General features: G+C 37.5%; 3 protein-coding genes across 9 annotated transcripts in view; 1 reads left to right on the top strand and 2 right to left on the bottom strand.

Annotated features, from left to right (window-relative positions):
- Positions 1-1083: 1083 nt before the first annotated feature.
- On the bottom strand, positions 1084-2229 carry LOC133534712 (uncharacterized). The gene has a single exon (XM_061873989.1). It carries the CDS (start codon positions 1833-1835, stop codon positions 1338-1340), a length of 498 nt encoding a protein of 165 aa, XP_061729973.1. The 5' UTR covers positions 1836-2229; the 3' UTR covers positions 1084-1337.
- Positions 2230-13034: 10805 nt separating this feature from the next.
- LOC133526163 (tyrosine-protein phosphatase non-receptor type 61F-like) lies at positions 13035-49024 on the bottom strand. Of its 7 annotated transcripts, XM_061862679.1 has the most exons (11): positions 48404-49024; positions 47541-47593; positions 46014-46148; positions 45782-45943; positions 31943-32091; positions 31130-31243; positions 30164-30389; positions 29308-29457; positions 28903-29044; positions 28032-28146; positions 21307-25871 (listed from the first exon to the last, which is right to left on the bottom strand). In XM_061862679.1, exons 3-11 carry the CDS (start codon positions 46098-46100, stop codon positions 25673-25675), a joined length of 1344 nt encoding a protein of 447 aa, XP_061718663.1. In that variant the 5' UTR covers positions 46101-46148; positions 47541-47593; positions 48404-49024; the 3' UTR covers positions 21307-25672. The 7 variants fall into 7 exon arrangements, with proteins under 7 accessions (XP_061718690.1, XP_061718663.1, XP_061718680.1 ...); XM_061862706.1 differs by lacking the exons at positions 47541-47593; positions 48404-49024 and adding an exon at positions 13035-16063 and having other exon boundaries at positions 25752-25871; positions 46014-47098; XM_061862696.1 differs by lacking the exon at positions 47541-47593 and having other exon boundaries at positions 46014-46107; positions 48400-49024.
- Positions 49025-50406: 1382 nt separating this feature from the next.
- LOC133526290 (ADP-ribosylation factor GTPase-activating protein 1-like) overlaps positions 50407-60948 on the top strand; it is a 17122-nt gene continuing 6580 nt past the window's right edge. The window contains exons 1-3 of the mRNA XM_061862844.1: positions 50407-50814; positions 50886-51053; positions 56409-56522. Of these exons, the coding sequence (XP_061718828.1) occupies positions 50755-50814; positions 50886-51053; positions 56409-56522 (342 nt within the window). The 5' untranslated portion in view covers positions 50407-50754. The remainder of the gene's footprint in view (positions 50815-50885; positions 51054-56408; positions 56523-60948) is intronic.

Genomic DNA, 60948 nt, shown 5'->3' with positions numbered 1-60948 from the left:
CTACGAAATAGTACGTTTATTTTAATTTCGCAATGTTCCTTCTGTAGGTCCATGAAACTTTTATATAATATAGAATATAAATTGGTACATTTTTGAAATAAAAAATGGTGTGTGTACCATGAGCCAAACTTGAGATCCATGTACAAATGAGTTTGATTCATACTTCTTTATCCCCACCTTTTTCAAATCGGGCACGAGCAGCGGTCCGATCGCAAGCCATTGTTTATTAATAATGCAAGGCTCTTAGTGGGAGTTCAATGAATAGTACGCACCAAAGAGCCAATACATATTAATTTCGCAATGTTCCTTCTGGAGTAGGTCCATGAAACTTTTGTATCATGTAGAATATAAACTGGTTCATTTTTGAAAAAAAAAATGGTGTGGTACCATGAGCCAAACTTGATATACAGGTTGATTCTTTTTTTATTTTTGTTTTTTTTACAAGAATTTCAATGGTTAGGGGGTTAATATTTTTTTAGCACATAGCTTTTAGTCTTATTAATATTTGTACGAAATTTGAAATTCGTCACTTTCATAGTTTAGGAAAAAATAATTAAAACAGTTTTGGGGTTAATCGGGTTTTTTTCACCCCCAGGGGGTAACAGAGGGATGAAACTTTGTGCAGAGTATAACCTCCCCAAAAGGCATCGTTTGATTACAGTTTCGGCCCAAAATCGCTGGGGGCAATTTTTCCTAGGCTATCCTGCTACACCCTTTCCGAGGTAGCTGCTGTGTTTTACATTCATATATTACTAGTGTTGTGTGTTAATACTTGAGTCCTTTTCAGAAAACTCTCAATTTTTGTCTAAATGCTTTGTCATTAAGTAATAAGTTAGTTATAGCACACAAATAAAACAACAACGCACAATTTCTTTACTTTTATTTAGGTTAAACATATGAATATGATGAAAAAATGAAACTTCTAACTTAACGTAAAAAACTCTATTTATACTGCAAAAAACGTATATTTCGACACTCTGGAGGGAATCAGTTTTTTTTAATATAATAGAATTTATATGCCGTTGACCTAGAACTCTGAAATTTGGCAAGCAATATCGTCATTATGGCGTTATTCATAAACGCGTTACTGGCCTGAATTAACTATGAATCGTTTGTCTTAATCTGTCATTTTGACTTATGTATTTGTAAGAAAGGGATAAAACATAATTTGACTAAATCAGGCCCGTAAAGTTTTATGAATAAGAAGGACACACTACAAGTACCTACAGGGAATGATCTGAAAACTATAAATGTGTAAAAAATAAATAATGATATAAATAAAAAAAGTTAAATTTACGGAACCCGTGGGCGAGTCCCACTCGCACATCACCGGTTTTTTACTCAGAGTCTGAAGGCGAATCACTCCAAGTATTATGGTTGAGCGCTCGCGCCTTCATGAACAGATATTTAGACTGCATATTCTTCAAGTCTCCCTCTCTTTCCAGTGGCTTCATCTCTCTCTTACGCGGGACCAACTTTGGCACGCCCCATACGTCTATAACAGAACGTATTTCCTGGTTAGACTCCGCATGTAGAATGAGCAGTACTGCTGACGCGTCAATGCCACCCCGTTTCAAACTGGCCGAGGCTCCGCACGTTTTCTGAGCCACATTATCGACGTGAATATATTTTATTGTGTGTCTCGGGAACGTGTTTTCGTACACGTAGAATTGTCCCTCTGCGACTGAGACTGGGTTGTTTTCTATGGTCGCCGCGTCGAGATGTTGCAGGTGTCCGTTCCATTCTCCGAGCTCGAAAGGCGCCTTCGCTTTTCCACAGTTCCTAGCCGTGGTAGTAACAGCTTGTAGCATAAGAAAATACACGACTAACGCCATTGGGATACATCAGTGGACTGCACCTGGTTCTTAACAATGAATCGATAAGAATGCTTTTTTACTTTACGTTATTTTCTATTGTTGGCTCCTTACGTTTGCAGTCCTCGGTTCAGTTACACAAGTTATGATGGTGTATCGACTTGTACAGTCTCCCGCGATAATGTGCGTGGTCAACTGTATGACGTCCAGTTTTTATTTTATTAAAAAAACGTTGGTTTCAAATTGGTTGGTTTGAATAGCTTCTAGGCGGAAAAAAATACGAAATCTATACTTTTCACGAAAAACATTATGAAATGTTCCTTAGAGTTACGAAAATACCATACGTTTTCGTAACTTATAAGGAAGTTTTATTCCATGTATCCAGCAAAACTGACAAAAGAAAATATTTGCCCATGACCCTATATAACCTAATGTTATAAATGTTATAATAGAGCAAGATCCCAGAGCCGCCAGACCTTACTTATTTTCTTATGAATCAAATTTATGGGATAATATAGTGTTAATATATACTTTTAATGTCTGCATACTTGCTATATATTTTTTTATTCCGACAAGGTAAGCATTTGACCACAATCTCACCTGATGGAAAGTGCCGATGCAGTCTAGGATGGAACATGCTTACCTAAAAAATGTCTATTCACTCTCGATTTAAAAAGGTCCAAGTTATAGTGGACTGGGAATAGATTTGCAGGAAGTGAATTCCACTCCTTAGCCGTTCGCATGATAAAGCTGGATGCGTAGCGTTTAGTGCGAATCAGTGGTAAAGTAACGACGTAAGGGTGAAACGCAAGTCCGCGTCTAGTCCCACGGTGGCAGAACGGAGATGGGGGGATAAGATTATGTAATCCCATCGCACCCTCCCCGAAATGTATCCTGTAGAATACCGATAAACAGGCTACCTTTCTACGGTGTTCTAGGCTCTGCAGTCTAGCCTCTACCAATCTCGCATCCCCAATAAGCTTCCTAGCGCGTTTGTCTATAGAATCTAGGGTGGCCCGACGGCCATTTGTCCGGTACAAGGTACTAAAGTTAGGTAAAAATATTACTAACTATTCTTAATATTTTAGAAAATATTGTTAAAAAATTATAATCAATATTGCCACTACCATTTCCGCCGGCGGAAACTGTTAGACGTTTTAAAGCTGTCAAAAAATATTGTAACTTTACACCTTACATTCTCACTCTTGATTTTTATATCTGATACTCAGGGAATTATTACAAACCATTTAGTAAGTAACCAGACTAATAGCAGGGCCCATCCCCCAGACCCACATGAAGTTTCACACAAATAAACCTATAAACTTTTACCAACCTTTAACTGAAACTTGCACTTGCACGATGTAATGGGAATGTCAAAATAACGCTATTTAAAGCGTTTTGCCAGACCTTTTACACGTGCAGTCTGTGGACAAATTATACTAAAAGGGCCCTCAATGCCCTGCGCGTCCAGTACAACAATGGGTTCAGGATGTTGTTGGGACTGCCTCGCTTTTGCAGCGCGTCAGGTATGTTCGCGGAGGCGCGCACTGATTGCTTTGGTGCAATAATACGCAAAAGGACTGCCTCCCTGATGCGTCGCGTGCGGGACAGTTCCAACAGCCTCTTGCGCCTAGTGTTAGAATCGCCTGCTTGCGCCTTCTGGAAACACTGGGAGGGAGTGCATATGGGATCCAGAGGCTTAGTGTATAAGTTATTATGAGCTAGTATAGTAGTTAACTAACATAGGATTAAGGGAATGTATACTAACACTATGGACATGGTCCTAAATAAAAATAAATTGAATTGAATTGAATTGAATTAACACCTTGTACCGGACAAATGGCCGTCGGGCCAATATAGCAAGTATGCAGACATTAAAAGTACGTACTAACACTATATTATCCCATACATTTTATTCATGACAAAATAAGTAAGGTATGGCGGCTCTGGGATCTTGGACTATAATCCGACGAGTACTTTTAGCGCTTCGTCGTCCAAGGTGCTTAGCCAACATGCCAATCGTTAACGCTCCGTACGCTATACGCATAGCGTAGTCATCTCGTACAGTCAGCGATAAAAGCTAATATCAAAAATGAAATTTTAGACAAAAAAAAATTACAATCAATTCTCTTTGATTAAACGGTACATCTGCTATGAGGGGGACCGTATCAGTTTAAGACGATAAGTCGATAAAGGACGGCCGCTTTTCCATACATATGTATACCCCATTTTCCTCCCTCTATATTGACATTATATAAAATATTTTAAACAATTAATTGTACCTATACATTAACCACAGGTGTGTCACTTCGTTTAACTTTATTCTATTTTTTTTTATAATTATCGTTAGGACTTAGCGAAACAAAATCCCATGCAAATGTTTAAATTGTCATTAGGGGTCTGTTTGACAATGTCCAAGTATAGTATTGGATAGCTAATTAACAAATAAATTAACTGCCAGATAAACTTCCTGCAAAACTTATCACTTTACCTACCAGTTTTTGAAGATTGTGAAACGCCAACGATCACTTTATTCGTCAGATAAGTAGCTGACAGATAAGTGGCAAGTAGCTTATTCAGGACTTTACTTGGACATTGTGAAACAGGCCCTAATTCTTTTAATAAATGAATAATTTAAAAAAAACATGTATTTTTAGCTAATGTAGGTATAGCTGTATTAATATACATAAAATTGCGTAAACATATTTTCTATAACGTTCATATCTAGAGAAATATGGGACCTACGTTTTTATGGAGAGGCAAGATTTGGAAACCGGTTAAATTTTCAAACCGTTAACATGTACTTGGTGCAAAACCTTTTAATTTCGGTTTCGTTCGTAAAACAGTTATTTTTAAACCGGTTTTTAGGAGAACATCGTCATAAAGTTCTTGTCAGATGAACCGGTTTAGAACAATAAAAACCGGTTTCTACCTGTCGGTGTTTTTTTACGAGGCACACTATCAGGCCGACCGGCCGTCTCGTCGCTTGTCGAATAAACCGGTTTAGGTTACAATAAAGTTCTTAAAATGATCGCATTTTTATGAAAGTTAGAAGTAAAACCGAAATAAATCAGTATTTACCGCTACCTTTACGGAGTGGCAATCACCTCACGTCGTCTCCTTTTCTCTCAATCTAACATGGACGCGGTCGCAGGCAAAGGTTAGTCAAAATAAAACCACCAGTGAAAACATTATGGTATATTACGTATCACTAAAATGTATTACATTAAATATAAGTTACGGCTACAGATGCTACTCATAGTGAATCCATCAGACTTTAATATTATTAATAGGTATGTTATATCCTAGAGCCCAAAATTCAGGAAAACTTGCCTTATATGTAGAAACCTTTACCTGGCCACAGACTCGACCAGTGGCATTGGAAGTAGGCAGAGCCGTAGTGTGGCCGCGCTATTCCGCATGACGCTCGTGATGCCCACCGCTCCTTTTGTCGGTTTTTAGGCGGTCAACAGACCGGCAATATGAAATGGAGCGTCGTGATTAATCACGCGAGTAGAGCAGTGTGTGGCCGGAGAGTTTCCGTTGCTAGAAATTCTAATAGAAAGAAATGACGGCGAGCAGAAGTGTCACATATAAAAATTCTACGCGCCCTATTTCCTTATACGCCTTTTAACCGGTTTTTTGGCAACGGGTTCGTGTGACTAAGTTTCCCTGATATAATTTTGGGCTCTTTGACTTTTCATATTTCTGCTAGCCGTACGGTCAGGGACATTAATTGTTAACCCACCTACGGTTCAAGCTGATTCGTTCAATACTAACGCTGACATCTCCAATGTAAAGTGGCTCAACTATTAAAGACCGTGACTGTACAGTCAAACACATACATTGTAAGGAAACATGTACAGTATAATTGTTTTCAGCGCTTGACCGTACTTACACATTCGCATACAAAAGTTTTATATCAAATATATAGTTATACTATTATTATTGTGATGTTAACAATATGTATAATAAGGGTATGTATGATTTCCACCGAGAGATTGTTTAAAAACTTAAGTACTGTAAGGTGACCCACGTAAGGCCCTTATTTAATTTAGACCCAAAAATAAAACTATTAGCTTTAAGAAAAAATCAACAATATTTATTATCCTCCAGCGACCCATCATACTAGGAAAATTGGCAATCGAATTTGAATGAACGGTATAGGGAGCGTGCATGAACTGTAGGCAGCACAGGAGCCGTCAGATTTTTGGCGCGAGGCGTAAATGTGATGTTTATTGTTCCGATGTAGCCCACAAGATGGCAGAACCTACTATGCTCAAGAAAACACGTGACGTGTAAATGTACATGTTCATGGTTCCGATTCAGGCCACAAGATGGCAGACCCTCCAACGCGCACGGTCCCTATTAGAAAATAGAGTTGAATTTGTTTTGTTTAAAAATCGAACGAAACAAAACAAAAGCAATTCTGTTTAATTTGTTTCACAATGTACAATTGAGTCGCTTAGCTTCAAACTCAGGTAAATCCATCTGTCAGATAATGCGATTTTGGTATTATGAAAAGGTAGATATTTGCTGAGAGGGTCGAATGGATTTATCTGAGTTTCAAGTTAAGCGACACAATTATAGATTGGATAAATAATTAACTACCAGATAAGATTACCTTAAGTTGTAAAGGTTACGAGTTAAACTTATTTGATTTGAAGATTGTGAAACGCAAACTATGACTTTATTCGTCAGATAAGTGGCAAGTAGCTTATTCTGAACTTGGACATTGTGGAATAGGCCCATAATTAAACGTAAATAAAGACGTCATTGGAGGTAATAGGGTTATTTCCAACTTTTTAAAACGCTTGTATTACGTTCTACATTAACTAAAAGTTGCCCTAAAATTCAACTTTTATACTAAAAACGGCTTTAAATATGTTAAATTAACTAAATATATTTTGACAGATACTTTCGCGCCCAAACCGCTCTTTGAAAATTGTGTGATGTCACAGTTTACGGTTTGACACATAACTATATACACACGTAGCAGATACGAACTGTCAACTGACATTTGTTATTTGTTGTTTATCGCCTAACTGTCAACAGTGTCAATCGGAGAGTTGTGACGTCATCAGAATCTTCAATGACGTTTCGAGTTTGGTCACGTGACGTGTGCCAAAAGATATTTTAAATTCAATATTTACAAAAATATGGTTATTACAGGTCCCCTAAAAGTAGTTTAACATGTTCTTATAATCCAAAAGAATTTATTGGGATACAATTCTGCCCTAAAATTTGTAGATGGAAACAACCCTATTGTATAGTATAACATTGAACCCCAAAAAAAGTTTAGTGAAGACAACTTGAAATAGTATGATAGGTTTTCACCCTTTGATTATAACTAAGGTGGAAATCATACAGAGTTAGGACTAAATGGGGGCAGTACCCTGCTATTTTACCCTACCAAAAACAACCGTATAGGGGCCCACTGATTACCAGTTCGCCGGACGATATCGGCCTGTCAGTTATTCGCAACTGACAATCGCGAATAACTGACAGGCCGATATCGTCCGGCGAACAGTGGGTTCCTTTAGGCGTCCGCTGGCTGGCGCGGGTGCACAACGCGGGTCCATTGTAGGTAAAATCCGTCGAACGCGTCCGCGCCAGTTAGCAACGCTCACACCCGCTTGCAAACGCACCAGCTGGCGGACGCCCTAAGTGACATTCGTAAACTCATCTTTTAAGAAATTGTTACTATCAAATTTTACATTATTCCGTCAACGTCTAAAGTGTGTTCGTAAAGCGTGACGTTGTTCGGTAGTTGCATATAGTAAAGTGATTACCGGGCGTTGACTAAATAATGGTTAAGACGAATGGGGACGACCGCCCCGAAACCGTGTTTTCCATACAAACGTAGTCCGTAGACGTAATTACAACATAGCTAGAGTCAGACCAAGATAAGTTGGATGCGATTTGAATATCCCAGCCTGTGCAATTTAAAATAATACTTCCACTGTCTACGCTGCTAAAATCGTTGCCAACTTATCTTGGTAACATAGCAAAAAAAACTTTTTGGAAGTTAATACAGATTAATAATGTAAAAATACACAGATCTGGTATCGAGAAGTGGTCGTCCCCTTTCCCCTTAAACGACCACCAAGGTGAGATCACCGGCTAAAGATACTGTTCGATAGAAAAGGTTTTCCATTTCAAGCCCATTGGTGTGAGAAAACACTTAGCGCCACTTGCATCCCACTAACCTGGGGTTAACCGGTTAAACCGTTAACCCAGTATCAAATTGTACAGAAAATAGAGTCGGATTGTCAAAGAAAACTTTGTGGCACAGTAAATTTACTGCCATCTTCGACACATGATTAAAACTTTTAAAACGCCATTTGACTTTGATCCTTATCCATTCGCTGATGCATAATTAATTTGTTATATATTAAAAAGTGGCGCCTACTTGTTCGTACAGTCGCCCTCAGATATATCGGAGCGGCCACGGTGTTCACAAATATCTGAACAAAACCTCTGTTATCAAGACATTAGAGTGCACGTTCAGATATATTTGATCACCAAAAATATCAAAAATTGGCGCCATCTAATAGATCAAAGGCCAAAGGTATGGCGGCATCGTTTCGAGCGATGGCGCCATAACCTTTAGCCGATGCCCGGTAAGATGGCGCCACTTTTTGATATTTAACAAACTTAACACATTTCAGTGAAAGAATAAGGATCAAAGTCAAATGGCGTTCTAAAAGTTTTAATCATGTGCCTATAGATGGCAGTAAATTTCCTGTGGCTACAAAATATCTTTGACAATCCACCTCTATTTCAAATGCTCTTTGCTCCAGGTTTAACCGGTTAACCCCGCTTCAGTGGGATGCTGCAAGTGGGCCTTAGAGTATTAACAGTACAGTAATACAGTAGAACCTCGATAGCACGACTCTTCCAAGGGAAACGTGACCACAGAAACGTTTCAAAAGTTGGAAATTTCAGGAAAACACAGAAAACAAAAGTAACATTAATTTTGATAATGGAAAGTGTCGATCCATTATAAAACTTCGCAACTTTCCCAAGTGGAAATTATTCAACGGCACTTCAGTACATAGAAATCAGGATGTGATATACATTGTTGGCGTTTTCGGCCTTCACTTTCTATTTTTTGTCGAGAAAATTGATTGTTTAGCTTTAACAATTTGCGGTTCAAGTAAATTTGGTTGTAAACAGGGGAGTATCTTAATATTTGGCGCCCCATACGAGTATAATAAGCAGAAATGCATTTATTCGGCGTCTTCTGGAAACGTGGGGCCTGCGCCACCCTTCGCAGCCTGCCGCCTCGGGCCATGGCCCCCTTGGCCCTAGTGTAGTTATGCTAAGAGCTGTCCAATGTAAAGTAAACTGCAAAAGAATCAATTTCCACGACCACTGTAGTTTTCAATTTCTTTCTTGTCATGAACAATCGTTTAACTCCAAAGCCAATATTCGAATGAGGTTTTCAATCCAGTAGAACGTTATTTAATATTTATTCTTAGCTTGACGGTTGGGTATTTTGTAGTGATACAATTTATACATATAATTAAACAATAAATGTCCTATAATTATTAGGAACACCTTCGGGGAATAATTAAAAAATACTTATAATTACTTTCATGAAGTAAAAGATACAGTCAATGAATTTTATTTCATGACCTGCATTGTCACACAAAAATGGCAGAAAAATCAAATTCGTTGACTGTACACAGAAAATAGGCCAGAGCACAGGCTGCGTGTGCATATACCGTGCATGTGCGCGTGTGCTGTGCACGCATACGTCACGGTAGCAGTGTGCCGTCTTTTATAAGGATGTGTATATTACAACGTGCATGTACTCGTCTACACAAACGCATCCGGTGTGCACAGACCTTAAACATGAACTTTTATTAATATTATTATTGTCCTAAGTTAATGTAATAGGTTTAATATTTAACTTAACTAGGTTAAATACGCAAGAAGTAAACAAAATGAACCGTATGAAAATGTGCCCTAATGAGGATTAAACGCGCGAAGCTCCACATAGATGGCGCTAAGATCGTTTCTTATTGACAGCTATGAGATCTAATATCAGGTTTCCAATTTAGTAACGATTATAATTATAAATAATGGTCAGGATGAATTAAGTGATTTATCGAGGAAGGTGTACGGGTAACCATGATAAAGCTGGGGCCTAGGCTCGGAAACCGGTTAAAATTCCAAACCTTTAAATTACGGTTTTCCTTGAAAAATCGTTATTTTTAGACCGGTTTTTAAGAGAACAGCTCTTGTCAAATTAACCTGTTTAGAACTAAAAAACCGGTTTCTTCCTATATCGGTGTCTATGTTTAAGTGGCACACGACCAAGCCGGCCGGCCGGTTTTTTTTAGGGTTACAATAAAGTTCTTAAAACCCTCGCGTTCTTATAAAAGTTCGAATGAACCGGTATTTTAGAAACCGGTTCCGAGCCTTGCGAGTAAGCCCGGGCCTAGGGCAGCTAGGGCTCAACGAGGGGGGGACGTGTTTAGGGTCGGCAACGCGCATGTAACTCCTCTGGAGTTGCAGGCGTACATAGGCTACGGAGACTGCTTACCATCAGGCGGTCCGTATGCTTGTTTGCCCCCGACGTCGTATATATATATATAAAAAAGCTAGATATTATAGGCGGGAATCTATACAGAAAGCTGTACAACATTTTTATACTACGTCGTTGGTAAACAAGAATATGGCCTGTCTGATGGTAAGCAGTCTCCGTAGCCTATGGACGCCTGCAACTCCAGAGGAGTTACATGTGACCGCATACTCTAACACTCCGCACCCTCGTTGAGCTCTGGCAACCTTACCGGCAGGAACACAACACTATGAGTAGGGTCTAGTGTTTTTTGTCTACGGTTTAAATAAAATTATCCAAATAGTGGTGACCGCGAGTCCTCTTATATGCAGTTACATATTTGATAGAAACGTGAACGAGGGAGGGATACTAATGATAATAAAATCTTAACGCTACGCGAATATCTCTATATTGGTGTTGCAAAATATTGTCAATATTTCTCAGACACGTATATTTATAGCTTTGATTGGATTCGTGATTGACACGAGTCTATGTGAACCATAGAAGTTGGGAAAGTTCCTGAAAGTTCGGAAAGTTCTAGGAAATTTCACAGGAAACAAGATAAACTTTCATTGAAATCAAATCCATTTCCAGATTTGAGTCCCATATAAACAACGCAATAAACGTACTGATTACTGAAATATGCAAAGTTTCCGAAAATTTCCCACGTGGAAATTTTGTAATCTTTCCACGACACATCAGTAATGTGAATTATAACTAGGTTATTTTTATGCGGTTATAAACGAATATTATACTCTTATTGCGTGGTAAATGTGTGGTTAAGGTACAGTCGCCATCAGATATATCGGAGCGGCCGAGGTACTCAATAATATCTGAACATGCACTCGAACGGCTTGAGAATAGAGACGTGTTCAGATATTTGTGAGCACCTCTGCCGCTCCGATATATCTGAAGGCGACTGTACAATTATTACTAGATAAATTTGGGTTTAGCTCAACATGATAAACGCCCTTGGTGTTAAATACAAGTAGATGATAGTAATATTTATTGTATAGAAACACATCGCAACTTACTTGCAGAATCGCTATTTTCATTCTTGAAAAAAAATATTTCAGAATGTCATGGTGATGCACTAGAATACTTTTTTTTACTGAAATGACCCACTTTTCACTACCTATAGACTGGGCTGAGTCATGTAGTGACGCTGATTCACGACCCCAAGGTACCACCATCATTTAACAGCGGTAGGTGGAAGAGGGGCTATAACCCCGACCTTATTTTCGCTAATTAGTATCTCAAAACAATGCGTAAAATCAGTATGCGAGGTTATACCCAGAACTCAACACCGACCAATAGTCTGTAAGGCATATGCAGCAGTCCGACGACGCACAGTCCCTTTCAAGCGGAGATATAACAAAAGCGGACTGGGAAAGCTACGCCGAGGAACTAGACCACCTCGTAGCTGAACCCAAACCCACCTCAGACAATTACGCTGAGTTTGTTGAACTGGTGAAGCCTAGCATCGAGACGACACATACCACGCGGCTGGACTCAATACATCCCGGGAATGTCTGACGACCTTCAGAACCAAGCTGATGCGTATTATACTTCTTACGCTGCTGCTTCCGAAGAAACCATCTACTTGGGTAATAAACTCATGGAAGAGATCTCCGAGGCCCAGGGGAAAAAATGGCATTCTAATGTGGATATGACTCATAATAGCAAAAAGGCATGGACTTTCATTAATCAGCTCAGCGGAGATAATAAAACGCACACATATTACTTAAATATAACCGCTGATCAGATAGCCCATCAACTACTCCTAAATGGCAGAACAACAAATACGGAAGCCTATTAACCCAACAGGCAGGTTTCAGACTAGGTAAATCCTGTACATCGCAAGTGCTCAACTTGACACAGAACATCGAGGACGGATTTGAGAAGGTTATGGTGACGGGCGCGGTCTTTATTGACCTCACAGCGGCATACGACACCATTAACCACAGAAGACTGGCAACTAAACTGTACCAAACAACCAAGGACTACAGACTTACGCAAATTATCTCAGAGCTACTATCTAACCGAAGATTCTTTGTATCCTTCCAAGGGCATAGGAGCAGATGGAGATGCCTTAAAAATGGCCTTCCCCAGGGTAGTGTACTTGCACCAGTACTATTCAATGTTTATACAAACGACCAACCCATTAAGAAGAACCTACTTCATTTCCTCTTTGCTGACGACCTGGCCCTGACATCGCAGGAAAAATCTTTCGAAGAGGTAGGGAATGGCCTGGCGGAAGGCCTGGAGCCGGTTTCAGAGTACTATCAGGAGAGTCAACTCAGATCAAACCCAGCTAAAACACAGGTATGCGCTTTCCACCAGACAACTAGACCTTATATGGGAGGGTTGTCGGCTGGATCATACCTTTGCCCCCAAATACCTGGGCATAACGCTGGACAGATCCCTGACCGCAGTGGTGGCAAGAAATAATATCATTCGTTGGATCACTGGAACCACATGGGGTGCAACCCCACATACTCGTGCACTCCGCACTACCGCACTTGCGCTTAGTTTTTCGGCTGCAGAAATGGGGAATCAACTCGGGACAAAGTGATGTACTATGCGAATGTGGCAACCTACTAACTACACAACATATGATGGAGTGTTCCCTGTGTCCAACTACGTGCACTGTAGAAGACCTCATAATAGGTATCCCCCGGGGGTTAGAGGTGGCAAGATATTGGCAAAATATTATTAAGTCATTATATCCCTTCACACGATAAGAAGACTACCTATAGATCTAGTCGTATTAAACATTATTATAAACTAAAATGTGTGTTAACTAAAGAAAAAATGACCAAGCGGTGGCTTCCTTGATCGGGTCACCACTTTCCCGAAACTCACTTCACTTTCACTTCTGGGGTTTTCTACTCGTTTTATTGAAGATCTTACAACGTGCTCTTTGCTTAATTCAATTTTTGGATAGTTTTTTTTTTTCGATCTGGACCACAATGGCCTATGGAGACTGACAAGCAACGCTAAGCGGTCTTCGAAGTTTGCTATAGTCAAAGGGTTACGTCAGGCGAAGTCGTGGGACTTCGCGAAACTTGTCGAGCGGAAGTCAGTGCAACGTGGCACAATTTCGCCCGACGTCACTGGCCACGTGGCGCGGGACATTTGTACGATTACATTAATAGTAGTGATATGTATTTATTATTATTTATTTAAACTATATTGCACAATACATTGCACAATAAATGACGGACTTAATGCCTGAAGGCATTAAGCATCCATTATTCTGATAACTCAATTCATTTTTATCTGTAAATCACCTCGAAATAATCGGCGACTATTATTTTTATTTATTAGATGTTTCCACGTTTTAATAATACAGGAAAATATTCAACTTAAAGTATACATAAACATAAATGTGAAAAAATATTGCCTATTGTGATGGTCGCTTTTTGATGTCAAAATGCTAACTTAAGTATATCTTTTGTTATCATTGATAACTTATCAATATCATTCGATCGTACTTGTTCGTACAGTCGCCCTCAGATACGCCTTGACAATAGAGGCGTGTTAAGATATTTCTAAGTGCCTTGGCCGCTCCGATATATCTGATGGCAACTGTAGATAATTAATGTAGTAAATTCGAGATATATTTGAATGAATTATTGGATTTCATTGTCAAATTTCATTCAACTCACATTTCAACTATATTTCATATTCGGACAGAAGTTATTGTGGCAAAAACGAGTGCTTGAGCAAATGAAACATCGACAAATAATAACATCGATAAGTCAGTCATAGATTAATAATTAAAATATGTAAATTCTACTTGCTGTAATCTATCGGGAAATTTCAAGAATGCAATTCAAATACAAATCCGACCATAGCTTCTTTAATATATTAAGTATTTAAAAATAAAAACGTAAACTCTAGAACACGGTGTCAAATAATAAGAAAACTACCAATGGGTGTATCAAAGAAGATATCGGACGTGCTGTGTATTTCGCGGTAGCTATCTTTTTATACAATGTTAAAAATATCTATAACGCTAAGGTAACACTTTATTTTGCCACAAAAACTTCTATTCACATAATATTGACCCAGATTTGATGTTATTTTTGTCAATAAACGCAGTTGATGACGTCACGCCAATATACGAGACATGCAACCATGCAACGCAAGTAATATCAAGATGAGATCAATCTTCTAGCGCCTCTGGCACTTGCTATGAATGCATATTGGTCCAGTCGCCATCAGATATATCGGAGCGGCCGAAGTGTTCACAAATATCTGAACACGCCTTTATTGCCAAGGCGTTAGAGTGCGGGTTCAGATATTTTTGAGCACCTCGACCGCTCCGATATATCTGATAGCGACTGTATACACAGATATATCCATAATACCATGTCTAAGTGTCCATTTGATCAACCAAGAACTTGTACATTATATTCAAATATTAGTCCATTTTGGATTTTGGTTAAACGGGACGAGTGACAGAGTGACGAACATACATCTAGACTTTCATAATTAGTATTAGTGATTTCCAATTTGTTTAATTGTACAAAAAACTTATTGTACTGTCACGTCTGAAAAATATATGATAGATACGGGCGATAAAGTGCCAAAAATATGTACACACCTTAATATATGGGCAATAAGGTCGTGTATACATATTTTTGGGCCTTTGTTCGTATCGATATTTTCAGACGTGACTGTAGAACTTACTTTATTTGGTTTTTTACTCAAAATCATTAGCTGAACTATAATAGTCGATAAAAAATAATCTCAAATTATTATTTCCGGAACGTCACTATTTATATTCTATATCTTTAGGTATTTAAATAAAAGTAAACAAAATAATTCGTACATTTTCGGGTAGTAATTACATTTATTGGTTAACCAACCAAATACAAAAACGCCTGGATCTGTGACTGAACGTCCTAACTTTAACCTACATTATTTGATCATGTAATGTTTTCATCTACCCTCAACTGGTTTAAGGAGCCATTTGAGGCTATATTTTGTTAACTATTATTTAAATAATTAAAAATACAGAGTATAGTAGACGTCTATTGAATGAGTGTGACGGACCGAATATCAATTTTTCATACAAAAATATGGGACAATTTTAGGAGAAAATGCTAACGGGGCATCCCATTCTGGTAGAACCAGAAATTTCCTTTAAAATTTATTTGTAGTTTAACATGTATGTAAAGAACATTTACTTACTATTCTGAGGAATTGCAGGGTTTATTTTTCTGTGACAAATATTCTAAAATATACCCAGAAAAATAATCATCGCTAAAAATGCGAAAAAAGTTGTAATACACGAAATAAAATATGTTTGTGACCGAAGAGCTGGCGGCTTCCTCGCACAACGTATTGCGATACAACGAGGAAATGCCGCCAGCATCCTTGGTACAATGCCTCAAGGGCCTATTTTAGATATAAGCTAGTTATTGTAATCATCTGTATATATCCATTATGTATATTGTTATTGTCAATAAATAGAATATGTAATATGTCAAAAAAAATATGTTTGTAAGGGACAGCCCGCGAAATGCTTTTGATTATAAATAGTTCAACCCAAAAAGCAAGTTCTGACACAAAAAATTTTTTGCACAAAAAATGTGGACAACAAATTTAATTTACCTAATCTGCCTGTGTGTGCCGGTCCTTTTTAAGAGATTCCTCCGATTTAAACCTGAAATAACAAATCGATTGTCAAGATCCCGCGTTTATATTAACAGCCCGGTAACGATTTTAGAGCAAAAATGTAAAATTGATACATTTAGTCGTTGAAATTGTACACTTTTTGTTACGTTATATCTAAATAACAAGTATTGGTTTCTATTAGCACGTCTTCTCATCTTGCCTTTTAATAATGAGGTCGCAGCGTGCGTCCCCGGTAATATGTGACGAGAAGGGACAGTTTTTAAAAATTCATCAAAAAAATTATGGTTGTAAATTATACAAAATGATGTATAAGAACAGTTTCAACAAATGTTGTAGATTGTTTAAGTATCAAAATTTCGTTGAAATTAAGTCGATTTTCAGAGAAATTGTCACTTGTTTTGAAGTAATTACTGGAGAAAATTTATTTAGTCTAACTTTCATTTACTCTATTTCAAATTTATAATAACAAAAATGTAGATGAAGAAGTAAGCAGTCCAATTTACGAAATTTACAAATAAGATCGACAAATTCAGTGCTTTACGCGCGTTTACCTAAAATTAAATGTGTATATTAAAAAAAAATTAAAATTAAAGATAACTAGACGTGCTAATAGAAACTAGTACTTGTTATTTCAAATAGTTAACAAAAGGTGTACAATTTCATCGACTAAATCTATCCATTTCACATTTTTGAGACTAAAATCGATAACGGCCTCTTAACATTATAAACTAATTTAGTTGATTTTAGTATAGTTTTGAAAAGACTTAGTTTATGTTAATATTTAGTTAATTTCAATATAGACAGTTATTTTCTTATGGGCGAAGTATATAAACATAAATTGACAAAAATGAGGAGGGGGAAACTGCCCCCATTATTGAAAGAGAATTAATTTAATGTTTTGGGGCCATCGCTTATTTTATTTGTTAATAAAAGGTTAGTCTTAATAATAGCAAAGTTTCATTGATTATGTATACTTAAGTGCTCCTAATGTGGCGGCTCAACCAGAGGGCCCACCGCGAACATCGAACTTCGCACATTGCGGGCATCATTCTCTTTTACTCCAATCAGGCACCCACACAGATCGAGGCAATTTCCTCGCGCAGAAAACGGTCAGTGTAGACGAGCCTCGTCCGAGGCGGCGCGCGATTTTTCCTCGCCTGAGCGCGCCGCCTCGGCCTCGCGAGGCAATTTCCTCGCCTCGTGAGGAAATTGCCTCGTACATATGCTCGCTCTGTGTGGACCTGCCTATTAAGGCATAATAAGATGTCTGCAATTTGCAAACTATGGTGTTCGCGGTAGGCTCTCAGATGTCGCAGTACATTTCCGCACATTATGAGCTAACTTTGGTTGTCAAAAGTTGACGTTTAATAATTCAGTAACCACAAAACATATCGCGCGATACAGCGCCATCTGTTTTGCATGTCAAACTAGGAGGCACGTTTTTTTCCTTGCCTGGACCTCTGTGTTACAAATACACCGTTCTTGAGGGGGCATTTAGCGGGCACGTCAGTTAGTAACGTTTAAAAATAAAACAATAAAGCGAGATGTCAAAATGACAGCTAGTAAAAATACAGGATAAAAAACAACAAAGAAAACGTTAGTTTAAATTAGCTTAATAAGGAGTATTACTGCAATGTTCTGCCGCCAGAGTGCAGCACTAGCACCTTCCGTAAACCATAGAGTAACTTATACTTACTGTGCCTTAAACTGCTTTTAATAAGTTTTCACAGATAATAAAATATGACATTGATGCATCAAGGCGGTTTGTTTACAAAGGGCCTACCAGGAAACGCGAAAGTCGTAATTTAGTTATCTGCCCCTTCATCGCTTGAATATGCAAGAGTGATAGAGGTTAGATAACGTAATTTAGATTTTCTTGTTTCGCAGTAGACCCGCAGATTGTGATAGTGGCGCCCCCTACAGAGTTTCGCGTAATACTCACTCATAAGACTTGCCATGCCCTTACGAATACAGAGCTCATGTTTGAAACTTTTTATTTCAAGAACTTATGTACAACATGAAAGCACATAAACTAATTGAATACTGTTTCTTTATATTCTAGAGATTTTTACACATTTCGTAGGCTTTTCAAGATTAATTTAATTTGGACGCTAGATTATTACGACGATAACAGCTAAAAATACTAAGTAAGTTATAAATACTGAGTAAAAGTATGAGTATTTGTAAGTTCAGTTTTTTTTTGTAAACCTTTTTAACTGACGTGCCTGCAACATGCCGCCTTGGGTGCGATGTATAAATAACTCCGACAAATCTTCAAAAAAGAAAAGAACTTGTAATGCCCAATGGTTGACTGTATTACCTTAAAGGTTCGCAGTATATTTTAGAATGTTCGATACAGTAATTAATAATAATTACAATAATGCCTAAAACATTTTACAGGTAATATTTTTAGTTTAACACGATTTAGACGTCAGTGCCGCGAAATTCGATAATTGTTTACGGTAGATGTCGCTGAGAGCCTTAAGGCTTCAAGTCCGTCAGGTCCGTCTACGTTCATCGACTAGGACAGAACAAAGTGAGGGATTGTCTTTATAAGTTAACCTCATATTTTCATAGAAACTTTTATCATTCATGATGACATTGCCACACTTTATCGTTGCAAACGCCAAGAAGTTAGCTTGGTCCGACTTTAGTCGATTTTAAGTCCCACTGGGAAAAGTTATCAAAATTTTATTTTCAATAAAATTTTGATAACTACATTAAATACAAGCAATTTAAATACTGGATTTATATATTCGTCGGTTCAAATACTGCTGATTCTTTAGAATGTATTTTATTTAAAATTACACTATAGTCTGTCAAGCAATGTATGTTGGTAGCAATGTACAGCAAAGTGAAGTAGGGCAACACTTAAAAAGCAGTATTGTACTAAGAAAAGCAGCAATGTACTTCGAACCAAAACATGAATATATCATAACCTCAAAATTTATAAATATTGACGATCAACGAGCGTAATAGTATATTGTAGGCAATTTGACTTTGTACAGTTATTTAATATATCGGTATTTAATTGTGGAAGCTGTCATTCCTATCCACAATCCACAGATAAAACACAGAAGACACGCGATTTTGGAATTATTCGAAAACAGTGTTGCTAACCCGCGATTGTTCAAATTTGCCGCCTTTTGCTACTGACAATTTGCTTGGCCAAGTATAGTAACTAGTTAATGATAATAATGATATTGATGGTGTGTGGGTAAAATCACGTCTAAAAATACCCATACGGACTAAGTGCCAAAAATATGTATACACGACCCTATTACCCATATATTCAGGCAGTGTATACATATTTTTGCCAATTTTTCCGTATCGATATTTCTATACGTGACTGTACCATCCCCATCCCATATGACCGCACACTATGGAGAAGGAGCATTACATGGTCGCGATCGAGTCATGGACTGAGGAAGGACAGTGGTTCAAGATGTGTCTACAACAGTAAATTCTTGAAGACCTGGACTTGTTTAAAAAAAACAATGTTGTACATCACACTTGCTTCGGAAGGCGTTCGGGGATCTTATTGCATAATGAATTACAATTCTAGTCTCCTATAGAAAAGAGTAAGCTAGACTTACAAGGAAAGGTACCCAACTGTCCGGTTCCGATTTGATTCATATTTATATATGTTATAGAGTAGTCTAAAATAACAGCCACGTATATTTTTTTAGTCTGCCCAAATTCAACCTGTTGGGAGAAATCGTCCTCCAAAATACTAAAAAATTACTAGGAAGCTTATCGCGAGTTCAATAGCTCAGAGACCTAATTCGAAAATATATCGACAATAAAATGGACATAACGGTAAAACATATTTTCGTTGTTTTGTTTCGGTTATGTCAAATTATTTGTTTTCTGTATTATGTCTTTGGGCGGGTCGACACAGAGCGAGCATACGCGCGAGGCAATCTCCTCTCGCACAAAACGGCCAGTGTAGATGTGCCTAGTGACACCATCTAGCCGAGCAAATTGGCTCGGCTGAGGCAAACGTGCTGAGGCAAAAGTTACACGAGCACGCGGCCGCGCGAGGCCGGGCGTTTGCCGCGCGAGGAAATTTCCTCGCGAGGCAAAACTTCTGTGTGCTTCCATATGAATTTAAACAGGAAGGTTAAAGTTGCACGTCTAGTTTCTGGCATTTTATATTTTTACTTTAATTTTTCTGAATAAAACAGAAAAAAAACGAAATTTCGTAAAATTCCCGAAAAAAACATTTAATTTTCTCCGGAATTTTCATCCTTACGTGAAATACCCGTTAAACACATCGAGTGCCGGGGACCCGCTCGGCGGGAGCTGTTCGTAGTCGCTTTCCTCTACAAAGCGGGAAAACGCTAGAATCAGCTACGCGTGTAACGCTACGAAAACGTTGGCAGTGAATACGTTAAGAGAAAAGATTAGTGGCTATTTTCCCATACAAATATTTTCGCAGGGCTCGAAACTTTCAATATATTTTTATTTTATGCTCTTCACGTAGGACTGAATCATGTATTTAAGTAACAACTTCGTGTTATTAGCTTGTCCCATTAATAATGAAATAATAAAGCAAAGAACGTAATAATACTGGTATTTTTTTGTATTAAGAAATAAAATTCGCCGTCAATTCGCACACAAAATCGGCAGAAGTAAACGCAAAAAGGGTCAGACGCATTTCTTTCTCACTCCTTTCCCAAAATTTCGTTTTTGGTTAGGTTTTTGAGGACGAAAATATAGAGGAAAAAAACCTCGATTTTTAACGTCTTTACACAAGCTTTTTTGCCTAAGCTGCAGTTGTCCTTATCGCACTTATTTTAGAAGCCGCCCGTCAACGCGACGGAGATATTCACCTAAAATTCTCAAACCGGTTAAAATAATTTTAGAAGTCTAACATTGTCAATTATTTCTACTCTGAATCTAAAGGTATTTAAATAAAAGTAAACAAAATCTACCCTCAAATGGCTCCTTAAACCAGTTGAGGGTAGATGAAAACATCACATCTTTTTAAAGCTATTATGTTTTAGCATGTAATATTGAGGGATTATGCTATGTTTATGCCATTATTGTTTCCACCTAGTCGCGATTCTAGACAATATTTATTCCACACATCTGCAGTTTATCACATGCGTTATTCTTCACACAAATATATTACTATACATCGTCGCAACTCTTATTAATGTTCGAAATCGGTCACATTTCTGGTAAAAAGGCACTATCTCTTTCTTACTTACTTATAAGTACGTTAGTGAGAATAGATCGAAAGTATAAAAACGTTCAACTCAGTAGAGCTGATCTGCTTTTTACTGATATCCGTGGATAGGTAATATTGTCCGTATTGCCTCCATCTAATACTTCTCACCCAGCAAATGCAAAAAATAAATGGAGTTGTGTAGAACCACATTAATAAGAGTTGCGACTATTGTATAGTAATATATTTGTGTGAAGAATAACGCACGTGATAAACTTCAGCTGCGTGGAATTCATAGTGTAGAATCGCGACTAGGTGGAAACAATAATGGCATAAACATAGCATAATCTATATTGAGGTTATTGAGGTTCCAGTTCGTCACGCAAATATTAATCGTGACGTTTCGGAACTTTCTTTCGAGTATGTATCGATAATTTTGAATGGGGATGATAAAGAATATGAATATTTACATTATAATTAGTGTATGAAAGGAATGTAGTAAAGGGCATATATATGTATATATTATTTGAACATATAAGGAAAAAAGTAAAGAGATGGATGTGTTTTTGACAGACAAAATAAATAAAATAAAACGACGCGATTTCTATATACTGGTCTTTTTGACCCTGACTGTCTGATTTACTCCGTAAAATTGTATAAAAATTAACCATTAAAAATATATTGTCTATCATAAACACCAAATAAATATATAATGAAAATATAAAGTAAAAATGATCCCGGGACAGCCAGCACCAAAAGTGTGAAAGAAAAAAAAACAAATAAATATTTCCAAAATTTATTTTATTTAAATTACCCCTAACTGGCTAACACCATAAAATTGGCTAAAATACAGGGGTCAGTAGTAAAAATAATAAAATTCATTAAAACTATTCTAAAATTCGATTACAAAATAAAATCAATATGGAGTTGGCTCCATAATATTATAAAATTAATAAATACACTTTTGCCGCTGTCTGTACATGGCATTATAAAGCTGCGGCTACACTTTCGCTTTGCATAGTCCGTCTAAGCTAACTCTGCACCGGCTTTGACAGAAAGTGTAGAGTGGCATTATAAACGTCTCTATAAAAATTTTGGTGAAAATTCTTTTCGTTGTCGGTTTCTGACCACACTGTCACGCTTCTATTTTTGTCTTTTATCAAAACAAAAAGACTAGTATTATTTCTTTTTAAATCTAGGTTTTAAGTTTTGTAGTTTAAATTTAACACCCAAATTGTATTAATTAAATATTTAAAATTCTAAAATAAAACGAAGTATATTCTGATACACAAGTTTGCCAGTAAGTCGAATAAAAAAAAAGTAGATGGATGGTAGTGCGAGATGAATGTGGAGGTTCAGTGAGAAGATGGATGTTTGTCCCTCTGTCCTCTGTTTGACATGGCGTCACCAGTGTTATCATCATTATAATCTATGTTTAGTTGATATACATATTCTCCTGGCAACTTTTGGCTAAGCATTGAAAAAACATCCGGAAATTGTAAATAGAAAAAAGTCGAGTCTTTCTATCTGTAGATCATAATTCTCACCCCATACAGAAATCTCCACTTCGTCACATTTTTCGGGGACATAAAGCAAGAGAACGAAAAGAATTTTGACCCATTTATCAGATTTGTGATGATTTAGAAAATGTGAAAAGTCTCCGTAGAGCATCATGTTTCTCGGTAGCTACTTTCAGTAAAGTGTTAGATGCATTTTACAAAATGGCTAGGATGGATTGTCGTGTGTTGTCTGAAGAATGCGTTGTATTAAATGCGTTTCAAGACCAATTTTACACACTTCCGTTATATAGTAAGCTACCTATCAATATTGCACTGAACAACATCAAAGAGCCTATAAAATAAAATAATATAAAATCTAGAGGCGACGGCGCCAAGATGTAGATCAACAGGAAACGCAATAAACGTCATTCCTGTATAATCATAGAAAATTTAAATTTATTATAATACATTAACTTAATTGCAAATGCAGAATTAGCTAGGAGGCTGGAGGAGGCTAGCAAACTCTAAATTAATATAGTCAATATAAAAAAACTACATGTCTGTCATACGGTTTCTTCGGATGTAGCCTGTAACAGGAGCATTAAAATTAAACCGTGCGCTGTACTCTTATTGGTTCGAACCAATAATTGTTCAGCGACTTTTTTTAAAGACTTTTATTTCGATTTTTAGCATAATCTAAAGTTTTTTGTAAGACGTAATGTATATCGAATTTTACTAAGTTTAAAGAGTGATAAGCAACGTCAATTACAAAAAAAAAAAATCTTCATAGTTTTTAAAAGTCGCTGAATAAATGTTGGTCAGTTTGAGTACAGTCGACAGTTGAGTCGCTTAGCTTCAAACTCAGGTAAATCCATCTGTCAGATTATGCGATTTAGGTATTATGAAAAAGTAATAAGGTAGATATTGCTGAGAGAGTCGAATGGATTTATCTGAGTTTCAAGTTAACGGTAACGATTTTACAGCAAAAATGTTAAATTGATATATTTAGTCGTTGAAATTGTACACCTTTTGTTACGTAATATCTAATGAGGTCGAAGGCGTGCGTTCCCGGTAATATATGACGAGAAGGGACAGTTTAAAAAAAAACATTAAAAATGTAGGTGGTATATACAAAATAATGTAGAAGAACAGTTTCAGCAAATGTTGTAGATTGTTTCATTTAGAGAAATTGACAATTGAAGTAATTTCTGGAGAAAATTGATTTTGTCTAACTTTCATTTACACTTCAATAACAAAAATATAGTTTATTAAAGTTGAAGTACAGGATATGTGCAATACAAAATTACCATTTTTAGCAGTCCATAATTTAAAAAATCTACAAATAAGAGCTTTAAAGTCAGTGCTTTACGCGCGTTTACCTGAACGTCCATCATAAAATGAAAAACATTCCTAAATGAGTCTGCTTTAAAAAAAAATGATTTATTAAAAATGAAAGATAACAAGACGTGCCAATAGAAACCTGTACTTGTTATTTCTAATAGTTAACAAAAGGTATACAATTTCATCGACTAAATCTATTAATTTGTCATTTTTGCGACTAAAATCATTAACGGCCACTTAATTTTGTGCTCGTTCTTGCCACACCCGGTATTTGAGGGCGACTGCACACCGGCGTTGGTTACATGACGATTGGTCGAGTTATTGCATTTCGTCAAGTTTTCCAATACGACCCATTCCGCTTTCGTCACCCATTCCGCTTTCGTCACCCATTCCTCATTCGTAACTTTCGTTGGTCTTTTTCATCTTTGGTCATATTTGATGTTTGTATTTTTCTTATTCCAGCTCATTTCGGTTTTCGTCAACATTGTCTTTGGGCCAAAATTAGAAAAATACGAATTTAGAATAATACGAAAGACGAATAACGAATGAGATTTAAAAAGAGATAGACGAACATCGAATATGCCCAAAGAAAATGGTGATGGTAGCCGAAATGAGCTGGAATAAGAAATATACAAACATAAAATATGAGCAAAGATGTCAAAAACTACCAATTAATGGGTGACGAAAGCAGAATGGGACCTACAGTCACTGGGTTTAGCGATTCTCAACAAATAGTCTTTTTTATCATATGGTCCTACGTATAAATGTCGGGCCCAGTATTGGACTTGTTCGGGCTAGCGTTGAAAAAGCCCGGAGAAATGCGGGAAAAATTCCAACTCGTTTTTTTTTTTCAAGTTTCCTTAATCCGATTTTTTTTTAATTTATGTATGAATTTAAACAGGAAGGTTTTCATATACAGGGTGTAATCGTTAAGTGTAGCCAGGCGATAATTCCGAAAATATAACAAATATCAGAAAACTGCAAATTGATATCGAAAGTGCGTTACTCAATGAGTAAAATTACAATAATAACTATTCTTAAATAAACTTAGTAATATTGAAAATATTAAGTTTAAATGCTCCAATAAATTTAGTACGACGACTCATCCCTCAATTAACGTCGGTGTCGTAAAAGATAAAACTGCATGAGATTCATTATTTGCACGAATAAGCTGTAATAAAATGGTAAAATGGATATGGATAAGTGGATAAAATAAAACAATTCATGAATCATTTGATAACAGTGAAATGACTAGACCGTATAAACTAGTCTTTCAACGAACGGCGTACTAAATGTATGGGAGGGTTTGAAGTTAATATTTGGGATGTTTCCGCTTTTACTAAAAAAAAGTTATTAATGTAGTTTTACTCATTGTGTAACGCACTTTCGATATCAGTTTGAAGTTTTCTAATATCAGTTATATTTACGTAATCATCGCCTGGCTACACTTAACGATTACACCCTGTATATGACACTGTGATCACTCAGTGGCATTGTATCCTATTTAATATCTAATACAAAACCGAAAAAAAAAAACGAAATTTGGAAAAATCCCCGAAAAAAAAAAAGCATCAGATTTCCCCCGAAATTTTCAGCCCCAGTTCTGGCCCAGTTTCAGACATGTCTAACGTTTAACGTAGGCATAGACGGCAATGCCGACCAGAATGACGCCACAGGTGATGGTAAGCGGTTTGTACAAGGACCTCTTGAAGTCGTGCCAGCGCTCGGCGTCGCGCACGCGCCGCTTGGTGGCGGACACGCGCTCGGAGAGCTCGCGCGTGCGGCGCCGGCGCAGCTCCGCGGCGGGCTCGCGCGTGACGTTACTGGAATTACGACAACTTATTTGTGCAAAATGACGACCGGTTTGGCATAGTGGGTAGTGAAGCTGATGGTCCCGGGTTCAAATCAGAATCAGAATCAGAATCATTTATTTTGCTAGAACATTACACAGATATTACAATTTGTCATGTCAGTAGATAGGTTACATGAATGCAATCCTGGTAAGGGCATGTATTTGTGTGATGAGCATGGATATTTGTTCCTGAGTCATGGGTGTTTTCTATGTATTTAAGTATTTATAGATATTTATATATTATATATATCGTTGTCTAAGTACCCTCAACACAAGCCTTATTGAGCTTACTGTGGGACTTAGTCAATTTGTGTAATAATGTCGTATAATATTTATTTATTTTTTATAATATTTATTTATATATTTATTATTTTATTTTAAAATGGGGTTGGCCGGTCGAAGTATTTAACAGATGCGCCCATCATAGCTTGCCCTGTCAATCCCTAGAATTGTGTCAAATTCTTGTTTTTTTTTTTTGGAATTTTGTGACCTTGATTCCAGTACTTTAAGCCAAATCTCATAGAACAAAACTAGAGACAGGGGCAAGCTATGATGGCGCCATCTATGCAAACCTTTGACAGTTGCCAACCCCACTCTGGAAAAATTTTGGAAACTTTTACCCGAACGGGACCTTAAATAAAAAATGCTTATTTAAACTTACTTCTACCCACTACACTGCCACTTAACGCAGTTTTAAAACGTCCGGTGAAATTTACCGCCGGCGGAAATGGTCGAGGAAAGCTGATTATCAATTTTTAACAATATTTTCTACAACAAACAGCCATGAGAATATTAAGAAAAGTTAGTAATATTTTTACCAACCTTTAACACCTTGTACAGTCAGCATCAAATACTTTGTAGCAGTCAAAGTGGCCAAATAGTTCGGTACACCATACTAAATATATGGTGTACCGAACTATTTGGCTACTTTGGTTGCTACAAAGTATTTGACGCTGACTGTACCGGACAAACGGCCGTCGGGCCAATATAGCAAGTATGCAGACATTAAAAGTACGTACTAACACTATATTATCCCATACATTTTATTCGTCAGAAAATAAATAAGGTCTGGCGTTTGCATTGCGTGGCATTTTTGATATTTTGGAATGGTTAGGGAATAATTTTGCACGAATTGCTTTAATTATCAGTATAAAAGTACTATCATTTACGTGGTAAAATATAATATTAATTTATTGCGCTATCGTACACTAAAAAATAAAATAAATAATAATAATAAATAAATATTATAGGACATTATTACACAAATTGACTAAGTCCCACAGTAAGCTCAATAAGGCTTGTGTTGAGGGTACTTAGACAACGATATATATAATATATAAATATTTATAAATACTTAAATACATAGAAAACACCCATGACTCAGGAACAAATATCCATGCTCATCACACGAATAAATGCCCTTACCAGGATTTGAACCCGGGACCATCAGCTTCGTAGGCAGGGTCACTACCCACTAGACCAGACCGGTCATCGGTACACTTTGAGAGCATGTTGTTCGTATGAGTAGAGAACAATTCGGGTGCACCACTTGGGACTATTTTTAGAGTCTGTGCGGAAAGAGTCATAGAATGTATTGGTTTCTCTTTCTTCCCTTCTCTCCTCTTTCCGCACACTGAGACATAAAAACCAGGTCTCCATATACACCGTGTTTTTTTTTCCGTTAATTTCGAGGGTGCATTCCTGAGCTTAAATTAAGTAACTTTCTCAAAGACACCGGTATTCTAATTAACTCCATTTCGGAGAAAATCGATCATTCATTTTTATCTTATAAGGCCCTTACGAGCGTGTACACTTGCCTTAAGGCCTGTTTACATGTTGATTAGTGTTTAGTGCGAGTGTATACATTTGCTACTAAACGTAAGTACTATCTCGGACGATCGACGTTCGAAATGACATTGATATGTCACAGTTTTCAATTGTTTGGTTGAGTTAAATGTAATGCCCGTGTTACAACAACGCTATATGCAACATTTAATTACTATTTATAAAAATAGTTTAAAAAAAAAAAAAAAAATTAACTATGCCATTTAATTTCCTTAAACGTACTTACCGACACCCCAAAGTTAACGGAATTCAATAAAAACACGGTGTAGATTTCGTCTAAACTCACCTCTTGGGCGTGGACTCCTCGTCGTCCGCGGACGAGGTGTGCGAGGAGTGCTGCGTGGACGAGGCAGGCATGCTGTCCTCCCAGGACGTATCCGAGGTGAACTGGACCATGTTGACTGTAAACAACATGTAGGAATTTATGAAATTGTAAAATAACATATTACCTTAAACAATACAGTCTTAACGTCATATTATCACAAGCAATGTTCAGTCATTTCGCTAGAGCCGATGCGGCGAAATCCGTCTGCGGGAAATTCCAAGGATATTTTTTTTTTCAAACATGTTTCAGAAGTCAAAAGCAGATGGGCTATATTTCCTGCGGTTAGAAAAAATAAGACAAATAGGCTCGTGTACGGGATTTCTCGCAGACGGACTTAGCCGCATCAAGTTTAATTAAAGGTTTTAAGGCTACTCAGGCCAAAACTACATACAAAAGATCTCCATACCGCCTGATTTACCAAGTGATGTGATCAGCCCTATGGGTGTTTCTTTTTTTTTTTATACTACGTCGGTGGCAAACAAGCATACGGCCCGCCTGATGGTAAGCAGCCTCCGTAGCCTATGTACGCCTGCAACTCCAGAGGAGTTACATGCGCGTTGCCGACCCTAAACTCGTCCCCCCTCATTGAACTCTGGCAACCTTACTCACCGGCAGGAACACAACACTATGAGTAGGGTCTAGTGTTATTTGGCTGCGGTTTTCTGTAAGGTGGAGGTACTTCCCCGGTTGAGCTCTGCTCTAGATCTGGAATGACATCCGCTGTGCTGTGCCCTACCACACAAAGCGAGATGACATCACAATGCCCATACCTCTCTTTTGGACGTAGTTTAAGGACGTACCCGGGTCCAACGCCTTATATATATACACTTACCAAGCGAAGCACTGACGGGTATGGAGGGTAGGGGCCTCTTGGGGGCCTTGGAGAGGCTCTCGCCGCGCGGAGGGGGCGGCGGTGGGGACTCCTCTTCTTCAGGCACTGACCAGTATAAACTCTCTTCCATTTGAGGATTTTTCTGAAAAATGAATTGGTTGAAAATTAGATTAGAACAATCTGCCGGTGTTTCAAGAGTTTTAGGGTGCTTCATAATTTTAAAACGTCCCAGTGTTTATTTTATTTTACACGGATCGTGACATGATTGACTCGTAACTCTTGTAAGAAAAAAATTAACCCCTTAAAATTAACATTGTTCATAATTGTGAATAAAGCGCAGTTAGGGGTCTGAATGATCCCCATGGGGTCCTTTAGCCAACTAGAAGAATTGTAAGTATAACTAACATAGTTAGGGTCAAGTCGCTTGGCGCCCTCTATGATGGCCTGGTAGGAGAAGCGCAGCTGGTCTGAGGTCTGAATGAGCCCCATGCGGTCCTTCCGCATCTCCAGAAGCACTTGCTGGACGCTCAGGTTCTCTATGCCCTCATTTTCGATCTGTAAACAAAGGATACAATCAGATATTCATACAATTTAAGAACTAACCGTTTGATCGCCAGAGACGTCAACTGAAGTTCACGATGACGCGTCGCACACGATAGCTGTGGTGTACAGGGTTTTAAGAGCTAGCATTGGATCGAAATCAAATACTTTTCTGGATTTCGGCCATCAGAGACCACCTGATTACTTGCCCAAGATCAATTTAAATGCGAAGATTACGAAGTATAATAGCTGTTAAGTAGTGTAAGATTGTTATTTATTAAACTATTTATTTAGTTATTTTAAACTCAAAACAAAATATTTATAATTAATTGCATGTGATAGAAATAAGTTACACTTGAAAAAAATTTTTTTGTTCATTAAAAATTATAATAATATTTGAATATTATATAAATCTGATTAATTCTTTTTAAAATAAGTTAAAATAATTCGACCCGTAATGATAATGAACTTTGAAATAAATTATATTTGTGTAAATAATGTTTTCATCTATAAAATAATAATGTGCGATTAAATAGATATAATGAGTTGACATGTAAAATAACTATATTTTATCAATAAAGTTTTGATTGATTGATTGATTGATAAAATAACTCAGCACGGGCAAAAATGGCGTCTACGAAGAGAGGGCTGAGTTCAGCAGTGGGCTTCAAGAGGCTGAAATATTGGCAAAAAAAATTTTTCGAGATCAGGAACTACTTACAATGACAAGACATGAATCCACCAGACAGAAGGTGCCGGAACGCCCGATTCCCGCGCTGCAATGCACCACCGCCGGCCCCACGTCCGCATCCAGCGCGCCCGAAGCCCGCACGTGGTGAAGGAACTCCAGGAAGGCGTGCGGGGACTGAGGGACGCCGAAGTCGGGCCAGGTTGTGTAGTGGAACTGTACTACTTCGCGGGACTCGTTGGTTTTCAGGTCCACGATCCTGTGGGATGAGATTGAAATTGGTTAAGATCGCCAAGTTTGCATCTTGGTCTCAATTTGAGTAGAGCACCAAATAAATCATTATTTTGATAGGGGATTTGTCTAATAGTACATTATTGCAGAGGAAATGGCAATACGTGGAAGAAGACGAATCCACGAATTGCTGTTCCTGCCGAGGCCTATATAGTGCTTCTCTCCAAACATTCGAGGAAATCAGGTAAAATAATCACAATTTAAACATAAACCATCACTTCAATAAAAACGTCAAAATCAATTTCCCTCTTTATTTTTTAAAAGTCCAAGGCACAACTATTCTACCAGTCAGTACCATTCAATATTCGCTCATTCAATATAATTATTTGATTTAGGCCATAAGATGGCCGACTGTCCAACATACAAGGAAGCGTGCGTGAACTATGGGGGACAGCACGCGTGTTACACTGGTCCCGGGTTCAAATCCTGGTAAGGGCATTTATTCGTGTGATGAGCATGGATATTTGTTTCCGAGTCATGGGTGTTTTCTATGTATTTAAGTATTTATAAATATTTATATATTATATATATCTTTGTCGAAGTACCCTCAACACAAACCTTATCGAGCTTACTGTGGGACTTAGTCAATTTGTGTAATAATGTCCTATAATATAATAATAATAATAAATAATAATAAAAAATAAAAAAAAATAAAAAACATGCACGGTCCCTACAAGTATGAATAAGGCCCGCAGAAGTAATTTTCACCTGAACACCCTGGTAGAGTAATAGTTGAAATCCTCGTCCAGTAACTGTTCCACCGTCAGCTGAACATCCTCGAGCACCATCTTGCTGTCTTTACCAACGGCTCGAGGCCAGTACCTATAATTAAAAAGGCAATATCAGTCAGAAAGCGCATGTAGCCTCAACTCTGGGGAAGTACCTCCACCTTACAGAAAACCGCAGCCAAATAACACTAGATCCTACTCATAGTGTTGTGTTCCTGCCGGTGAGTAAGGTTGCCAGACCTCAACGAGGGGGGATGCTAGGGTCGGCAACGCGCATGTGACTCCTCTGGAGTTGCAGGCGTACATAGGCTACGGAAACTGCTTACCATCAGGCGGACCGTATGCTTGTTTGCCACCGACATAGTATAAAAAAACTATGCTAGCTTCAAGCCTGAAGCTGTACCGCAAGAACTGCAGTTACATGGTCGGTTTAGTACATAACTATTACCAAAACAGATCACGGATTGAGCAAATTAGTATTTTATAGAGTCGTGATATTTCAGTTGAGTACAGTGTTTAGGCCACGAAACTTGCTGAGGGGACTAAGTAAGGCATGATATTGATAAACTTGATTATATCACAAAGTACCTATTAAAAATAGGCTTCTTTGTGTTCTATGTTCTATACTTTGGTATAGAACACCGCGGCGACACGCGATTGGTTAAATTCATTATAGTTCACTAAAGTGTTTCGTAATTAAGTAATTATAATTGAGTCGGGATTTAGTGATTATAGTGGTACAGTCTTAATTCAACCACTAAAGTAGACAGTAGAAAAATATAGTATTATATACCAGTGACACTTGATCTCGTTCTTCTCGATGACCTTGTTCAGCATGAGGATGGCGCGGGACTTCTGCTCCCACACCATCAGCCAGAAATGGCCGACGGTCAACGCGAGCGGGCCCTGGGTGAGGATGTATTTGCGGTTGGCTCGCTCCATCTAGAATGTTCGACGTGTTGTTTATAGTGCGTTTAAAATCTATCAAATAATCATTAGTCTGTAATGGATACGTCGGTTGAGGGAATTCAATTTAAAAAGTTATTGAAGTGAAAACTTCTTTAGCGGCGCTGTGCACTTTTTGTGATGGGGAAAAAATGTTAAACTCGCGACAGGTCACGTGACCGACAGATTCGTCAGATTGAAAATTCGTGAGACGGACACGTGATCTTATCGAAAAACTGTTACAATGTCATTGAAGCCAGTAGACCGGAATAAATGAATATTGTATTATACCACATAAATGATAGTACTTTTATACTTGCAGCAAAGAACCCGCGTGTCATCGGTCCGACCTATTATGAGCGCTTACCTGCAGAAATAAGGACGGAAACATACGATACGATTTTCAAGCGTCGATTGAGAAACTTTTTGCTGGAGAACCCATTATATTCAATTGGTGAATTTTTTGACATAACTTTATAATTTATTTTTGCATATTTGACATTGTTTTTGTGTCTCAATTCTATTTCATTTTTATTTTATTATTGTTTTTCAATAAATTCTGACTTGACGATCCTTTTCATGTGAACATTTCCATTTATTAATTGTTGCTATCTGGATTATGATGTTATTTTTAGTCATTATTAGAATTTATTTTTGACAATCACAATATAATAAATAATAAATAAATCTATACTGACAATTAAAGCAATTCGTACAAAATTATTCCCTAACCATTCCATAATATCAAAAATTCACAACGTTAATATCCAAGTTTTCACTACTGCCGGCACTCCCGGAGTGCAACCCGTTGTTTCTATGATACAGGAGGTGAACGAGCAGAGGGGTTGAAAGGGGCTTTGAGGCTGCGTTTCCTGCGAAGATAGGTATATGAAGTGATTCTATCGGTTCTTCGAAACTAGGGCTCGCGGTCGTGTCCGTGATTCGTGAACCCGTAGCCGTGCGCCCGGTTTCGTGTTTCACGGCAACGGTTTTATGGCCCGTTCCGCACGTGACATTCGGCTACGTGAAATTAGGGTACGTGAATCCGTGTAAATCCGTGTAGGCGTGATCACGGCTTCACGTATCTTAAGAACACGCCGGTTCGGTCCGCCCGCGACGTTGAGTGAAGATACGATGCGGTCTCTAAGAGCTACGAATAAAAATGTATCGTGAGTTTTTTATTCAAAGCTCTAATTCCGTTTCATTACTTTTGAATTAAAATTTATTTCCATTAGTAAGGCCTTTTAAATATTAATGAGTAATAAATGAAAAGAACCAAACATTGATTACAATGAATAGCTACTTTAATAAACGGGTTGCTAAAATACGACAAATAATACGACAGGAAAACTCATTATTTGTGCGATCATTGCACAAGGTACATAAAGCTGTATCTCCGACTCTCGTGTAGGGTTGCCAGATGGTCGGGATTTGGCGGGATTCTCCCGATTTTTAGCATGTGTTCCCGATTCCCGACGAAGTGAAGACTGTCCCGAAAAACAGCTTCACGTTATAATAAAACAATAATTTCAAGTTCCGAACTGTCGCCGAGCGAACGAGCGAGCGACCCGCGTCAAGGGCGTCTGACTGCGCGCGCGCGGGGCGCGCGTGGCGAGCTGGCGTGAGATTGTGCGGTGAGGGGTGCGGTGCGGGGCGGGAGCGCGTTTGCCTTACCTCTACACAAAAGAAAGGAATAGAATGGGAATGGATCTAATTAAAGCCGAATTAATGATTCGACTCAACTTTGACGAAAACTGCATGACTTTCAAGTCTAGCTTAAATAGCGAAAAAGGCCAAGAAATGGTAAAATCGGTCAAAAGTAATATAAAATACATGTGGCAAGCTAAGAAATAAATTATTTCCATAAATTTGGTTGATTATTGATACCTAATAAGTATAAGTATGATAGTATAGGTAGATAATGAGAAGACATTTTTTTTTATTTGTTCAAGATCTCAAAGAATTTATATTATTTTTATATAAAAACGTCTATGGGCAGAGCAGCTGACGTAGTGCCAATAATGTAAAATATCGTTGTTATTAATACAATTACTATAATTTGAACGTTTTTTTCCCGACTTCAGTCCCAAAATCCCGAAAAATTGATATCTTTTCCCGATAATAGCGCCTTTCGATCTGGCAACCCTACTCTGGTGGCATATCTCCACACCCAACTTCTCTTCATTGTTAATAGTTTAAACACACCATTAGAGTAACACTAATCATACACTAACAATAACAAAAAAAATAATTACGAAACAACAACAAAAATAACTTTAAAATCACGGCTAAATTAAAACTTGAAGACCAACTGTGATGTCAGGAGTAACTAATGACAATGAATGCGGTTCAAAATTCTAAACTGCCCCCTCCAGATTAAATAAAAAATACCACGAATTTGTAAAACAAAACATCGCGGTCACTTCTTTCAACTTCACGAACAAAAGGTAAAGCCCACAGCTACTTATGTATATGGTTTGTTTCATTTTAATAAGTCGCTCGCAAATCTTATTATCTTTGTCTGCACGTGCAACTGCACTTATTATCTACAAAAAAAACCGGTATGTTGGCTTAGCTTGTTAGTCATACAATAAAACACTCTAACAATAATATGTCATTATTACCTTCAATCTAGAAACAAAACAGTACTCTTTAATGTGCCGAAAGTCCGAAACTGATAAGTACTGCAGCTGCGTACTTTTTTTTCCGTGGCCCCGTACATGTGTTTTTGTTGAATTTGTTTACCTGTATTATCTTTATCATACCTACCAAAGATTTGCAGAAATTTACCCTTTTGTTTCTTTGGGTTAGGATTGCCTTGTTTATATTTAGGCTACGTTATATTCTTTGACTTTGACAACCAGTAGCACAGCGTTGCTTAAGTTCATAATTTTATAATGATACTTACTAGGGAGTTTTACACCTTATATTTATATTAGTGCTATGCAACGAGCAGGTCACTAGTTTTGACTAAAATCAATAGCTGGTTATACAAAAAACAGAATAACCCCATAAATTATTTAGATATAACCATTATATTCAAATCGATGCAAAAATACAATTTAAGTTTAATTCACACGTAAATGTTTGTCCGATGTACGTCCCGTATTCAATATACTAAGTGGTAACTCAATTCAATAACACCTAGTCCTTATTTATTTTTCTCCCGGGCGTGTCGAACCTACGAGACGTGCGATAAGTGCCTATCCAACGGAACCGAGCCCGAAGCTCCGCGCACGAACGCAGGTACGGGCTACGTATCATGGCGTGTCACGGTCACGGCGTGTCACGTGAATCCGCACGCGAACGCAGGTACGAGGTACGTACCTTGCCGTGTTCGTGAAATCGTGATCTTAGTACCGCCGGGCTTAAGAACCCGTAGCTACGGATCGGCGTGTATCACGGATATCAGGAGCCCTATTCGAAACCTCGCACATCTCCGGTGGAAAAGTAGCTTCAATATGGGAGTACGCTCTTTTCTTGAAGGTCGTATCTGTCTCGTAACAACGCGGGTTAATTCTATAGCCTGCTAGTATTTAAAAAATAAATCGATGTATAATTAGTCTGAATATGTAACAGATGGAAAAGGTGGACTACCCACATCACTATCGATTCTCTATAATAATAGAATTGCAATATCGTTCAGAAGCCTTAAGGTCATATCATATTAATTATATTACGGATCAGCTCGCGAATGCCAGGGTATACATACAGGCTGGACAAATAAGAATGATACACTTTGTTTTTAAATTTTAATTACATTAAGTGGAAATTTTATTAAATATTTTTTCATAAATATATTATTCAGGGTTGGCAATTGTATACGGAAGATAATTTCTGCCAAATGTCTACACATTTGGCAGAAATCATCTTAAAATAAATAATTACTACAATACAATAGAGATGTAGTCTCTATGGTTAAATATACTTGTTGGTAGTTTTATCTGGCAGTTTATGTGTAAATTAAAGCATAGTTCATATAGAATTGGGACATAATTAGCAATGTTTAAAAAATAATAATTCCATGGCGGGAAAAAAATTGATAATTACAGTTCAATCACCAAACTTCAAAGTATTAATTGTCAAAATATTTTTTTCCTAGCTTTTTGCATTTTAAAGTTTTCGACCATTAAAATTGAGAACAGGAGATTGATTGTGCACAAATACTTCGAAAATTCTTATCGATCCCGGACAAAGACAACTAAGTCGCTTAAGATGTTAAAAGCTAGTATTTGTGGGGTCATAAAACGTTACAAGGAGACTCTATCAGCTGACAGGAAAACACAAACTAATCGGAGGTCTGGGACAAATAAGATTTTGGGAAAAAAAGACCCAAGGTCACTCAAACAAAATTCAGGACGGTCTAATTACGATTTATCCCAAAAAATCAAAGAAACTTCTAGAAAGATAAAGATGATTCACCTTAGAGGTGGCTATAAGAGCTATCGAGCAATAAAACAGCCAAATCGGACTGTTAAACAGATCCGACAAGCTAAAACACTAGCTCGACTATTGTACGACCCAGTATTGACAGAATTCGAAGGTTGCTCGTAGTTGGACGACAAGACGTATGTAAAACTCGATTTTAATCAACTACTCGGTTCGAAGTTTTATATGGCCAATAATAGAGGTCATTTACCAGAAAAATATAAGTTCGTGAAACTTGACAAGTTCGCAAAAAAACATATGATATGGCAAGGAATTTGTAATTGCGGCTGTAAGACGAAAAGTTTTATAACATAGTCAAAAATGAAGTCGGTCCTTTATATTAAAGAGTGCTTAGAGAAATGAGAATTGGCATTTATTAGATCCCATAACGGTCCTGTGAAATGTTGGCCAGATTTAGCCAGCTGCCACTACTCAAAAAAAGTTTTGGCATGGTATGCTAATAATCAGGCCAAATACATACCCCGCGAGATGAATCCTTCGAATTGTCCCCAATTTCAATCTATCAAATACTATTGGGCAATCATGAAATAAAATAAAATAAGACTTGTCAAATTGTCCAGGGTATCAATTCATTGCGATCTACAAGAAATCAACACGCCAAAAATGTCGACAAAAGTGTTGTGCAGAAAATGACGGGGGTCCATTATGAGAACAGTTCGTAATTATTAACATAACAGAGATTTTTTTTAAATTTATACATATTTGAAAGCTAAATACATTACTATTTAAAATTCACCATTCATAACTTTCTTATTTTATTAACTTAAAAAAATAACAATCTTCTAGTGCGTACCAATTCTATATGAACTATGCTTTAACTATCCAATGACATTCTGAAACAGGCCATTAATTAAGTACCTATCTGCATGTTAGACATAAGTAACACTGATTAACACGTAAGGCGGTATTGAACCTTTAAGTCTAAGGAGAGACTTTGCCTCCTTGTGTGTGTTCTACCGCTTGTACAATGGGCTGTGCTCTGAGGAATTGTTTGACATGAGGCCAACGGGCACTTTCTATCACCGCACCACTCGCCGTCGGCAGGGTGTTCACCCTCACACCTTAGAACCTAAATGGTCGCGTACTGTGCGGTTCAAGAGGAATTTCCTCCCGCGGACGCTCCGGCTGTGGAATGAGCTCCCTTCCGAGGTTTTCCCGAGGGTCTACAGTATGGGGTTCTTCAAAAAAGTAGTGTACAGGTTTTTAAAGGGTCGGCAACGCGCATGTAACACCTCTGGAGTTGCAGGCGTCCATAGGCTGCGGTGACTGCTTACCATCAGGGGGCCGTATGCTTGTTTGCCACCGTCGTGGTATAAAAAAAAAGGCTGCACTGTGAGTGGTAATTGTAAAATAACAAAATAAGTTTTTGGCAAAAATTTCATTTTTGGTACAAGCTTTTATCGCTGACTGTACTTTTCTTTCCACAAGTAACTAATACTCATCGAGACAATTCTAAAAACCCCAAACACAATTAGGTTACGTTGTTTTATCACAGAGTTCCTGTGGCCACCTCCTGTCTCCATCATCAGATCATCTCGATGGTACAATAATATTGCATTGTCACCCAAATTACATATGTATGCAAATTTTCAGCTCCATCGGAAACCGGGAAGTGGGTCAAATTTAACTTGCAAGATTTGATTACAAACACAACGGTCAGGTGAAAGTAAATAAAAGCTTGTAATAAATAATTACAATACGCCTCTTATTCTCATTTATTTATGGTTAAAAAAAACTTAAAAAATTGTTTTTAATGTTAAAATTCAAATACAAAATTCAAAAATTTATTCTGCAAGTAGGCCACAAGGGCTCTTTTACAAGTCAGTACAACATTTATAGTAACATCATATAGTTACATGAAAAATACATAACAACATTTATAAATACAACAGCCAATACCTGGGTAAACATTACATTATAATAATCTTAATAATGGTTAATTTTAATAATGGCTCCGTAGGTTTACCTTTTAAGCCTCGTCGCAAAAACTGGAAGATGCCAGGATAATTGAATTCAGTTAAAAATAAACTATAGGTACCACCCACAGGCAAACATAAACATTTCTCGGTTAACCAACCAGCCTGGAACGGCCTGGATTTGTTCCTTCATCTTCAGGCATTAACCTATTTCGTTTAATCGTGTAATGTTTTCATCTACCCTCAAATGGCTAAATATTCGATCTCGTTTTAGGTTCTTTACTAGGGCGAATTAATAGCAAATATTGCAAAACTAGATTACTATTAATTAACAAATCATTCCGATATATTCCTATTAACAAAATAGCACGGTAACAGCAGTTTCGTTGTTACGTTAAGTAATATATCGTAGTAAAACTTCTGTAAGTTCTGGCAGATCGAGTAAAATTAATTGACTTGAGGAATTTTCTTGGCGGATAACATACCTAATTATGGTTTTTTTACTCTTTTAAATACCTAATATATATAATAAGAGAGGTATGGGCTTAAGAGAGGTATGGGCATTGTGTAGAATAGAATAGAATAGAAAAACGTTTATTGCAAAACCATCTACAAACAGCACCACATTAGAAAACAAAAAAAGTAAGAAAGAAGATCTAATACACTAAACAGTTATAACTACTTGTAACTTATACTAACATGCAAAAGTTACAGTGATGATGCTGTAATAGAGGCTACAATTGGACACCACTCAGCATATGCTCTAACATATATATGCTACAGCGCTGGTCTTCCGTGGAGCCCAGGGCAAGAAGATAGCTCGGAACAGTAAAGGCAGTGTCAGACAGTGATTTAGCAAGTATTAATATTTAACACAAGTTAGAAACTAATGCACGGAAAAATTTTCAAAGCGGAAGTGAGTGGGTTGGGAATATCTAAAAATATATAAAAATATAAACAGGTAAAGTCAGACATGTATTTAGTTTAATATATAGTAGAGCATATATACATAAAAAGGCAACTCGTTAAAAATAGATAAATAATTCAATTTATAACATAAAATAATTATAATCTAACTAAGGTGCATGGAACGCGAAGAACACGGCAGTTGGAAGCTGAAAAGATATTGTTTAAATTTAAGTTTAAAAGTGAGTAATGTCTTAGAGTTACGTATTGGAGGGGGTATGTTGTTCCAGCATTTCGTAGCAGAGTAGCGAAAACTGCCACGAAATGCTGCTGAACTGCCGTGCCTCGGACAGAGAAGTCGAATGCCATCTCTCATTGGACGGGAGGAGAACGACAACTTGTTAAAAAGGTATTGGGGTTGTTGAAAATTTACCACACCGAAAAGTAAGGTCGCAAAGTGCAATGATCGACGTGCTTCCATTTTCAACATCTTACCACTGTTAAGATAAGGAGTGACATGAGCACGTGGAGGGATGGGAAAACAGAAACGGGCACAAGCATTCTGGATGCGTTGTAGGAGCGCCTTTGAACGAGCCAGCAAGCAACCGTTAATCACAGTATCGACATAGTTGAGTTTGGATAATATTAAGGTGTCGCATAATTTTATTCTAAGGTCGACACTGAGATATTGACGAACCTGGTATAGTACTCTCAATCTATAGTAGCAGTTTTTAGCGACATTGAGTACATGTTGTTCAAAACGCAAGCGCTCGTCTAAGATTAGGCCAAGGTTACGGGCCGCCGAGACTCGTTCGAGGCGATCCCTTCCGAGCACAACATTGATATCAAAGCTGGCGAGTTTGTCGACTTGGCCTTTAGTGCCGAGCACTAGAAACTTTGACTTGTTGGGGTTAAGGACTAAGTCACATTGTTCAGACCAAACATCGATACGATCAAGATCCTGATTCAATAGCTCCAAGGCAGTTTGTATCTCCCGAGGGTGGAATGTTTTGTAAATTTGTAGGTCATCTGCATACATGTGATAGTGACAGTTCTTTATGCAACTCGTAATGTCAGCCACGTACAAAATAAATAAAACGGGACCCAGAATCGAACCCTGAGGGACTCCGCAAGTTACAGATGTATTTAAAGAGTAATCTGTCAGTCCAGAATAATTACGAAGCCCAACTTTCTGAGAACGGCCTGAGAGATAGCTATCAAACCATTTTATGGTGCCGACGTCGAAACCATAGTAAGCAAGTTTAGACAACAATAGCGATATATTAATAGTGTCGAAGGCGCGGGAAAAGTCCAGGAGGACTAGGATAGATACCTCTCCTTTATCCTGCGCTGTTAATATGTCATCGATCACGTCCAAGAGTGCAGTGGCTGTGCTGCGCGCTTTTCGAAACCCGGACTGCTTATTTGGTAATATGTTATTTGTTTCTAAGAAGTCTGTTAATTGCCGACATACTACTTTCTCTAGAATTTTCGACACGAAACACAGGATGCTAATAGGCCTGAGGTCTTTTAAGTCAGTAGGTTCAGGTGTTTTGGGTATAGGTCTAACTATCGCTGATTTCCAGCCATCAGGGAAAATACCAGTGCAGATGGATTGGTTGATAATGCTTGTGATGATGTGTAAAGTTCTAGGCAAGGTAAGTTCAACCATATCTAACGTGATGTTGTCAGTGCCTACTGCGTTGCTTGAAAAGGATTTAATGATCCTCAAAACAGTACCTTCATCTACTGGTTTTAACATGAACTTCCCGGAACCAAATCTATGAAACTCATAATACATTAAACTGGTTAACGTGACACCTCTCCTTGTAGGTAAATTAAGAAAGTGACTGTTAATCTGATCTGGATTATTAAAATTAGGAGGCAAATCATTAGGTTTTTTAAAATCGACTACGTAATTTTTTATATTTTGCCACAGAACTCTGGGTTTTTTTTGATTATTTGTAATATATGTCTGATAAAAGGCTGACTGTTCGGTAAAAATTGCTGTATTGACTATGTTTTTTAAATCCTTATAGTATTGTTTATGTGAGTCAAGCCCCGTTCGGCGAAACCTTGCGTGCGCTACATCACGCAGCCATTTCGCTGTATGTCATTTCGCTTTGTGTGGTAGGGCACAGCGCAGCGGATGTCATTCCAGATCTAGAGCAGAGCCCAACTGGGGAAGTACCTCCACCTTACAGAAAACCGCAGCCAAATAACACTAGACCCTACTCATAGTGTTGTGCGCCTGCCGGTGAGTAAGGTTGCCAGAGCTCAACGAGGGGTGGGAGGAGATTAGGGTCGGCAACGCGCATGTAACTCCTCTGGAGTTGCAGGCGTACATAGGCTACGGATACTGCTTACCATCAGGCGGGCAGATGGGTGGGTGTTGCGCTCGGTCTACCCTCATTCGTGCGCCTTGGCTGCGTTCGCTTTCAACGTTACTGCGTCGAAATATCGGGAGCTCAAAAGCAATATGAAAGGTAATCACGTCCATATCCCAGTCAAGTCTAAATCAATAATTTCTTTAGAAATAAACCGGCCTAGAGCATGTCGGGCCACGCTCAGTGTAGGGTTCCGTAACTAGAGTAACTACTCTTCCGTCACAATAAGCTAAACTGGAGCTTAAAGTATGGTAGATTGTTAACCAAGGGATGAACTGTGGGTGTACGTTTTTTTACTATGAAGATCATGTCCGCTATAGTTTTCATTTAATGTATTTCTTAAGCTCTACGTCCACGATTTTTTTCATATTTTTTGGACCTATGGTTCAAAAGTTAGAGGGGGGACACACATTTTTTTTTCTTTCGGAGCGATTATCTCCGAATATATTCACTTTATCAAAAAATGTTTGTTGAAGACCCCTATTAGTTTTTAAAGACCTTTCTAACGATACCCCACACTGTAGGGTTGAAGCAAAAAAAAATTTCACCCCCAAATTAGGTGTAGGGGAGGTACCCTAAAAAAAAATTTTTAGATTTTATTGTACGACTTTGTCGGCTTTATTGATTTATATATCCATGCCAAATTTCAGCTTTCTAGCACTAACGACCACGGAGCAAAGCCTCAGACAGACAGACAGACGGACATGGCGAAACTATAAGGGTTCCTAGTTGACTACGGAACCCTAAAAAGACTAAGTATAAGACTTTTATCATTTAACTTTTCGTAAGAAATAAAGAACGTTTATGCATTTGGGGTGAAACTCTGTAAGGGGACACATTAAAATGCAGATTTAAAAAAATGAGCTACCCAAATTACTCATCCACGCAGACAAAGAGTCACCACCAAAAGCTAGTTAATATTAAAATGCAAAATAATGGAAATAGATAGGACATAATATTCGAAGAGGGGAAACGAATAACACTACTACTGCTTTTGGTTAGAAACCGTCAGACGGAAGCCATGGCCAATTGTCACTTACCACCTAAGACACTTTTGTACATACTTATTCTTTGCAAATAAATAAATACAATACAATGGCTCCGGGTGTCTTGTACACTCTTTGCAACGGTCATAAATGCGCTATGAGTGGTCGGGTTGACCTGGAGCGAGGCCAGAAGGTTCCCAGATTTGAGGAGATTGGTATGGGAATGCCGCCGGGACAGTAACCTGCAGCTCCAACTTCAGGGAATTGGGCTGAATGAACGCAGCACGCGATCGACAGCCCGCCTGCTTCCGGCCGGGCGTCCCTACACTACATCTACAAGGCAAGCTCGTGAAGGCACTTTGCACCACTGGGGTGCCTTAGGACAACAACAACAAAATAGCTCTGTCTGTGACCTCTTCACACTTAAATTGCTGAACCAATATAGATGAAATTTGGTAAGGAGGTAGTTTCGGGCCTGGGGGGGGGGGGTACCGCGGGGGTGCATAGGGCCTCCACAAGATCCTTCCACACCTTGAGCAACCGTCTTGGCCCTGTTCCAGGACAGTCCTAGGGGAATCATCAATCATCATTATCTCAATCAGACAAAGTTGCCATCAGAAACTGGTACTAAAATAATAAAAATAAGTTTTCGGCAAAAATTTCATTTTTGGTACAAGCTTTTATCGCTGACTGTACCTTATTATTTATTATTATTGGGGTTTCGGGCCTTTGAGTGCCACGTCGACCAGGTCGTGATCTATTGTGACAGCCCTTTAAAGTTCATTACTGATGCCCGTTGAATCCAGGAAATTCCAGATTCTTTGGGCCGTAATGTTCTGTACCTCATAGGGTTGCAATACGTGCCGCCCTAAGTGGGTACTTCTTTTTGACATTAGTGGTCCACAGGAACAGAGAATGTGCATTGCAGTCTCCTCTGACTCCTTGCAGAACCTGCATGTCGCGTCTTGTTTCTTCCCAATTTGAAACATGTGTTTGTTCAACTTACAGTGTCCAGTCAATATTCTGGTATGACTGTACCTTTCCACAGGCATCTAATACTTATTAAGACAATTCTAAAAACCCCAAACATAATTAGGTTGCGTTGTTTTATGACAGAGCTCCTGTGGCTACCTCCTGTCTCCATCATCAGATCAGCTTGATGGTACAGTCAGCATCAAAAGTAGCGTATCAAATAACGTTTCATAAGTATCTACCATTCTGTAACAGCTTAACAAAAACTAATGTCCTTAATATAGAACAACTAAGACTGTACAATATATACTTTTGAACGCGAATTTTAGAAATTTATCTATTGGAAAAGTTATCCGGAATATCAGATACTTTTGGCGCGTTGTTTCATCCGCTACTTTTGATGCTGACTGTACCATAATATTATTTTCTATGTATTTAAGTATTTATAAATATTTATATAATTATATACACCGTGTTTTTATTGAATTTCGTTAACCTCGGGGTATCGGTAAGTACGTTTAAGGAAACTAAATGGCATAGTTAATTTTCAAAAAAAAAATATTTTTTTTGTTTTTTTTTACTTTTTTTTTATTTATAAAAAGTAACTAAATGTTGCATGTAGCGTTGTTGTAACTCGGGCATTACATTTAACTCAACAAAACAATTGAAAACTGTGACGTATCAATGTCACTTCGAACGTCGATCGTCCGAGATAGTACTTACGTTTAGTAGCAAATGTATGAACTCGCACTAAACACTAATCAATAAGTAAACAGGCCCTAAGGCAAGTGTACACGCTCGTAAGGGCCTTATAAGATAAAAATTAGTGATTGATTATCTCCGAAATGGAGTTAATTAGAATATTGGTGTCTTTGAGAAAGTTACTTAATTTAAGCTCAGGAATGCACCCTCGAAATTAACGCAAATCAAAAAAACACGGTGTATATCGTTGTCCAAGTACCCACAACACAAGCCTTATTGAGCTTACTGTGGGACTTAGTCAATTTGTGTAATAATGTCCTATAATATATATATATATTGCATTTTCACCCAACTTACATATGCATGCAAATTTTTAGCTTCATTCGAAACCAGGAAGTGGGTAGATGTAGAGTCCGACCCACCCCAGGAAGTGGGTCAAATTTAACTTGCCAGATTTGATTTCAGACCGACAAACAGGCAACGGGAAGGTGAAACTAAATATAAGCTTCTAAAAATTTTAAGGAAATTCCATTGTTTTCAATGTTTCAGCTAATTTCAATGTAGGCTTGAGTCGATCAGGACCGAAGAAATAAAAGGAATTAAATCCCACCATGGACCGAAAGGAACTAGTTCATCTTAAGCACTCTTAATCGGTCTCGGTCCTTTAGTTCAGTAGTCGGTACGTCATGACCTAGTAACACATTGGTCGGGAGCGAATGATCGGAATGAGTCAAGGAGAAACTCGCTTTTTCACACTCTCACTATTATTAGTTTATTTGCGAATGAGAGCAAGATACATACCTAGTCATCCTCATTCAGATCTCGAGATTTGCTCCTGAACTAAAGGACCTAAAAGAGCGAACTAGTTTGTTTGACCGATTGACCGAGATCGGAGTGCTCTTTTTAAAGACAGGTGATAGGTGTACGGAAGACTGACCGGCTACGAAACACCCTAATTAGGAATAGGACGAAAGTCCAAGACATTGCCATAAAAATTAGAAGACATAAATGGAAATGGGCTGGCCATATCATCCGAGGCACAGATAAATGGAGCAAGCAAGTCACCCGATGGTACCCAAGAGGGAGAGAGAGGAGCAAAGAGACCTCTAATGAGATGGGATGATGACATTGTTAAAAAACGTCACTCTGCTGGTGATAGGAGCCTAAACCTTCACTTATTTAATTATATCGTTACTTATATTTGAGTGGTCTACTAACCTAATTAAAGACAAATATCATAACAAAATATCATTAAAAAAAACTGAGCATTTCATTATTCATAATCTATGACTATAATTAAAATGAAAAATCGCACGCTTAAAATAAACATGAACGAAATTTGAATTTGGAACAGAATTCCGCGACCTACCTTGACTAAGTTGGCGTTTATGTAGTCCCTCTCGCATCGCTTCAGGATAACACGGCTGTGGTCGTACGGATTCACGTCCCGGTACCGATTCAACGGCTTATTCTCCAGCTTCTTCGCCTCGGTGCATGTGTATCCGTACGCCTGACACTCCCGGCCGATTTTCTGCGAAACACCACTATTGGTTATCAAACAACATTAGCGTCGTGGCAATTTCCCGATGCCGCCAACTTACCTGATACACGAGAGCCCACGCATTTCTGCTCGCAATGTCCGTGTATTCGGCCTCCACACCGCTAACAGTAACACTATCCCCGTTCATTGTAAAACTATATCATTTCAAATCAGCGAACGAAAAAAACATAGAAGACTAATGTCAAACAAAATATCAGCGTTAAAGTGACGTGACCCCACTATTAAAACACGCAATACTAATAACGGGCCAATTGCAACTCGTCAAAGTTCAGGTCTTGTTTTCTTCGACGAAACTTCATTTGACCATGATTAGTCAATTTAAACCACCCGAACTACGATTGGTCTATTATAAAATGAGGCGCTGTGATTGGCTGTAGCGTTGTCACTTGAAAATACATGTCAATGGAAGCCAACTCTAGGTAGACGGTTTCACGCAATATAGACTACTTTTAAATGCAATATTTTTATATGATAATTTATTATTTTAATTTAATGGCTTATTTGTTCGTTTATCGCACGTGTTTATGGGATTTTGGATTTTGCTCTGTTCAGGATGTAAACCGATATCTGAGGATCCAAGAGGCTTTTTATTAGGAATTTGAGATCAAAATGAAAAAAATGCTGCGGGTTGAATTTTAGAATTTTTCATCCGATCAAGGTGAATATCCATATCTGAGGATCGGAGCGGCCCTTCATTATGAATATGAAGTCATATTTGGTAAAAGTGCCCTCCATCTTGAATTCTCCATTTTTAGGGTTCCGTAGCCAAATGGCAAAAAACAGAACCCTTATGGATTCGTCATGTCCGTCCGTCTGTCCGTTTATGTCACAGCCACTTTTTTCCGAAACTATAAGAACTATACTGTTCAAACTTAGTAAGTAGATGTATTCTATGAACCACATTAAAATTTTCAAACAAATTAAAGAAAAAATTTGGGGGTTCCCCATACTTAGACCTGAAACTCAAAAAATTTTTTTTTTCAACAAACCCATACATGTGGGGTAGCTATGGATAGGTCTTTAAAAATGATATTGAGGTTTCTACTATCATTTTTTTCTAAACTGAATAGTTTCCACGAGAGACACTTCCAAAATGGTAAAATGTGTCCCCACCCCCCCCCCCATGTTACTTCTAAAATAACAGAATAATAAAACTAAAAAAAATATATGATATACATTACCATGCAAACTTCCACTGAAAATTGGTTTGAACAAGATCTAGTAAGTAGTTTTTTTTAATACAACATAAATGGTACGGAATCCTTCATGGGCGATTCCGACTCGCAACTCGACTGTCGGGCGTTTTTGCCAAATTTGACCTAAGAATCATAATGAAGCTCAGATATATAATGCTTGGATCCTCGATTTTCATCTTTAGCAGAGCCAAAATGCAGAAATCCAAGATAGCGGGTGTTTGTTTAATTATTGACCACATATTCATTATAAAGGTCCTCTAGGATCCTCAGATATCGATTTTTATCTTGATCAGAGCAAACATGCAGAAATTCGTATTGAACATGTCGTCATAGGAACACTTTGTATGGGAAAATATCATTATTGTTTTTACTATTTTCCTCATGTTCTTTCCATATTTTTTCACCGTTCAAACCGTCCTTGGACCTAGAAATATTCCAATACCAAAATTAGCCAAATAGGTCCAGCCATCCGCAAACTTAATGAAAAGTTATAAAGCAGCAGGATACCGGGACTTAGTAAGAAAGTGCACATAAAAAACCTCCACCTATAACGGCGATTCGTATTTACTATCACAAATTTAAATTATTAAAATAACAAACTGAACAACTTAAAAATGAAAGTTTGTTAATATCAATAGTTGTTTAAAATGCATAACATCCCCATATAAAGCCTGTTGTAATCAAGAGAAATCAAATAATATGATTCTAGCTAAACTATATGTGAAATAAAGCCTGTTGTGATCAAGAGAAATCAAATAATATGATCCTAGCTTAACTATATGTGAAATAAAGCCTGTTGTGATCAAGAGAAATCAAATAATATGATCCTAGCTAAACTATATGTGAAAAGTAATTTTTCCAGTGTTTGTTGGAACGACTAACACATCATTTATCCGCACAATAAGGCATATTTCTTTTGTTAAAGATATAATTTGAATACTTCTTACTATGACTGTCACAACAGGCCGCCATTTGCGAACTAAATAGCTCCGCGGCACAAAGTTGACGCCCCGCCCGCTTCGGCACAATGTGTGGGGTCATTTTGCAGAGCTGGTTCGTCATCTATGTTTATTATCAATCGCTGTTTCAAATACGTATAGCACAGAAACAAAGTGAGACCCGGACGCCGCGTGCGGTGCTGCTCCGGTGAGTAGCGAACCGAACGCGATTTCTACACTTATTTACCGTACGGATCGAACTAAATAAACATAAATATGAGTCGCATTAGACCTACGAAGTTCTTGCTTAACAGCGGGCGATACCCAAGCGATCACTACAAGCGGCGTTCCCTTTATAAGTGAGAGCTAGACGAACCACTAGTCTTTTTGCTGACATGACCAATGACAAACTTTTCTGGAGTCCAAGTTAATGCTCAGCCAAGTCATGCACATACAGATTATACACATACAATTTTAATTAAAAAAAAAAAGCTAAAGAGAGAGAATACAAGAAAGGGATTGGTAAAAGGTGTAATTACTGTCTGTTTTTTGGAATTTTATGCGATTATTCTAACCGGCTAAGCCATTTTTTCTGTGTTATGCTACCTTTACATGCGTGCCAAGACTTGGCAAGCGTCAGGGACGCAGCTATGCGGTGGAATGAGATAGCAATATCGTTTGCTCTCTCTAACTTATAACAGTGTCCCAGGCTTGTCGAGACTTGCCACGCATGTAAACACAAACGCTGTAAAATTCTACCTGCGCTATACGCGATTATTATATCGACACTTACGATTCTTACGAACGCCTCGGGCCCGAAAAAGGGTCGTTTCCCGCTTCACGAAATATCTGCACATTATTAACAATATTTGTCGTGTAAAAAATATTTTGTCTTGAATTGCCTAAAATGTTCAATATTTGATATGTATGCACCTGACCTTTTTTTTACATTTCAAATATTGTTAACAGTCTACCGAAATTTCATGAAACGGAAAACGATCCTTGCTCGGGCCCGACGTCAGATCCATTCGTAAGTGTGGATGTAGTGACCGCTACAACCGTTCCACTTATTTCCTTTGTTTTTCTATTCGCCTATCTATCGCTCGAAAATGCAAGAGTTATCAAAAAGCAAATAGATGAAATTTTATACTACTATTTTCGCGGTAGCCCTTACTATCTGAATATTTAAAATAATTCTTTAATACAATACAAATACCTAATATCATTTACACAGCAGAATGAACCTTTTGCAAAAATGATTGCAGTGAAAAAGTATTTACGAATTATTATAATTTATATTGAATCCTAGCTACATTATAATCATAATCATAATCATAATCATTTATTTTGTAAAGCTAATTTACAAGTCACTAATAATAAAAAAATGTTAATACTTTCAATAGAGAGTAATCAAAGTAAATAGCACAATTATTAATTGGTCATTATGAACTCTTCATAATTGTAGAACGGGCGCTCAATAAGCCAACTTCTTAGGCGATGTTTAAAGCTGCTTACGCTTGGGGCCCCAGTTATATTTTTTGGTAGATGGTTATATACTGTGGGGCCCGTCACATGAGTCAGTTTCGAGGACTTGGCAAGCTTGCGGTTGATAGCAACGAGCTTATGTGCATTTCGAGTATTGCGCCCATGTATCATGCCATTATATGAGGATAAATGCGCAAAGCTGAACGCAGAACATTCTAAATTCAAAGAAAAATTTGTTGTTTTTAGTCACGTATGTATGTACTCATTGACAATTATGCTGACTGACAATTATGAAATTTACTAGAAATTCTGCATCGGAATCTCCATGGTCATAAAATAAATTCAGATGTTGTCTGGTTTACCCTGATATGCGCGCCATGGGTCTAAAAGAGCTTGCTAACGAAATTAAAGGCCATTAATTATAACATCATTATTAATATCCAAATCATATCTAATATGTGATATGTCTATCTAAGCTAACTTTCCTCTGTAACAAAGTGTGAAGATATCAATAACCTTTTATATATAAATTGTTAAATACGTTAATGGTGATAAAGCCTCACTCTGTCTCTTGTTGACTTTCTCAGTAGAAAAAGGCGAGAAATTCAAAATTTCTATGGGACGATAACCCTTCGCACCTACATTTTTTAAATTTGCCTGGATTTTCTACTGATGGAAATGGCTTGGCAGTTGCTTGGCAGACTACAAAATAATGTGCTGGGCATTTTTGGACTGAACGTTACTATAGCTGTACATTGTAGCCTTCCAAAAAGAATATAGAGTCAAGTGCCATTTGTCTTTGTGACAGCCATGCTAACGTAGATATAAACTAAAAAGATATCTTAACGCCTCTAGATATGTAAAAATAACAACTGAAACCGTAATAATCATAAAGCTGTGAAAATGTTACTTTCAAATTTTATTGAATTAATTCAAATAATAATATCCGGCTGCTTTTAATACGCGTTCGGCTAATCTTCTACCAAAACTAACGCGTTTAGTCTATGGATGCCAACAAGAGAGTTCGTATACTTCGGAATTTGACAACCAGCCAGTCACAATCCCTTCAACTGCAGCTGGGGCCTACCGAGAGTCGAGACTCCGGTTCGGGACCGTTTCGAAGTTTCTCGTCAAGCTGAAGGTATCCAAGACGTCGGACCAGATGGCGTCGCCTCAAACACGACGCCGTTTAAACCTCATCCGCTCTCAAGACAACAACCATGTAAGTAAAAACCCCGTAATATTGTTACGAGTATTTATTCGCGGCAGTCAGCATGTTTTCTTGGGTTTCAGAAATGTTTCGAGTGCGACACTTCGAATCCCCAATGGGTGTCGGTGACGTACGGAATTTGGATCTGCCTGGAGTGCTCGGGTGTGCATCGCAGCCTCGGCGTGCACATATCCTTCGTGCGATCAGTGACCATGGACAAGTGGAAGGAAAACGAGATTGAAAAAATGCAAGTGAGTGCACCCCATTACAGCACGATTGCGAAATTGGCCATGGTATTTTTTTTTTATCTCTGGCTGCTTGTTTTTAAGTGAATGGTTTTATTGCGAAATGAAACAGGAAATAGGTGATTAGGATATATCAAACATTTATTTTTTTATGCTATCAAAGAAGTTTCATAAGTACATGTTTAAGAGATGTTCTCTAAGGCATAAATGCACAGCGAAATTAGCATTAGCAATATTTCAGAACAAATTATTATTTGTCAAGATTTTAAATGAGTTCAATGTTGACCAAGGGTCTGGGGTATGGTAATTATAGCTATCCTAATACATCCGTCATGGAATACCACATAATATTATATTAAGAAACTACACATTGATCATTATTTCAGAAACTACACATAAAAATTACTAGCCTTTTTGCCATAATTGAGTACACTTGTGTTTATGAATTTGCTATTTAATTTCGTTTATTTAATCTAAAACCAGTTGTTTTTGTCTAAATTCAGTGTTAATTGTGTTGTTTGAGTCTGAGTCTTGGGACATTGTTATCTCTGCAAACTAACAAGTGACTTTTTGGATAGTGATAAATTAGAACTTAACCTATAAACATTCAAAATGGCATCCTGTTTCCAGTGTAGTGTGGTTGTAGCCGTTGATGAAAAGAACCCTTAAATAATTTGCCATGATTGTGAAAGACAAATATGTGTCAGGTGTAGTGGGTTGCTAGCTGCCGAGTTGAGAGTTAAACAGTTGCAGTCTCCTACACTGAAATACTTGTGCCTAGAATGTGTCTTGGGGGTTCGTCAGCTCCCAGCATTGAAGAAATTAGTGTTCCAAAATGAAATTAAAAAAATTGTCTTGTAAACCTAATTTGCTTAACACACATAACATATAACGAAGGCAACAAATCGCCAAGAGGGAACTATGCATCGTAATAATTACAATTTCACAGATGTAGGCCTCGTATCGTATCATTTCTCACAGCTGTCCATCGCCATGCATACAGATCACACTCGGGTGCTGATGGCAAGAAACCACTTAAAATTGCGCAAAATAAAATCATCAAAACGCTTTTTCATTACGACTATCAACTTGGTCAGGTGGTAAGTTCTGTCAAAAAGGTTTTGACTGATTAAATAGCTATAGGTTAAGATCCCTTAATATTCATATATATGGGTTAAAAGCTAACGCTGAATTACTAACATTATAATTAAACTTAATTTGCTGATTCAGTTTTGCACAATTCTATGTAATATTCAGAAATGTGTTCAAGGTGATTTTGATCCCTAGTTATTTATTTTTCTTGTTTACACATGGTCGAAACTTGCATAAAATAAAAGTTGGATCTTTTATCTTTCTTAAAATATATAATTCATGTGTATTGGTATTGCCAACCTGCAACTGTACGTCTTTTACCAAACGTACTCAAAAATTTGCGTATTATTAAAAAATATCCTATGTTTAAAGGGTATTAGCTGAAGTACAGACTTGTCCGAAAACTAATTGCAGGTGATAAAATAACGTTCTAATAAAGTTGGTTCATACAAATAAACGATTGTACCTATTTATTAATGCGACACTGATTTTTACTCCCTTTGGTAAAGTATAATTTTTCACAATCCAGCCGCGTATTTGCGTCTAACGTCAATCCCAAAGTAAATAAGTAGTAAATTAAGACGCCATCTAAATTTTAAACTAATTATATTACGTTTCGATCAGTATAAAACAAGCTTTCAATTCATGACAAACTTTTTTTATTAAAAGCTTTGTATTACCTTATATCAGTCAAAACCTTTGTGACAGAACTTATGACACAACTAAGTATCACCCATTAAACAAATTTAAGAGGAAACAAAACTTATGAATATTAAACAACTACAGTACAGTCAGCATCAAAAGTAGCGGATGAAACAACGCGCCAAAAGTATCTGATATTTAGGATAACTTTTCCAAATATAGATTAATTTCTAAAATTCGTCCTCAAAAGTATATCTTTTACAGTCTTAGTTGTTCTATATTAAGGACATCACTTTTTGTTAAGCTGTTACAGAATGGTAGATACTTATGAAACGTTATTTGATCCGCTACTTTTGATGCTGACTGTACATGTATACTAATAAAAAAAATCTAAGCGATATGATTCATAGTCAAATCACATTTATTAAAAAACCGGACAAGTGCGAGTCGGTCTCGCCCACCGAGGGTTCCGTACTTTTTAGTATTTGTTGTTATAGCGGCATCAGAAATACATCATCTGTGAAAATTTCAACTAGCTATCACGGTTCATGAGATACAGCTTGGTGACAGACGGACGGACAGCGGAGTCTTAGTAATAGGGTCCCGTTTTACCCTTTGGGTACGGAACCCGAAAAACACCTAATATCAAAACGCAATAGCCGAAGAAAGAATCACATTGTTTTGCCACAAATAAAAAGCGCTCAGGATAAACGAATAGTAACTTTTGCAGGAGTACAGTTATATAATAAATTACCTGATACTATAAAAAACCGGCCAAGAGCATGTCGGGCCACGCTCAGTGTAGGGTTCCGTAGTATTCCGGGTTCCGTATCGAAATCTATAGTAAATTCATAAATTGTTAACCAAGGGATGAAACGAAAAAAAAATTGACCCCCAATTTACGTGTAGGGGAGGTACCCTAAAAGAAATTAAATTTGTAGATTTTATTGTACGACTTTGTCGGCTTTATTGATTTATATATCCATGCCAAATTTCAGCTTTGTAGCACTAACGACCACGGAGCAAAGCCTCGGACAGACAGACAGACAGACAGACAGACGGACATGGCGAAACTATAAGGGTTCCTAATTGACAACGGAACCCTAAAAATGCACACACTTTTAAAATATTTAAAAATAACTTAAAACACTATATCCTAAATGACGAAAGCCTACTGAGTTATAACTGTTTTACTGTTTCACTATGTACACCTTGTTTGTGCAACTTGCCCGTTGAAATTCTACGTCTACCTCATTATTAATGTGTAATTTCTGTATCTCTCGATCTTATATATTTTTATTATATTACTTACAAACCATGTAATTTTAGTGATACTGCATTCTTTAGTACTTAAACGATAAACGTAAACAATAAATCTATAATATTATTGTTTACGTTTATCGTATTATATTAATGCATGTTTGTTGAACGAAACATTTGTAAAACTTAAATACTTTATCTACGCAATGTATAAATAATAATTATGAATTTTATGTACCTAATCATCAAATTTTATAGAAAAATGCTTGTCATATAAGTGAAATGTAAATTACTTTTTGAGAAAATTTTATAAATACGTTCGCGTTCTTATAAAATTTCGGAGGAAAACCGAAATAAAACCGGTGTTTTACAAACCGGTTCCGAATCTGGCTCTAGTTTAGTTTTCATGTGTCATTGGCCTTTGATTAAAACGTGTAAAAACTCAAAGTTTAAATCCTGACCAGTAATATATGATCGCGCGCCATATTGCGGAATTTCATCGGAACTAAAAGTTTCACACAAAACTGAACTGTCACCCTATACATGAGAATAACAGCGCCCTCTTGACAATGATCATATATTTCTGGTCGGGCTTTATATCACGACATAAGAATATTCCGACTTTTATATATTTTTAAAATAGTCATTTTTACATTTAGTATATTTTCCTTATAGACCTAAGTTGACTAATTCTCCTGGACTTGTATCTGACCATGACCACTCTGTCACGCACTTGTATTTTTGACTTCTATCAAGATGAGATATCTTTATGTCATTATAAAATACATTATTAATTTGCCTTAAATCAAACCTAAAACGCATTACAATAATTATCGTCAGAGTCAATGTGTGTTTCTAGCTGTAGAGAATAATTTACATAAGAAAAATTAAATAAATAAATTTCATCTTGACGACCGGTTTGGCCTAGTGGGTAGTGACCCTGCCTACGAAGCTGATGGTCCCGGGTTCAAATCCTGGTAAGGGCATTTATTTGTGTGATGAGCATGGATATTTGTTCCTGAGTCATGGGTGTTTTCTATGTATTTAAGTATTTATAAATATTTATATATTATATATATCGTTGTCTAAGTACCCTCAACACAAGCCTTATTGAGCTTACTGTGGGACTTAGTCAATTTGTGTAATAATGTCCTATAATATTTATTTATTTATTAATATTTATTATCTCATACAAAAAGCTACACTCCGTCACATTTTTGGGGGGCAATAAGTAACAATTTCAATTTCAATTATTTATTTAATTCGAATCCATAAATAGATCCATAAGTAACAGAACGAAAATCATTTTAACTCATTTTTATTGTTAGTAGGTATTTCGTTTAACCATTAACTTCACTCACGTGAGCTTTATTTTCGATTGTTGATTGCGATATTGTTTTCGCCTACATTGCACCCCCTATTAGGGTGGGGGTGGCCGCCCCACGCCTACGGCCGAATTGGAGCTATTGTTTTTTTTTGGTACGGGCATTGCGAACGTGCGTAGGCAAGGCTTAAAAAAACATGCTTTCATTGGTTGTATTTCAGATGTGTAAACCGAAAGTTGAGAGACCCATTTTTAATTATTATAAAAGTAAGGAGTATTTAAAATTTTGTATGAAAACTTTTCGCTCCAAATTATTACACTAATCAAAATGAGGATTTATGAGGTTATTAACTCGCATCCAAATTCAAGGGTTCTTTTAAAAGTCCTTTCGGTGAAGGAAAACATCGTGAGGAAACCGGACTAATCTCAACAAGGCCTAGTTTATCCTCTGGGTTGGAAGGTCAGATGGCAGTCGCTTTCGTAAAAACTAGTGCCTACGCCAAATCTTGGGATTAGTTGTCAAGCGGACCCCAGGCTCCTATGAGCCGTTGCAAAATGATATGATATGATATAAATATATATAAATGCCGGTACAACGCGAGGAAGAAGACAACATTTATACTAACACCATATAGTGACATAAAAATCATGTATAAATAAAACATTTATTTATTTAGTATAAATTTTATTTTATTTTATTTTGACACTTGGAGAGACTTTACACCTCCAAATTAGTATTAATACTCTGACATTGGGGACCTTTTACATCTCCAGATTTAATGTGTTTTTAACCATAGAGACTATACATCTCTATTATATTGTAGTAATTATTTATTTTAAGATTATTATAATGTAATGTTTACCCAGGTATTGGCTGTTGTATTTATAAATGTTGTTATGTATTTTTCATGTCACTATATGATGTTACTATAAATATTGTACTGACTTGTAAAAGAGCCCTTGAGGCCTACTTGCAGAATTAATTTTTGAATTTTGTATTTTGAACACCAGTAAACATTACATTATAATAATTCCGTCGGCAGGTCGGCGGCAACGCCCGTCTCAAAGAGTGGTTCGACAGCCAGCCCGACGTGACCCCGGGGATGTCCATCGTGCAGAAATACAACACCAAGGCCGCGGCCATGTACCGGCAGAAGGTCAGTGCCTGCGTCGACCATGTAGACCTCCTAAGCCTCCTAAACCTCTTAAACCTCCTCCCCCTATACACGGTGCTCACGAGGAACCCGAAAGATTTTAACCACGTACTTCAGAGGCAAAAAGAAGGAAACAATGTTACATGAGTTTCAGTAAATTTCGCCAAAAAAAAATTTTTTTTTTCAAATCCTCGGATTTTTCATCGCATGGTAAGATAACAGAAAACTATAGAGTCGAAATTAAAACTAAAATTTAACTCATATTCATACTCATTCTTATTCATTTAATTAATACAGAAATTAAATCATACATGAAATAAATAATTTGAATTGATGGTAAACTTAACTGCCGGTTGGTTAAATGCTCTATGTAAGTAACAGAAATATGTAGTTGTTAATGTCAAGTAATTTATTTAATGTTTATTTATAAACACAGCTCAGCTTATTTTTTTATACCGCGTGGGAGTTTTCTAAGACTTTCGATAATTAGAATAACAATACAAAATCCGCGAAATAATAACGTGCCAGCTAATTAGTCCTTACCTGTTAAGTCCCACACACAATGCTATACTATCACCACTTTTGATAGCCTGCTCGTGTAGTCAGGCACAGTGCAACTGACGTTTGATAGCCTGCTCGTGTAGTCGGGCACACTGCAACTGACGTTTGATAGCCTGCTCGTGTAGTCAGGCACACTGCAACTAACGTTTTCCGCTCAAAGGTTTGTCAAAACTCACCTTTAAAACCATGGTATTATGAGTCAAGGCATGCGGCATCGTGAATGACGCGATATATACAGCTTTAACGTCCAAGCTCTTGCATATCAATAAAATATGTTTGCAGTTGGCGTTTCATGGTGGAATTTGATGTTTCGATTCACAGGAATCGGATGCTATGATATTTAGGAACCCCAACAGGCACGAAATCGATATGCATGTCAGTATTTCCTTTCCTGTAGTATTATAATAATAGTAATTCAGCAGGCAAAGGCTCCTCTCACGTGCGAGAGGGCTTGGGCTATGCCACGCTGGCCCGTCCTGATTCCGTACTTAAATCCATAATTTCTTACTTGTATCGTAATGTACTGTTACAATACATATGGTGCTACTTTATAGCACTAGTGCAAAAATTAGCATATTACGTTACTGTGTCGAACATTTAAAGGGCCATATGTACTGTAAAACGTTGTACGATACATGTGCGAATAGGTAATTCGCAACTCGTGTCGATTTAAAACACTCCCTTCGGTCGTGTTTTAATTTATCACAACTCGTTTCGAATTTCCTATTTTTCGCACTTGTATCGTAATGTACTATTACAATACATATGGTGCTACTTTATCGCACGCATGCTCAGAATGGTGCTCTGTAGGGCTAAGATCGGCTCTTTATCATTTGTCACCAATTCACCATGCCTGTCTCGTTCTAACAAGCATATAAGCGCGAAAGTGACGGGCATAGTGACAAGTGATAAAAATGGAACCATGCTGCCACCGCTGTCCTATATTAGAATCTATAATGAACAATATGAGGTTATCTATTACCAAATCAAACTGTTAAATATGACAAAATTGACAATCATTGATAACTCTTTAGATACTGGGTTAGTTACATCTGAAGCAGATCGAGGGAGAAAATAGCAAGATGGAGAAGGGAGTGGGGGGGTAATATGTTTTTTTTTTCCTTTACGTAAAATTAGTTTTGCTTGTTTATTTTAATGTTTTTAGTAAACCTGTCACTTAACACATTTACTGCTGGGAACCCACCTGGTGGGCGCTCGTGAACTTTGTTCAGATGCCGGACAAAAAACGGCGCACTACCCCAGCAACCGGTGGTCTATAGCTGCGTACAAAACAACCCGCCCGGCATCTGAACAAAATTCACGAGCGCCCACCAGGTGGGTTCCCGGTTTCTGGGGTAGTGCGGCGTTTTTTGTCTGGCAGTGAATGTGTTAAAACGTTTTTTGGAAAACCTACTTTTGCAAAGTATTATTTGTCATTTTTTTTACATATATCAATAAGGTTATTTAGACTACGCCCCATAATGGCATCATTGCCATCAGAGGCATTTTGCACTAAGTAACAATGCGAAGATGTATTTTATTAAATTGGTTTTAACTCTGAAACTAGGCTCTAGAAATAAAACTAATGACATTTAAGTCAAGTGTGACCAGGACACTGTTAAATCTTTCGGGTTCCTTGTGTTACACCTTGTATAGTATAGCTAAGCACCACATACGCCAACGATACCAACATATATATCGCTGTTTGTCTAGCACCTACATTGTGAGAGAGACGAAATATACCAAAATATGTCGTTGTGTATGCCCGAGGAGGCGAGATATGTGAAGATTGGAAACCTTCACAGTCTCTTGATAGATAACTTTGACTTTGACGACCGGTTTGGCCTAGTGGGTAGTGACCCTGCCTACGAAGCTGATGGTCCCGGTTTCAAATCCTGGTAAGGGCATTTATTCGTGTGATGAGCATGGATATTTGTTCCTGAGTCATTGGTGTTTTCTATGTTTAAGTATTTATACATATTTATATATTATATATATCGTTGTCTAAGTACCCTCAACACAAGCCTTATTGAGCTTTGTGGGACTTAGTCAATTTGTGTAATAATGTCCTATAATATTTATTTATTTATTATTTATTTATTTAATTAACTCTCGCCCCAAACAAGCTATTGAAGCTGTAGTGTAATAGCTGGTGATATAGTTGCCTCTGGCGTCGGCTTTCAACGAAAACCAAGCGCCACAGACCACTCACGGATTAGACACCGCATAGCCGTAGTGGTCGTTATAAACGGAGTTTTTTTTAAATATATTATAGGACATTATTACACAAATTGACTAAGTCCCACAGTAAGCTCAATAAGGCTTGTGTTGAGGGTACTTAGACAACGACATATATAATATAAAAAAATTATAAATACTTAAATACATATAAAACAAAAACACCCATGACGGCCATGACTCAAGAACAAATATCCATGCTCATCACACGAATAAATGCCCTTACCGGAATTTGAACACAGGACCATCGGCTTCATAGGCAGGGTCACTATACCGACTAGCCCAGACCGGTCGACAAAACTGTTGACACTATTTATTCATGACTGCAATAAGTAGTGTCCGACCGAAACTGATTTTTTTTTGGCAAAATCGAGATAGAAATCTGCGGCTAAACATGATTTTACCGAGACCTGTTCCGAAACCGAAATTCGGCAGTGTCCTACCGAAGTTTCGGCTCCATGAAATGAAAAAATCATTCATGAGTAATTGTGTAAGATTTTACAATAAACTTCCTAATATTATAACTGAATTGTCTGTTAGTAAATTTAAAAATTATGTAAAACGTAAGCTTATCTCTAAAGCCTATTATAGCACACAAGACTACATGAATGATGAAACACCGTGGGATTAAGTGTGATTGTAAAGAATGAATTATTTATTGTTATGTTATTAATGATGAAATTGGTAATATATATACCGTATTTTTTTACATTTAGATTTTATTCTAGAAAGTTTCTAGACTAGTATTTTTCTACGTACAATTTTGGTGTTTGAAATTTCTTATTATTAAGTTTACCATATCTATAATAATTCTATTTTTTTTTAGAACAATAATAACTGCATCAATAAATTGCTCTGATATTTAGATTAAGATATTTGTAAAATTTGACGATTTAAAAGTGCTTGTTGCTATGCCTATTTGAATAAAGAATATATTGACTTGACTTGACTCGGTGCGGCCGAAAGTTTCAGTAATTTTTTGACCGAAACCGAATCGTCGGCCGAAAATTGATTTTTATGCCGAAATCTGCCGTTTGTTGTTTGGCTATACGAAGCGTTTTCGCTACATATTTACCATCCAATACAACCGGCGTCGTAGCAGAAATTGCCAAAGTTATACATCGTAATAGACTGCTTGTGGCTGCAATATACAATACAATAACAATTAAGTTAACATAGTCTACGCCAGTCTGAAACAAATTAAGTTTTGGTTCAGTTTTGCTTAAATATATAAGCAATGTATTTTTTTTCTTCCCTTCTTTTTAATCCAGTTCTGAACCCCTTGTGTAAATTTATTCGATAGTGTGACGTGACGTACGCGTTTGCGTTACGTCTCATTTTGTATAGGATTTAGAAACAGCGCGCCAAGCGGGACGTTTTGGAAACTCAAAATCCCATACAAAATGAGACTTAACGCAAACGTAAATTTACACTAGGGGTACTGTTCGCGCTTGAACTTAACTTGTGTGAGCGCGTTAATGAAAAATAGTATGAGCGTTGCTAACAAGCGCAGACGCGTGCGACGGATTTTGTCTAAAATGCCACCCGCTTGCGTGCACCCGCGGCAGCTAGCGGCCGCCCAAATAAATAGTATAGGCTTTGTAAATTCGCTACCAGGATACCCATGTTA

Source organism: Cydia pomonella, chromosome 1 (assembly GCF_033807575.1).
Source record: "Cydia pomonella isolate Wapato2018A chromosome 1, ilCydPomo1, whole genome shotgun sequence".
Taxonomy (NCBI): Eukaryota; Metazoa; Arthropoda; class Insecta; order Lepidoptera; family Tortricidae; genus Cydia; species Cydia pomonella.
The sequence above is the reverse complement of the archived record's forward strand: the minus strand, read 5'-3'. Positions and strand labels throughout refer to the sequence as shown.

Coding starts and splice junctions, on each gene's coding strand:
- LOC133526163 (XM_061862696.1), bottom strand. CDS start 46,100: ATGAACGGGGATAGTGTTACTGTTAGCGGTGTGGAGGCCGAATACACG. Junction 28,147..28,902: donor ACCCGTCAGTGCTTCGCTTG/GTAAGTGTATAT, acceptor TGTTGTTTACAG/TCAACATGGTCCAGTTCACC. Junction 25,872..28,031: donor GAGGAGTCCACGCCCAAGAG/GTGAGTTTAGAC, acceptor TCGTAATTCCAG/TAACGTCACGCGCGAGCCCG.
- LOC133534712 (XM_061873989.1), bottom strand. CDS start 1,835: ATGGCGTTAGTCGTGTATTTTCTTATGCTACAAGCTGTTACTACCACG.